General features: G+C 32.6%; 5 protein-coding genes across 5 annotated transcripts in view; all 5 read right to left on the bottom strand.

The window, feature by feature from the left end:
• LOC109727175 overlaps nucleotides 1–2,139 on the bottom strand; it is a 5,808-nt gene extending 3,669 nt beyond the window's left edge. The window contains exons 1-5 of the mRNA XM_020257121.1: nucleotides 2,085–2,139; nucleotides 1,752–1,957; nucleotides 1,570–1,656; nucleotides 662–892; nucleotides 286–450 (exon numbers count right to left, since the gene is read on the bottom strand). Of these exons, the coding sequence (XP_020112710.1) occupies nucleotides 286–450; nucleotides 662–892; nucleotides 1,570–1,656; nucleotides 1,752–1,940 (672 nt within the window). The 5' untranslated portion in view covers nucleotides 1,941–1,957; nucleotides 2,085–2,139. The remainder of the gene's footprint in view (nucleotides 1–285; nucleotides 451–661; nucleotides 893–1,569; nucleotides 1,657–1,751; nucleotides 1,958–2,084) is intronic.
• LOC109727173 lies at nucleotides 8,020–14,416 on the bottom strand. Its single transcript, XM_020257117.1, has 8 exons — nucleotides 14,340–14,416; nucleotides 14,002–14,210; nucleotides 13,820–13,906; nucleotides 12,897–13,124; nucleotides 12,548–12,712; nucleotides 11,904–11,957; nucleotides 9,027–9,173; nucleotides 8,020–8,684 (listed from the first exon to the last, which is right to left on the bottom strand). The coding sequence occupies exons 2-8, from the start codon at nucleotides 14,191–14,193 to the stop codon at nucleotides 8,310–8,312; spliced, it is 1,248 nt and encodes a 415-aa protein (XP_020112706.1). The 5' UTR covers nucleotides 14,194–14,210; nucleotides 14,340–14,416; the 3' UTR covers nucleotides 8,020–8,309.
• On the bottom strand, nucleotides 20,263–25,896 carry LOC109727143. The gene is made up of 8 exons (XM_020257043.1): nucleotides 25,786–25,896; nucleotides 25,449–25,657; nucleotides 25,267–25,353; nucleotides 24,713–24,951; nucleotides 24,108–24,114; nucleotides 23,643–23,696; nucleotides 21,146–21,292; nucleotides 20,263–20,841 (listed from the first exon to the last, which is right to left on the bottom strand). Exons 2-8 carry the CDS (start codon nucleotides 25,638–25,640, stop codon nucleotides 20,467–20,469), a joined length of 1,101 nt encoding a protein of 366 aa, XP_020112632.1. The 5' UTR covers nucleotides 25,641–25,657; nucleotides 25,786–25,896; the 3' UTR covers nucleotides 20,263–20,466.
• LOC109727172 lies at nucleotides 40,645–46,152 on the bottom strand. Its single transcript, XM_020257116.1, has 8 exons — nucleotides 46,108–46,152; nucleotides 45,769–45,968; nucleotides 45,583–45,669; nucleotides 44,644–44,877; nucleotides 44,284–44,445; nucleotides 43,634–43,687; nucleotides 41,501–41,647; nucleotides 40,645–41,212 (listed from the first exon to the last, which is right to left on the bottom strand). Exons 2-8 carry the CDS (start codon nucleotides 45,958–45,960, stop codon nucleotides 40,835–40,837), a joined length of 1,254 nt encoding a protein of 417 aa, XP_020112705.1. The 5' UTR covers nucleotides 45,961–45,968; nucleotides 46,108–46,152; the 3' UTR covers nucleotides 40,645–40,834.
• On the bottom strand, nucleotides 52,140–57,455 carry LOC109727171. Its single transcript, XM_020257115.1, has 8 exons — nucleotides 57,443–57,455; nucleotides 57,144–57,340; nucleotides 56,238–56,321; nucleotides 55,473–55,739; nucleotides 54,993–55,166; nucleotides 54,202–54,255; nucleotides 53,541–53,687; nucleotides 52,140–52,732 (listed from the first exon to the last, which is right to left on the bottom strand). Coding segments are annotated over exons 1-8 (1,305 nt in total). The 5' UTR covers nucleotides 57,444–57,455; the 3' UTR covers nucleotides 52,140–52,351.

Below are 58,994 nucleotides of genomic sequence, written 5' to 3'. Positions count from 1 at the left end.
TTTTTTTGTAAGTCTTTTAATGGGAGTGCAAAAGTAGAACTTTTCTAATTTCAAACACCAACAGATACAAAATAATTAAATTATTGCAGGACTTGTGACTTCCAATAGTTCTATATCAAATGAAAAAAAAAAATTATGATTAGAAATATAAAAGTGAAATACTTTTGTAATAATAATTTGACTTAAATATTTTGGATAGTTGAATTTAAATACTTTGAATATATATATATATATATATAAGCAGTGAAATGTCTTTTAGTAATTTAGCATGCAATATGTATATACCTGCCATCCAACTTCTATAGTGTTGATATTCGACTTGGCGTACGATCCTGCGGTAACCCAGATCTGCGAAAGGCTGAACTCATACGCTTGTTCGAGAGATGGATTCCAGATGTCGATTATCGCCTTAGTCCCATATGCTTCTTGGTTGGCTACAGCTATTGCATACTGCATATATATATATATATATATATATATATATATATATATATATTAACGTCGTTCCAAGTCAAGGAAGAAATGAAATTAAAATTTTAAAAGGGTTAGGATATTTAAGTACTATATGTGGCAATTTAATTTTTTAGAGAAAAACGATTATTTTATATAATACCAAAGTGCAAAGTTCTGAATCTAATAGGTTAGGCTCTATTTACCATACCTCATGTTTCGTGGCACCAAGTTGTTGATGAACTTCCTTCTTGCCGAAGCGAGACAGAGATCCGGCGCGCAACACATCCTCCACTGTCGTCCTCTGCACTGGCACTGTTCCGTCAGGGCAGTTGTCAAGAATATTCCATGCCTGCAAAGCCCTTCTCGCGGTTCCAATATTTCTCGGCTGTTGGTCACCGGCATCATCGGAGAGCGAAGCTGGCCTCTTAGGTGCTACTCTCTGACATTGTTTCCAAAAATAAAATTGGTGCATACTTGTAGGAAGAATAATATTTGTGTTGAAAATAATAATTCAAACTTAATTAAAATATAGTTACATATAAGTTTAAATCTTTCATTTGATTGTGATTATAATATATAATTATTCAAAATAAAAGTAAATTTATTATCTGTTATGATTTGTTGACTATATATAGTTAGACATAAGGTTAATTAGAGAAATAAGTTATATATATAGTAGACATGCCTGTATGGATATTGTCCAGAATGTAATTAATTGCTCATTAGTTTAGTTATCTTCCTTCTTCAATATTTATTCTCTATATTATTTTATTTTATTTTAGATTTTGGATTACATAATCGGTATCAGAACAAGTACCGGTTTCAATAATTGGTATCAGAGAAAATCACGTTTCTAATAAGTAATATCAAAGCAAATCATGCTTCCAACAATTTGCCTAATTATTGATTAGTTTGAAATGCTGAATACGACAAAAATATTTAAGGTTAATTATTATTATTAGAGTCCAAGGTACTTATATTTTCATGTATAATTTATTTTTCATCCAATACGAGACTATTGGAGTGCGGCAGTTCTGGTTTTCAATTTGCAAAACCAAATCAAGTTGAGTTATTAGCAAAGTCAAACCAAAAGCAATTAAACATAAAAAAGTGAACCTGAATTTTGTGATTTTTTAGAAGAGGATGATCAAAAGCTAGTTGCTTGTCCATAAGAACACAGTCGATGATATCTCCATCTGGGCTCTGCAAAAGATCAAATAAGGTAAAAATAGAAAAAGAAAAAGAGATTAAAATAACATAAACTAAATCTTAATTACTCATCTATGCATTAATCTTACTTTAATGGATTTTACAGCAGGTTTATTAATCTTTTCCAAGTATCTTTGAATCCTCTCCAACTTTTGTGGGGACACTCCCATTGTAGTAGCAGCATTCAAAGCTGAGGCATGCGTAGTTTCCTCGCAGACGACGGCGACGAACACTAGTAGCAGTAGAACAAGCAAAGCAGGAGGAGGAGGAGGAGACATGATGCCACCCACAATATCTGCATATCAGAAAAAAGGGAAAAAAAAGAAAAGAAACATACGAATCGTAATATATTTAAGACCATAAAATTAAACTAAGGAATAATTAAGTAATAAGGATATATATGTTCCTAATGAAATACGTACCCTTGATACTGTTCAATTGTGTTATTGTACATGCTATCTTCCTCGTACTGCATCTCCTTTTATAGGAGGCATTTGAATATACAAATTCATTTGTTAATTATTTTTTCAAAATTTTGGCTCCAATCATTAAAAATATTTTGGCGGGATATTTCTGCACGATTATAATAATTGAGACTTTTAGAAAAACATATTTGTTATAGCAAAATAGATATTTTACTTATCTGCTATTAAAAAATAAATAGCTCTCTAAAGGTAACAAAGTAGAGGGACAAATATGAATATTACTGGAATTATAGAAATAACATGAAAGAATTAAACTTTATAGAGATATATTTGTTATTCGTTATGTTTACAGCTGTATGCAATTACCCCTATTTTTTAACAACCGATAAGTGAAATGTCAATTTTGCCATCATAAATATGTCCTGCCAAAAGCCGTAACTGCTGTAATTATGCAGAAACATTTTTTTCAAAAAGTTTTCAATGGTTATCTTCTTCCTCATCTTCTTGCTATTTAAAACTAAGTCCAATCCACCATTATTGCAAACTCTTCTCTTACTCCTTTTCTTTTAAATTTATTTTCAGAAAAATAAAAAAATTATAGTAGAAATTAAATAGGCAAGCAACACGCGTTCGACATGGGCGAAGTAACAGGTGTCATGGATGAATAGGGACAGAGAAGTTTTAGTTACGTGTTCGAAACTAGCACGAAGAAAAAAGAGAAAGAGAAAAAGGAAGAACAAAAAAAGACTTTTCATTGCTGGAGTTTTTATTAAGAGAACAAGATATAATATAAGAAGGGAAAAGATGTCAATTTATCCAATTGACTAAGAATAAATATTTTATCTATGGTTAACTAAAATTTTCTAGCGGATTTAGTATCGACATATTTGAAAACAATAAAATTTTTATAGGAATAATATAAAAAAGTTGAACTGTGTATGTATATATTAGTAATTCCCTATATGTGTACAAATAACTGCATACAATTAACCCTTATAAAAAATAAATAAAAAATTAAAAGTTAAAGATGCCTCGGATCCAAAAGTAAATTTTAGAATGACCAATCTATAATTGGTCATTCTATGATTGATTCGCTATGTTTTGAGCTAGCTAGCACATTATGATTCTATGATTGAGGGCAACCAATTGACTTGTATATTGGGCGTTTGGCCTAGCTTTTAAAAAATATTTTTGGTCTGAAAAGTAATTTTCGGCTCAATAAAGTGTTTGTCAACTCAATTTTAAAATCTGATTTTGCATTTTAGATTCAGAAAACTAATTTTAAAGGCCCAGAATCAGAAGCAAAAAAAAGCTGCTTCTTGAAATCTGATTCTGATTTTAAATTTAAAATATCAAATTTTAAAATTTGTATAATTTTAAAATTTTAATTTTAATTCAAATTTAAATTTTAATTTTAAATTATTTTAAAATAAAATTTAATAAAAATATTAATTTATGCAAAAATCAAAAAAAATTTGCCAAACAGTTTTTCAAAATTACTTCAAAAAATTACTTTTATCTAAACTCCACCAAACGCTCTACAGTTTTTAGCCAAAATCACTACTCCAAACCAAAATTACTTTTTCAGAAATCACTTTTTAGAAGTTAGACCAAAAGTTGAACTATGTATGGATATATTAGTAATTCGCTATGTTTACAAATAGCTGCACACAATTAACCCTTATAAAAAATAAATAAATAATTAAAAGTTAAAGATGCCTGGGATCCGAAAGTAAATTTTAGAATGATCAATCTATAATTGGTCATTCTATGATTGATTTGCTATGTTTTGAGCTAGCTATTACATTATGATTCTACGATTGAGGGCAACCAATTGTCTTGTATATATCATGTCTCCGGGTGTTCTTATCCGACTCTGGAATACGATATTTTCTTTTTCTTTTGTTTCATTTTTATGATAATAATTTCTTTTTTCTTTAATAAGTATTGTTTCATGATTTGGTGAGGCAAAAATTATATGAACAAAGAGTCCAAATTAACATTTTTTGGGGACGCTTTGGATGGGCGCCACATGGCTCGCAGGGGTCCATCTCACCGTCTTTTTTATTTCTTAAAAAAAATGTGATTTTGTTTTAGACAGAGAAATAAGTAGAGAAAGGAAAAGGAACGTCGGGATCGGCCCTGCGAGCCACGTGGCACCCATCCAGAGCATTCCAAAAATTCTAATTTGAACACTATACTCATACAATTTTTTTCCCACTTAGTGTACATACACCATAGTTAGTTAATTCGGATTCGGCAAGAATTCGGTACGGATATAGTACGCATAACGTTCGTTTTCTAATTTTTAAATTCGTTGAAAAATTCGGCATTAAAAACGGATTCGGTATAAAATATAAAACATAAGATATAAAATATAAAATAATTTATATTTAAAATTAAAACATAAAAAATTTTTTATTCATATTTTTAATAATTCGGCAATAATTCACGAATAATTCGGCTGGTCCAAAAATTTACGAATAATTTTCTTTCTTTCTGAAAAATTCGTATACAAACCGTTTAATTTAGATTTTCAAAAATTCGCGAATAATTCACGAATAATTCGGCTGGTCCAAAAATTTACGAATAATTTTCTTTCTTTCTGAAAAATTCGTATACAAACCGTTTAATTTAGATTTTCAAAAATTCGCGAATAATTCACGAATAATTCGCGAATTTACTAACTAGGACATACACTCGTCAATTAATGCACAGCTAAAAAATAATTAAAGGCCTTTTTGCATAAAAAATCCACTTATTTTGGGCTTTTGCAAAATCGGGCCACATTTTTCGTTTTTGCAGATTCGGTCCGCTTTTTCAGCAAACTGACCAAAATACCCTCATACATTTTTCTCTTTTCTTTTTTTTTTTCTCGTTCCTTTTTTCTTTCTTTTCCCAGAGACGTCGTCGTCCTCGGCCGTGCTCGCCCGTGCTCGCCCCCTCGTCGCTGAGGGCTCCATGGACACCGCCCGCGCCGTGCTGGAGCGGAGCGACCCGGAGTGGCGCCCGGCCGACGCCGTCGACGCGTCCGGCGAGGGCCGGTGGACGCGGCGGCGGCGGCACGGCGGGGGGAGGGGCGGGGGCGAGGGCGGAGGCCCGGGGCGGGCTGGCCGGCGGCACGGGATCCGCGGGCTTGAAGACCCGCGCGTGGAGCTTTACCCTGTCGCTCGTCTCCACCGTCGACGACGCCATGGGCGCGGAGCTCGGAGGAGCTAAGGAAGCTCCACGTGCTCGGGGCGGGCCGGCACGGCTAGAGGAGGGGCGGCGGCGAGGGCGGAGGCAGAGAGAGAAGCAGCAGAGGAAGAAGAAGCAGCAGAGGAGTTAAAAGAAAAAAGAGAGAGAGAGAGAGATGCAGAGAGAGAAGCAGCAGAGGAAGAAGAATGAGAAGAAGTGTTAAAAAAAGGGGTGGAAAATGGTGTAATGGTACAAAATGGAATAATAGTGTAATGGTACAAACTTGTAATGGTGTAATGGTGTAATGGTGCAAAATAGTGTAATGGTGTAATGGTGTAATAGTGCAAATGGTGTAATGGTGCAATATTATATGGTGTAATGGTGTAATGGTGTCAAAGAGTGTAATGGTGTAATGGTCCAGATTGCACTATTAGGGTCAGATTGCACTATTTAAAAAAATTTTACACAATTTTTTTTTCCTCTTTCTCTTCTTTTTCTTCTTCTTCCTCTAGATTGCACCATAATAAAATTTACAATACAATAATAACAAAATATTAGAAAAACCTTTAGTTGGTATTAGGCATGCATTTTAACTCTATAATCTATTTTGATCGATCTATTGAATTAAGTAGAATTATTTTTTATCTTATTGTGATTACTCCTAATTTTATTGGGACATAGCCATGTACTGAAGTATCCTTTTTTTTTGTTTTGTTGATTGGCGTGGCGGATGAGAGAAAGTACAGAGTGTAATTTGGGGTTGGAATTTCATAGAAAGAGATTTTTTGCGGCCCGGACCGCTGCAGCGTCGGAGCGTGGCCCAGTAGCGTTCGGGCAGGTCGTAGTGTTAGTGTGTGCTTGCAGGCTTGCAGGCCCGGCCCGACCCTTGCCAGTGCTCGGATGTCCACGCAGGCCCTGGGCCTAACCCGGCCCGCATTATGCGGGCAACCCGTGCTCAGGCTACAAAATTTTTTTCCATTGCTCATTAAAAAAAAAAATTCCTGTGCAGTAAATTTTTTTTTTTAAATCCTGTGTGGTAGTATTTTTCGGGATACACAAAAAAAAAAAGTTTTCCGGTGTGGTACATAATTTTCTTTTATATTTGTGCAATATACATATGTTGTTTGTTTTATTTATTCTATGTGGGTGAATTTTAAATGCTTATGTAGCATATGTGATTACTGTATTTTTTTTTTTTTTGGTACATAAGTATTTGTACTCTTTCCGTGTTTTTCAATAAAATTTAATTTTTTGAAAAATAGGCTCGACGTGCGCAACATTCCTATAGTACTTTTTTTTTTTTTTTTCAAGTATACATTTTTATAGTGATGTAACAAATTTTATTCTACAAAAATGGATGTAATAATTAAGGCCGTGTAAAGGAATATATTTTGCACTGCATCAACGTTTTTCAAATTAAATTTTGATATAAATAATTATTATATATATATCCTATGTGACAAAAATTTGGGGAATCCGTGGATTTTTGGCTGGACAGAAGGTGTGGGGATATCACACTTCAAGCAGCTTTTTCGGAAGTATATGGGCGGCTGAACAGTAAATCAACTCCGGTCAGGGAGTGCTTTGGAAATGATGGCTGGATTTGGAGTAGAATCTTGGGCGACGAGTCTCTTATTCCACCGGGCCTGATCACCAACATCGTGGACCTGAAAGAGAGAGTTATCAGATTTCGTAGAGGACACAGGGAGGACAGGATAGGATGGAGATGGAGCAGCAATGGTATATTCTCAGTCAAGTCGGCCTACCGAATGATGAAAGACGGGGGCACGAGGGACGAATGAGGCATTATGATCTAGAGGCTCCGTATGCCACTCAAAATCAAAGTGTTCTGTTGGCTTGTTCTAAAGAAGAGGACACTCACAGCGAACAATCTCGCCAAGAAAGGATGGACTGGTGACAAAGCTTGTGTGTTGTGCACGTTTAACTAGGAATCCGTGGATCACCTGTTTACCCAATGCATATTTACCAAGTACATTATGGTGACGGGACTTGAGGACGTTCAAGTAGGGGAGTTGGGTGAAGACGTTCTCGATGTCTAGGATAGATGGAAGGGAAGGTATGACGGTCACTGCACGAGGAACGAACTGACTGAATTGACTGCATGCTGGTGGACCATCTGGAAGGCCAGAAATAATCTTATCTTTCGCGGAATATAGTTAGACCCTATTTTAGCGGGGAGAAGGCTGAAGCAGCTTATTGGCTGTTAGAAAGACGCCCTTTGATCCTGTGACCCTTGGCTTTTTTTCTTTTCTTTTCTTTTCTTTTTTTTTTTTCTTCTCGGTTTCTCTTTTTGAGGCCCTGGTTGCCTCACTGCTGTAGCCTAATTCATACCTTCTATGAATGAAGTAGGTAAAGTGCTACCTGCTTCTCAAAATTTTTTTTTTTTTGGGGAATTCTGTGTTACCCTAATAATCCTACATCGGATAATATAGGAGAATGTGATAAACTTATAAATGACGGACACGTCAATAATAATAATTGGGTTTAATCATTTTGAGTAAGTGATTTGAATCTAATTATTATTGCAAGCGAGTCGGGTCGTTATATTTAATATTAGACTCTGATAACTAGCAATTAGTATCGGATCCACAGCAATCGGTGCCGGAGCAGATTGCAGATTCTCAAACTCGGGTACCCGCGCACAAATGGAGTTTGGAATATATCAAATACAGCATTTATAGTATAGCAGTTTTATGATTGTGATCTCTTTTATATATGACTCATCATTAATACATAATCAAATCACTCTTATTTATATCCATAACATTTTATACATCAAATACAGCATCTACAGTATAGCAGTTTTGTGATCACTTTTATGACACATCATTAATACATAACCAAATCACTCTTATTTATATCTATAACATTTTATATATAAAATACAGCATCTATATATTGTAGAGCAGTTTTGTGATCACTTTTATGACTCATCATTAATAATACATAACCAAATCGCTCCTCTTATTTATATCTATAACATTTTTCAGTAGGAGAGCGTAGTATATATTTTGAATTCTCGCATTAAAGGCAGTTAGGGTTTCTGCCCGGGCCACCGTAGAAGAAATAAAACCCCCAGCTCGCGTTGACGGAGGTCTGAATTTCATAACAGTAGGGGTTCGTTGCAAAGGCGCGGACAGACTGGGGTGGGATGAGGCCATTAGTGGAATTGACGATCTCAACGTTGCGGAAGTAGCTGGCCTTCCCGTACCCTTCCTTCGGGAAGTGGCCCGATCCCATATCGGTCGTCGTGTGTTGCCCGTTGTCCTCCTGGTTCACGATCTCTCCACCCCATTGCACCGAAGTGGCGTTGCTCGCGAGTTCCGTGAAGATCGCAGCTGGCCAGTAACCAACATCAATATTGTCATAGCTGAGCCACCAATTGCCGCTATTTGGATCCTGTAAATATGTCAGTATGAATAAGTAGTTTACACCATGAAATTAATTAAACTATGCTTTCAATTTTTCGCAAGCAGGATTAATTTGCTTTGAGACGTACATTCTGCATGCTTAGCTAGCTAGTAATACGTACAGTGTGCTTGGATCTCCGGGCACATCCGACGAGCGAAAAAGTGCAAATTTAACTACTAGCTAGCTAGTGTGATGCTTTTAAAAGCACGTACGTATGTAGTACGTACACTTTTAATTTGAGGTTAAATATTATGTTTGTTGCCTCTTAATTTCCGAAATAATTAATAATGGAGCTTAATTACGTTAGTTTGCGAGATGATCTATATATACCTTCCACACATGAAAAGTTTTTTCAGATTGTTTGCCACTGTACGTCGATACTGGGGCTATCGGTCCTCCGAGGACTACTTGCTTGTTTGTTTGCATAAATCCTGGGCACTTCAAGTTGTAGCACCCCGTGGTGACATATGCATCGCTCTGTCGCATCACAAGAGTGCTATATAATTAATATATATTCTCGCCAAGAAGTATTAAATCATGGATTCGTTGTGACAAATGCATGCAGTGGAAAAGAACTTAGCAAGAGTTGCTTGCACTGCAGCAATATATTTACGAGGGCAAGTGCATATAATTGATGAGAAGTTATACATGATATGAGAAGCGTAGTGTAGGGAAAATTTACTCAGTACCCTTCTAAAACTATCTAATTTCACAAATACCCATATAAAAATTGAAATATCATATATGTGTATCCTCCTCAATTTAAAAAACTTTCAAAAATAAACCTACCATTAAGTGCCCATCCAAATTAAAGTTAATAATATTTAAAGTCCAACTTTACCCCTCTTTATATTTAATGGTCAATTACTGATTTTATTTCATAAATATCCCCTATTATATTTGAAAATTAACTAAACTCTATCTAGACTAAAGATTTAGAAAAATTTGATTGATTTTAGTTTAGAAAAATTATTTATTTCAATTAGAAATAAATATTTATATTTCAGATAAATTATAGTTAAATTAAATTTTATTTTGCTTCATTGTCAAAATGAGAAGATAATTCATTTTAGTTATTTTTTCTTTTACTATATATACTGATTGTAAAGTAAAAAAAAAAAAATCTTAATTTGACTACTTAAATAGAGAAAGTTTGTGGTACTTGTGAATCCACATTATAATTAGGAGCAATACATTAGCATAAAATTTGACATCACTTAAAAAAAATAGTTTTATTATGAAAAAGACCGACAAATTTTTTATAATCAATGGACATTACATGAACCAATAATAGTTTGAAACATTAAATTTAAAACATGAAATTTTAATTAATAAAAATTTCACAACGTACGATAATTATCCCATCAAATTTAATAACTTTAACTAATTTTCATTTAAAAATAGCAAAATTCAATTAATAGCTAATTAACTAATTAATTGAATTTCTATATTTAATTGATTAAATTATTTGAAATCAAAATAGATAAAAATTTTAAAAAAGAAATCGGTTAGCATATTCATGTATACCCCTCACCAATTTTCAATATTTATTAGGGATAAAACAAACAATTTTATTCTTAACCTTCATTATACTATAATATTGTAACTAAGATTAAAACGACCCCAACTAATGATAGTATATCTTGAAGTTCTTTTAAAACAAAGTAAATATTCATAGGGTTAATTTTGATATTTCGAATTGTGTAGGGGTATTTAATTATTATAATCTTGATCTTTTCAAGGGTATGAATGAAATTGTCCCTCTAAAGAAATAGTAAACAATGGTAAAATGATAATTTCATATTTTAAAGTAAAGTAAAAAAAAATGAGTTAACGGAAGTTAGCAAAAAAGTAACGGTAAGAACATTTATAAAAAAAAAGTATTGTATTTAGAGGGTATTTGTGAAATTTTAAAAATTTGAAGGGTATTTATAATATTTCATAGTTTTATGAGGATACAAATGAAATTCACCCTATTTTGTAAAACTACATAAAAGGCTTCCTAATTGACCGTACACGTTGTTAAATATGGTTTAGACTTTTGAAAGTGTCCAAGAACTAAATTTCATTCTTGTCATATTCTCTAGCATACCGATTGGGCAGAAAGTAAATGGTGAAAATTGAGCAACTAAGAAAAGTAGAACGTGGAATTCCTTAACCAAAAATTAATTGAGAGGATTCAACATATATACTTTCTAATTCAACTAATCTATATTATTCTATATATGTTGTTGGAAAAGAAAATGGCTTTATTAATTGGCCGAGATTAATTTTGAGATGATTGTGGAAAAGTAAAATTAATTTTAAATTTGAAATAACTTATATAGTGCTTGTAAATAAGAGAAATGATTCGGTACTTTATTATTAAAAAAATAAAATAGATATTAACCGTTGATTAATAGAGGGTAAAGATGTAATTTTAATATTTAGCAGGTAAATGGATTATATCATTCGAGGTCATTTCGGTAATTAAACTATGCAATATTTAAAGAAACTTTTAATTGATATTCTAAATTTATACATTAATTTGCACTAATTTAAAAAATTGATTGATTACCCTAATTTAGGCATTAATTAGCCATGAATTTACGAATTTTGTTTAGAAATTTACAAATTTAGTTTAAACATAAAAATTAAAAAGATTAGGATTACTATTCAAAAAAAAAGGTTAGAAATTTGAATTTGAACCCGATTAACAAACACAAAATCTATTTCTGAACTCGACGGATTTCAAAAATCCATATCTAAACCCGAAACTAACCAATTTTTCAAAACCCAAAACCAAATTCAAATCGAAAGACTGAAACCTGAAACAATTATTTCTTTTTACCATATTTCAAAATATTTTTTATTAAATTTAAATTTTTAAAATATAAATTGAATATAATATTAAACTTTATATATGTTGTCAAATAATTTAAAATTTTTCTTATATGAAATGCCAAACATGAAAGGAAAGATAGAGAGAGAAAAAAGAAATAAAGAGAGAATAGAAATTTGAATAATATAATAGAGATAAAATGACTAAATTGTTCATGTATTAAAAGACAAAAATACCCTTTTTTGAGGTACCTGGTGACCGGTACCTCTTCTAAAGTGACCTGCTATTGCAGATCACAATTTTAAGAAAATTAAATCTGCCCTCAATTAAAAGTATATGGGAAAAATATAATTATTTGTTTAATAATTTATCGAGGGAGATCTTACCGTCCAGTAGATGAATAGCCTGGTTTTGTTGTCTCCGTACAAGTCAGGGTAAGCCTAATCAATTATAAAACAAAAAGCTTTAGTCCACCAAAACTTTTGCATGCATGAATAAAATAGAATTCATGGTTAATAGTCCATTAACATTAACAATTCAAATGAATACTGGAAAAAAGAAAAGATTAAGACTAGAGATTCAACTTGTAAATTTATGTTAATAGATACCCTCAAAAAGTATTATTTAAGAGTCCTATTAATGGTACATCCTAAAAAGAGTGTATATTTTTACGCCCTCTCATTAAAGGGCCAACAATAACCTCGTGTCTTGTTAATTATTTTTTTTAGAATACTAAAATTTTTTGTAAATCTTTTAATGGGAGTGCGAAAGTAGAACTTTTCTAATTTCAAACACCAACAGATACAAAATAATTAAATTATTACAGGACTTGTGACGTTCCAATAATTCTATATCAAATGAAAAAAAATTATGATTAGAAATATAAGAAAAAAATACTTTCGTGATAATAATTTGACTTAAACATTTTGAATAATTAAATTTAAGTACTTTGAAAATTAATGAATATATATATATATATATATANGCAGTGAAATGTCTTTTAGTAATTTAGCATGCAATATGTATATACCTGCCATCCAACTTCAATAGTGTTGATATTCGACTTGGCGTACGATCCTGCGGTAAGCCAGATCTGCGAAAGGCTGAACTCATTCTTTTGTTGGAGAGTTGGATTCCAGACGTCAATTATCGCCTTAGTCCCATACGCTTCTTGGCTGGCTTCAGTTATTGCATACTGCATATATATATATATATATACTCACGTCGTTTCAAGTCAAGGAAGAAATTAAAATTTTAAAAGGATTAGGATATTTTAGTACTATATGTGGCAATTTAATTTTTTAGAGAAAAATGATTATTTTATATAATACCAAAGTGCAAAGTTGTGAATCTAATAGGTTAGGCTCTATTTACCATACCTCATGTTTCGTGGCACCAAGTTGTTGATGAACTTCCTTCTTGCCGAAGCGAGACAGAGATCCGGCGCGCAACACATCCTCCACTGTCGTCCTCTGCACTGGCACTGTTCCGTCAGGGCAGTTGTCAAGAATATTCCATGCCTGCAAAGCCCTTCTCGCGGTTCCAATATTTCTCGGCTGTTGGTCACCAGCTTCGGACCGCGAAGCCGGCCTCTTGGGTGCTACTTTCTGACATTGTTTGCAAACATAAAATTGGTGCGTATTTGTAGGAAGAATAATATTTGTGTTGAAAATAATAATTCAAACTTAATTAAAACGTAGTTATTACATATAAGTCTAAATTTTTTATTTAATTATGATTATAAAATATAATTATTCAAAATAAAAGTAGATTTATTATCTGTTATGATTTAATGGCTATATATAGTTAGGCATGAATTTAATTAGAAAAATAAGTTATATATATAGTAGACATGACTGCATGAGTATTGTCCAGAATGTAATTAATTGCTCATTAGTTTAGTTATCTTCTTCCTCCTCTAATATTTGTTCTTCATATTATTTTGTTCGTTTTCAAATTTTGGATTACATAATCGGCGTCAGAATGAGTGCCGGTTCCAATAATTGGTATTAGAGAAAATCACGTTTCCAACAAGTAATATCAGAGCAAATCACGCTTCCAACAATTTACTTAATGATCGATTAGTTTGAAATGCTGGATACGATAAAAATATTTAAGTTTAATTAAGGTACTTATATTCTCATGTATAATTTATTTTTCATCCAAAACGAGACTATTGGAGTGCGGAAGTTCCGGTTTTCAATTTGCAAAACCAAATCAAGTTGAGTTATTATCAAAGTCAAACCAAACAGTATACGGCAATTAAACATAAGTTTTTTTTTTTGAAAAAAAAAAAGTGAACCTGAATTTTGTGATTTTTTAGAAGAGGATGATCAAAAGCTAGTTGCTTGTTCATAAGAACACAGTCGATGATATCTCCATCTGGACCCTGCAAAAGATCAAATAAGGTAAAAATAGAAAAAGAAAAAGAGATTGAAATAACATAAACTAAATCTTAATTACTCATCTTTGCATTAATCTTACTTTAATGGATTTTACAGCAGGTTTATTTATCTTCTCCAAGAATCTTTGAATCCTCTCCAACTTTTGCAGGGATACTCCCATTGTAGTAGCAGCATTCAAAGCTGAGGCATGCGTAGTTTCCTTGCAGACGACGGCGACAAACACTAGTAGCAGTAGAACAAGTAAAGCAGAAGGAGGAGGAGAAGGAGACATGATGCCACCTACAATATCTGCATATCAGAAAAAAGGAAAAAAAAAAGAAAAAGAAACATACAAATCGTAATATGTTTAAGACCATAAAATTAAACAAAGGAATAATTAAGTAATAAGGATATATATGTTCCTAATGAATTACGTACCCTTGATAATGTTCAATTGTGTTATTGTACATGCTATCTTCCTCCTACTGCATCTCCTTTTATAGGAGGCATTTGAATATACAAATTCATTTGCTAATTATTTTTCCAAAATTTTGGCACCAACCATTAAAATTATTTTGGCGGGATATTTCTGTACGATTACAACAGTTGAGGCTTTTAGAAGGATATATTTGTTATAGCAAAATAGACATTTTACTTATCTGCTATTAAAAAATAAATAGTTTTCTAATGGTAACAAAGTAGAGGAACAAATATAAATATTACTGGAATTATAGAGATAACATAAAAGAATTAAACTTTATAGAGATATATTTGTAATTCATTATATTTACAGGAAGCTGTATGCAATTACCCCTATTTTTTAACAACAGATAAGTAAAATGTCGATTTAGCCATCATAAATATGTCCCGCCAAAAGCCGTAACTGCTGTAATTATGCAAAAATATTTTTTTAAAAAAATTTCAATGGTTATCTTCTTTCTCATCTTCTTGCTCTTTAAAACTAAGCCCAATCCACTATTATTGCAAACTCTTCTCTCACTCATTTTCTTTTAAATTTATTTTTAGAAAAATAAAAAAATTATAGAAGAAATTAAATGAGGAAGCAACATGTGTTCGACATGGGCGAAATAACAGGTGTCGTGGATGAATAGGGACAAAGAAATTTTAGTTATGTGTTCGAAACTAGCATGAAGAAGAAAGAGAGAGGAAGAGAAAGAACAAGAAAAAGAGTTTCCATTGATGTAGTTTTTATTAAGAGAACAAGATATAATATAAGAAGGGTAAAACTGTCAATTTATCCAATTGACTAACTAAGAATAAATATTTTATCTATAGTTAACTAAAATTTTCTAACGGGTTCAGTACGGATATATTTGAAAACATTAGAACTTTTATAGAAATAATATAAAAAAGTTGAATTGTGTATGAATATATTAGTAATTCGCTATGTTTACAAATAGCTGCATACAATCAACCCGTATAAAAAATAAATAAAAATTTAAAAGTTAAAGATACCTCGGATCCAAAAGTAAATTTTAGAATGACCAATCTATATAATTGGTCATTCTATGATTGATTCGCTATGTTTTGAGCTGGCTAGTACATTATGATTCTATGATTGAGGGCAACCAATTGACTTGTATATGGGGACGTTTGGCCTAGCTTTTAAAAAGCACTTTTGGATTGAAAAATAATTTTTACCTCAATAGAGCATTTGACAACTCACTTTTAAAATCTGATTCTGCTTTCTAGTATCAGAAAACTAATTTTGAAGGTCCAGAATCAGAATCAGAAGTAGAAAAAAACTGTTTCTTGAAATCTGATTCTGATTTTGGATTTAAACTTCAAATTTTTATTTTTATTTTAATTTCAATATTTAAATTTAAATTTAATTTTAAATTTTAATTTTCTGATTTATTTTTAAATTTTTTAATTTAAAATATCAAATTTTAAAATTTGTACAATTTTAAAATTTTAAAATTTTAATTTTAATTCAAATTTAAATTTAGATTTTAAATTATTTTAAAATAAAATTTAATAAAAATATTAATTTATGCAAAAATTAAAAAAAATTTGCCAAACAGCTTTTCAAAATCACTTCAGAAAATTATTTTTATCTAAACTTCACCAAACGCTCTACAGTTTTTAACCAAAGTCATTTCTTCAAACCAAAATCACTTTTCCAGAATTCACTTTTTAGAAGCTAGACCAAAAGTTGAACTACGTATGGATATTAGTAATTCTATGTTTACAAATAGCTGCACACAATTAACCCTTATAAAAAATAAATAAATAATTAAAACTTAAAGATGCCTGGGATCCGAAAGTAAATTTTAGAATGATAAATCTATAATTGGTCATTCTATGATTGATTCGCTATGTTTTGAGCTAGCTAGTACATTATGATTCTATGATTGAGGGCAACCAATTGACTTGTATATATCATATCTCCGGGTGTTCTTATCGGCTTGTTACACATTCAACACAGTTCTTACCGAACTCTCGACTACGATATTTTCTTTTTCATTTGTTTCATTTTTATGATAGTAATTTTTTTTTTCTTTAGTATCCATTGTTTCATGACTTGGAGGGGCAAAAATCATATGAACATAGTGTCCAAATTAACATTTTTTAGGGATGTTTTGAATGGGCGCCACATGGCTCGCAGGTGTCCATCTCACAGTCGCTTTTATTTCTAAAAAAATGTGATTTTGTTTTAGAGAGAGAAAGAAGTAAAGGAAGGAAAAGGAACGTTGGGATCGGCGCTTGCGAGCCACGGCGCCCATCCAGAGCATTCCAAAAACACTAATTTGAACACTATGCTCATACAATTTTTGCACCACTTAGTGTATATACACCATAGTTAGTTAATTTGGATTCGACAAAAATTCGGTACGTATATAATACGCATAAAATTTATTTTTTAATTTTTAAATTTGTTGAAAAATTTAGCTTAAAAAATGAATTCGGTATAAAATATAAAACATAAGATAATTTATATTTAAAAATAAAAAATATAATTTTTTATTCATATTTTCAATAATTCGGCAATAATTCGCGAATAATTCATAAATTATTCGCGAATAATTCGGCTGGTCCAAAAATTCACAAATAATTTTCTTTCTTTCTGAAAAATTCGTATACAGGCCGTTTAATTCAGATTTTCAATAATTCGCGAATAATTCGCGAATTTACTAACTAGGATTTTATTAGACCGGAGAGCATTAATTATTTCTTAGCTGTGCATTAATTTACGAGTGTATGACACATTTTTTTTATATTTAATATTACAAGAGCGTTCCATTTCAATATGTTCCAACGTTAACAAATAAAATTTCATCACGTATATACCAATGTTTATGCTAGGTATTGATAAAATATATTCGTACACTTTAAAGCGTTGAGTAATTAAAAGTAATAGCAAAATTAATAGTTTAATAAATCAATTTGACACAATTAAAGATTCGTAAGACGATATTTTCTGAAGCATTAGTATTTACTATATTATTAAAATTTTCTATAGATTGAAACTTTCTTGTAGTGTGGGGGCGGAGACTTAATTACATGGAGCTTAGCTTAATTGCCTATATAAATCTTAACTTTTGTATAACACTATCTCGCGGTCGCGGGTAGTTCAGTTGGTCGGTGCGCATTACGTGTCCGAGGTTAGTTTAGGTAATATCAGTGGAAGAACATATATATATANACAGAATATATATATATATATATATATATATATATATATATATATATATAGTGGACAATGGGGGCATATAAAATATACAATACAATAATAACAAAATATTAGAAAAACCTTTAGTTGGTATTAGGCATGCATTTTAACTCTGTAATCTATTTTGATCGATCTATTGAATTAAGTAGAATTATTTTTTATCTTGTTATGATTACTCCTAATTTTATTGGGACATAGCCATGCACTGATATGAGTATCCTTCCTTTTGTTTTGTTGATTGGCGTGGCGGATGAGAGGAAGTATAGAGTGTAATTTGGGGTTGGAATTTCATAGAGAGAGATTTTTTGCGGCCCGGGCCACTGCAGCGCAGGAGCGTGGCCCAGTTGCTTTCGGGCAGGCTTTTGGACCGGTTCGGCCCACCCGGCCGCTCGTAGTGTTAGGGTGGGCTTGCAGGCTTGCAGGCCGGGCCCGGCCCTTGCCAGTGCACGGCCGCCCACTCGGGTGCTGGGCCTAGCCCGGCCCGCGTTCTGCGGGCAACCCGTGCTCAGGCGACAAATTTTTTTTTTTCCTTGCTCATTAAAAAAAAAAATTTCCTGTAAAGTAAAATTTTGTTTTTAATTCCTGTGTCGTAGTATTTTTTGGGATACACAAAAAAAAAAATTTATTTTCCAGTGTGGTACATAATTTTTTTTTTTATATTTGTGTAACATACATGTGTTATTTGTTTTATTTATCCTATGTGTTGTTTGTTTTTTTTATTCTATGTTGGTGAATTTTAAATGCTTATGTAGCATATGTGATTGTGGTATTTTTTTTATTTTTTTGGTACATAAGTATTTGTATTCTTTCGGTGTTTTTCAATAAAATTTAATTTTTTGAAAAATAGGCTCGACGTGTGTAGCATTACAATAGTACATTTTTTTTTTTTTTCAGATATACATTTTTATAGTGATGTAGCAGATTTTATTCTGCAAAAATGGATGTAATAATTAAAGCCGTGTAAAGGAATATGTTTTGCACAGCATCGATATTTTTCAAATTAAATTTTGGTATAAATATTTTTTTTTTTTATCTGTGTGATGATACCATAGAGATAAGTTGTCTATTTTTTTTTTTCAAAAAAAGGATGTGTTCTTTTAAAATGAATGAATTCCAACTTTTGTATAAATTTCAAAATTAATTGAAAAATTAACAAGATTGTAATATTTTCATAGTAATTATTACAAGTATATTAAAGTTTTCGATATATATCGTTGTATCAAGAATAGTGTTTCAATCTTATCAATTTTTTGAAAATGTGCATAATGTTTAAATCTGTTTCTTAAATATAGTAAAATGACTTCCGAAAGAAAAATCATAGCTAATCTCACTAGGGGTGGTAAACTAGATGAAAAAAATTATAACATTTGTCATAAAAAAAATACAATATATGCTTAACAAAGGAGTTTTCGTAGCTCTCTCTATCAAAAAAGTCATACCTACGGAAGGCACAATTTCTGAACATGAAAAAGAGATTTATAACAAGTAATTTAAGAAGGATCGAAATGCTCGGTACACTATGTTGCGTGTTATGTAAGACGATCTCCTTGGACAGTTTGAATTTAAAATTTAAGATTTTAAATTTAAAATTTTAATTTCAAATTTTAAAATTTCAAAGTTAAAATTTTAAATTTAAAAATATAAATTTAAAATTTTAAAAAATATAATAAGAGCATAATATCATTATGTTTTATTAAAAATTCACTATCCTTCTTATTTGATCTAATCCCCGCTTATACCTCAACTTATACTTATCCATGAAATAACCACTTTTTGCTCATCCCCTAATCAAACGATACCTGATTGAATATAAAATATTCCTACAATATCGTTAAAATAACTTGTACCATTTGGATTAACATCAAAACTTCCCACCACTATTGTCTTTGCTATGAACTCCTTTCTCCCTATCTTATTACGGCGGTGGGCCTCTGGTAAATATGTTATATATATATATATAGAGAGAGAGAGAGAGATAGAGAGAGAGTTGAGCTATGATACTTTTATAAGTATCACCATCATGGTGCTATTAGGTTTTAAGCCATTGGATCTATTTTTTGATTATTAATATTCCTTGGATTAAACACTATTCCACCTACCACCACCTACCACCATTATCTCAACCTCACATCTCTCCATCTAAGGGCTAAAAACATACAAGTATCACCCCCATGATACTTTTACAAGTATTATAGCCCTACTCTATATATATATATATATAAATAAGATATATATAGAGACTTTTACAAAAAAAAAAAAAAAGAAAAGAGAAGATAGAAAGAAGAGAAATAAAAAAAATTCTGATATGTTTTGGTGAAAACAAACTAAACTAGCATGTTGGCTTTCATACATGCAGATGAAGTACGGCTCGGCCGGTTCGAACGGCTCCGCCGCCCCTAATTAATTAAACTATGGCACCCGCGTTGCACACAATCGGGCGGGTCACACACAAAGATAATTATTTTACTTAATAAACTCGGCACACGATGAAGGCTAGAGTGTGATGGATTTATAAATGACGGATACGTCAGTAATAAAAATTAGGTTTAATCATTTTAAGTGATTTGAGTGTAACGAATTATTATTACCAGCAAGTCGGGTAGTTATATTTGATATTAGAGTCTAATAACTAGCAAGATCTATATTTAAATCTGCATATGCAATTGGTATTGGAGCATATTAGATTCCCAAACTCTAGTACTCGCTCACAAACGAGTTTGGAATTTTTATTCCAATATATCAAATACAGTATCGATAGTATAACTCTGGTACTCGCCCACAAACGAGTTTGGGGTTTTTATTCAAATATATCAAATACAGCATCTATAGTATAGCAGTTAGTAGGAGAGCGTAGTATTTTGAATTCTCGCATTAAGGGCACTCAGGGTTTCTGCCCAGGCCACCGTAGAAGAAATAAAACCCCCAGTTCGCGTTGGAGAAGGTCTGAATATCATAACAGTTGGGGTTCCCTGCATTGGTGCCGGCAGACTGGGGTGGGATGAGGGCATTAGCAGAATTTACGACCTCGACGTTGCGGAAGTAGCTTGCCTTTCGGTACCCTTCCTCCGCGAAGTGGCCCGAACCCATCTGGGTCGTCGTGTGTTGCCCGTTGACGTCGTTGTTCACGATCTCTCCACCCCATTCCACCGAAGTGGCGTAGCTCGCGAGGTGCGTGAAGATCTCATTTGGCCAGTAACCAACATCAATATTTTGATAGCTAAGCCACCAATTGCCACTATTTGGATCCTGTAAATATGTCAGTATGAATACAGTTTACATGCACCATGATATATATTAAACTATAAATGCTTTCAATTTTTCGCATGCAGTATTTGCTTTGAGCTTCAGCACGTGCGTACATTCTGCATGTCTAGTAATGCAGTGTGCTTGGATCTCCAGGCACATCCGACGAGCGAAAAAGTGCAAATTTAACTACTAGTGTGATGCTTTCAAACGTACGTATATATGTAGTACTTTTTGAGGTTAAATGTTTGATGCTCTTTCCAAAGTAATAATGGAGCTTAAGTTAGTATTGCGAGATAATCTATACCTTCCGCACAAGAATTGTAATTTCACGTTGGTCGGCATCGTACGTCGATACTGGGGCTATCGTTCCTCCGAGGACTACTTCGTTGCTTGTTTGCACAAATCCTGGGCACATATAGTTGTAGCAACCCGTAGTCTTATATGCGTCCCTCTGTCGCATCACAAGTGCTATATAATATTCTCGCCAAGAAGTATTAAATCATGGATTCATTGTGACAAATGCAGTGGAAAAGAACTTGCAACTTTGCAAGAGTTGCTTGCAGTACTGCAGCAATATATTTACGAGGGCAAGTACATATAATTGAAGAGAAGCACATGAGAACCCTAGTCTTATTTTGTAGGGAAAATTTACTCAATACCCTTCTAAAACTATCCAATTTCGTCAATACCCATATAAAAATTGAAATATCATGCATATCCTCCTAAATTTAAAAAACTTTCAAAAATAAACCTACCATTAAGTGCCCATCCAAATTAAAGTTAATAATATTTAAATTCCAACTTTACCCCTCTTTATATTTAATGGTCAATTACTGATTTTATTTCATAAATATCCCCTATTATATTTGAAAATTAACTAAACTCTATCTAGACTAAAGATTTAGAAAATTTTGATTGATTTTAGTTTAGAAAAATTATTCATTTCAATTAGAAATAAACATTTATATTTCAAATAAATTATAGTTAAATTAAAATTTATTTTGCTTCATTATCAAAATGAGAAGATAGTTCATTTGAATTATTTTTTCTTTCACTATACCGACTGTAAAGTAATAAAAAATCTTAATTTGACTACTTAAAGCAGAGGAAGTTTGTGGCTGTGAATACACATTATAATTAGGAGCAATACATTAGCATAAAATTCGACCTCATATAAAAAATTAGTTTTATTATGAAAAGACCTACTAAATTTTTATAATCAATGGACATTACATGAACCAATAATAGTTTGAAATAACCAATTGAAAAGATGAAATTTTAATTAATAAAAATTTCACAAAGTAAGATAATTATTCCATCAAATTTAATAACTTTAACTAATTTTCATTTGAAAATAGCAAAATTTAATTAATAGCTAATTAACTAATTAATTGAATTTCTATATTTAATTGATTAAAATATTTGTAATCAAAATAAATAAAATTTGAGTGGATAAAAATTTAAAAAAGAAATGGGCTAGCATACATTTGTATAGTGTATACCCCTCACTAATTTTCAATATTTAGGATAGATAATTTTATTCTTAACCTTCGTTATACTATAATGTAACTAAGATTAACACGACCCCAACTAATGATGAAATTTTTTTAAAACAAAGTAAATATTCATAGGGTTAATTTTGATATTTTAAATTGTGTAGGGATATTTATTATAATCTTGATCTTTTCAAGAGTATGAATGAAATTATCCCTCTAAAGAAATAGTGAACAAAGGATAAAATGATAATTTCATATTTTAAAATAAAGTAAAAAAATGCTGAGTTAACCGAAGTTAGCAAAAAAGTAACGGTAAGAGCATTTATGAAAAAAATATTATATTTAGAGGGTATTTGTGAAATTTTAAAAATTTGAAAGGTATTTATAATAATTCATAGTTTTGTAAGGGTACAAATGAAATTAACCCTATTTTGTAATACTACATAGAAGGCTTCCTAATTGACCGTACACGTTGTTAAATATGGTTTAGGCTTTTGAAAGTATCCGAGAACTAAATTTCATTGTTGTCATATTCTCTAGCATACCGATTGGGCACAAAGTAAATGGTGAAAATTGAGCAACTAAGAAAAGTAGAACGTGGAATTCCTTAACCAAAAATTAATTGAGAGCATTCAACATACTTTCTAGGAAAAACTTCAAAAACACCCCCTATAGTTTCGTACTTTTTTCATTTTAATATCTTATGGTTTAAAGTGTATTAAGTTAGTACCCTGTCGTTACGCACTTTCTCACTTTAGTATCATGTGGTTTAAAGTGTATCAAGTTAGTACTCTGTGGTTTATTTTTGTATCAAGTTAGTACCCTGTAATTTTATTTTTGTATCAAGTTAGTACTCTATGGTTTTTAAATCACAGGGTATTAAAGTGAGAAAGTGCGAAACCACAGGGTACTAAAGTGAGAAAGTACGAAACCACAGGATACTAATTTGATACACTTTAAACCACATGGTATTAAAGTGAAAAAGTGTAAAATCACAGGGTACTAACTCGATACACTTTAAACCACAGGGTATTAAAGTGAGAAAAAGTGAAACCACAAGAAGGGTATTTGAAGTTTTCCCTACTTTCTATTTCAACTAATCTAGATGATTCTGTATATGTTGTTGGAAAACAAAATGGCTTTATTAATTGGCCGAGATTAATTTTGAGATGATTGTGGAAAAGTAAAATTAATTTTAATTTTGAAATAACTTATATAGTGCTTGTAAATATATATGCCCTTAATTAAAAGTATATGGGAAAAAATAATTATTTGTTTATAATAGTTTTTCGAGGGAGAACTCACCGTCCAGTAGATGAATAGTCTGGTTGTGCTGTCTCCATACATTGCAGGGTAAACCTAATCAATTATTAAAAAAAAGCCTTAGAGAATTTATCACGCTTCATGCCTCCAAAAATTTTGCATGAATAAAATGGAATTCATGGTTAATAGTCCATTAACTTTAACCATTCAAATAAATATTGGGAAAAAGAAAGGATTAAGACTAGAGATTCAACTTGTAAATTTATTTTAATAAATACCCTCAAAAAATATTATTTAAGAGCCCAGCTAACGGTACATCACGAAAAGAGTGTATATTTTTACGCACTCTCATTAAAGGGCCAAGAATAACCTCATGTCTTGTTAATTTTTTTTAAAAATACTAAAATTTTTTGTAAACCTTAGGATGGGAGTGCAAAGCAGAACTTTTTTAATTTCAAACACCAACCGATACAAAATAATTAAATTATTACGGGACTTGTGCGTTACAATAGTTCTATATCAAATGAAAAAAAATTATAAGTAGAAATATAAGAATTAGATACTTTCGTAATAATAATTTGACTTAAGCATTTTGAATAATTAAATTTAAGTACTTTGAAAATTAATATATATATATATATATATATATATATATATATATATATATAATATATATATATATTTATGCAAGAAATGCCTTTAGTAATTTAGCATGCAAATGTATATACTGCCATCAGCTTCAATGGTGTTGAGATCCCAGTTGGCGTACGATCCTGCGGCAAGCCGATCTGAATAAGGCTGAACTCGCATAGTTTCCACTGATGGATCCAAAACATCGATTTATAGGCCTTAGTTCCGTAGGCTTGTGGTCGACTTCAGCTTTGTACTGCATATCTGACATATATATATATATATATAAATATATATATATATATATATATATATATATATATATATATTCACATCGTTCCAAGTCAAGGAAGAAATTAAAATGTTAATGGGTTAGGATATTTAAATACTATATTTTGACAGTTTAATTTTTTAGAGACAAACAATTATTTTATATGATATCAAAGTGAAAAGTTCTATCTGATCGGTTAGGATTTATTTACAATACCTCATGTCCCGTGTAAGGCGCGCCAACAGGTTGTTTATGAACTTTCTTCTTGCCGAAGCGAGAGAGAGATCCGGCTCGCAACACATCCTCCACTGTCGTCCTCCGCACCGACACTGTTCCTTCGGGGCAGTTTCCGACATGGTTCCATGCCTGCCAAGCCCTTCTCGTGGTTCCATTTCTCGGTTGTTGGTTACCAGCTTCGGACCGCGAAGCTGGCCTCTTGGGTGCTACTTTCTGACATTGTTCGTGAAAAAAGAAATTGGTGCGTATTTGTAGGAAGAATCATATTTGCCTAATGATCGATTAGTTTGAAATGCTGAATACGACAAAAATATTTAAGTTTAATTATTATTATTAGAGTCCAAGGTACGTACTTATATTAATCTCATGTATAATTTATTTTTCATCCAATATGAAATTATTGGAGTGCGGCAGTTTTGGTTTACAATTTGCAAAACCAAACCAAGTTGAGTTATTAGCAAATTAAGTCAAACCAAACAGTATACGGGAATTAAACATAAGTTTTTTTTTTTAAAAAAAAAAGTGAACCTGAATTTTGTGATTTTTTAGAAGAGGATGATCAAGAGCTAGTTGCTTGTTCATAAGAACACAGTCGATGATATCTCCATCTGGGCTCTGCAAAAGATCAAATAAGGTAAAAATAGAAAAAGAAAAAGAGATTAAAATAACAGAAACTAAATCTTAATTACTCATCTATGCATTAATCTTACTTTAATGGATTTTACAGCAGGTTTATTTATCTTTTCCAAGTATCTTTGAATCCTCTCCAACTTTTGCGGGGACACTCCCATTGTAGTAGCAGCATTCAAAGCTGAGGCATGCGTAGTTTCCTTGCAGACGACGGCGACAAACACTAGTAGCAGTAGAACAAGTAAAGCAGTAGGAGGAGGAGAAGGAGACATGATGCCACCTACAATATCTGCATATCAGAAAAAAGGAAAAAAAAAAAAAAGAAACATACGAATCGTAGTATGTTTAAGACCGTAAAATTAAACTAAGGAATAATTAAGTAATTGAGGATATATATGTTCCTAATGAATTACGTACCCTTGATAATATTCAATTGTGTTATTGTGCATGCGATCTTCCTCCTATTGCACCTCCTTTTATAGGAGGCAATTGAATATACAAATCCATTTGCTAATTATTTCTCCAAAATTTTGCCACCAACCATTTAATTTGGATAGGACTATGAGGTTGTTGCGATATTGAAATCCACTACGTACTAAACAAAGCACTCTTGATCAATTCCAACATTATACACTATGACCAACCGTCCGTAAAGCAAGTGGCAAAGGGCTTGATAGTTGATATCCGAGATCTTAAGTTCGAATTTTAGTTGATTCAAATTTTTAACTAAGTTTATTTTTAAATGAAATAAACGAAGCGGGTAGCGTGCTATCTATCTCTCTCAAAAAAAAAAAATTTATACACTATGACCATTCCAAACATTATAGAGGAGAATACAAAACCATGCATCACCAAATGGCATAATCAACAATTAACTTCAATACTTAGTCCACTTTTTTTTTTTTATTCCTTTGGTAAAATGCACGGAATTAATGGTCAATATATAATTAATGCTTAACATTAATTACTTCGTCCCCGCACCTTGAATACAAAATATTCCTACGTACAATACCTTTGAAATAACTTGTATCATCTCTATTAACATCAAAACGTCACGCTACCATTATTTTTTTTTTTTTTGAGAAATAGATAGCACGCTACCCACTTCATTCATTGAAAGGATGAACTAGGTAGCACGCTACCATTGTTGGCGATGAATTACACTGCACTACTACCATTGGCATCAACTGTACCATCTTCGTTAACCACTCTAAGGGGTAAGATAGCCATTAAATTATATTAAAATATTAAGATCTTTGAGTGGTCAAGGAATATTTTGTAAGGTTTACGGAATTTTTAGGAGTATACAAGTATTTTTCAAATCCTTAAGGTTCTTTATAGGGAACTTTAAATTTTTAAAACTAGTAACTTTATGCAATTAATTAGCTAGGGGTTCTATTAATTTATTGATAAATTTATCAACTTTAATAACCAATTAGACCAATTATCTGATAATGGCAAATAGACCATTAAATTGAATAAAATTTTTAGCTTAGTTAATTATAAAAAGGGTTAATTGCATACAGCTCTCTGTAAACATAGCAAATTGAATATATATTCCTATAAAGTTTAACATTCTTATGTTATTTCTGCAAAAACCCAGTAATATTCAAACTATTTATTTTTTGGGTTAATTGCATACGGCTCCCTGTAAATATAGCGAATTGCAAATGTATATATTCCTATAAAATTTAACTTTCTTATGTTATCTCTGCAAAAGTCCTACTATTTTTAGATATGTCTCTACCGTTAGGATCCGTTAGAAAAATTTAGTTAACCATAGGTAAAATACTTAACCCTGATTAGTTAATAAAGTAAATTGATCTTTTTATCCCTCTTATATTATGCATTCTTCTCTCAATCAAAACTCTAATAATGAAAACTCTTTTTCTTCTTTCTCTTCCTATGCCTATTTCTCTCTCTTCTTTATGCTAGTTTTAAACCTATAACTAGAATTTCTCCGTCACCGTTCATTCACGACACGTGTTGTACCCATATTGAACGCATATTGCTTTCTCATTCAATTTTCTTTGTAATTTTTTTTATTTTGTTCAAAAAAAAGGTTTAAGAGAAAAAAATGAGAGAAAATGTTGCAATAATGGTGGATTGGGTTAGTTTTAAAGAAGAAGAGATGAGGAAGGAGATGACCATTAAAAATATTTTGGCAGAATATTTCTACACGATTATAGCAGTTGGGGTTTTAGAAAGACATGTTTTATGGTAAAATTGACATTTTACTTATCTCCTATTAAAAAATAAATAGTCCTCTAATGATAACAAACTGGAGGGACAAATATGAATATTACTGGACTTTTATAGGGATAACATAGGAAAATTAAACTTTATAGGGATATATTTGCAATTCGCTATGTTTACAGGAAGTTGTATGCAATTTACCCTATTTTTTTAACAACAGATAAGTGAAATGTCAATTTTGCCATCATAAATATGTCCTGCCAAAAGTCCTAACTGCTGTAATCATGCAGAAACATATTTCCAAAAAAATTTCAATGGTTATCTTTTTTCTCATCTTCTTGTTCTTTAAAACTCAGCCCAATTCATTATTATTGCAACCTCTTCTCTCACTCATTTTCTCTTAAACCTTTTTTTTTAGCAAAATAAAAAAAAAATCATAGAAGAAATTGAATGGGAAAGAAACATGCGTTCGGCATTGGCAAAGTAACATGTGTCGTGAATGAATGGGGGCGGAAAAATTCTAGTTACGTATTCGAAACTAACATGAAGGAGTAAAGAAAGAGAAAGAGGAAGAACAAGAAAAAGAGTTTTCATTGCTAGAGTTTTGATTGAGGGAACAATGTATAATATAAGAATGATAAAAATGTCAATTTACCTAATTGACTAACCAAGAGTAAGGCTTCGTTTGGGATTGCCGAGAAATTACGTTACGTGCGGTAAGAAAGTACGTTGGAAAATACCATGTTTGTTTCCGTACGTAATATTGTGTTCCGCATATCGCGATGAATCGGTTACGATATATTTTCTACAGTCCCATCGGAGAACGCAGAAATATATCCCTATATACTTTTTTCTCAACTCCATTTTATCTAATAGCATTAGATAGACCTCAATAACAAACTAAATCTAAGTATTTTATCTATAGTTAACTAAATTTTTCTAACAGATTCAGCAGGGACATATTTAAAAACATCAGAACTTTTGCAGTAATAATATAAGAAAGTTGAACTGTGTAGGGATATATTTGTAATTTGCTATGTTTATAAATAATACAATTAACCCTTATAAAAAATAAATAAAAAATTAAAAGTTACAGATGCCTCAATTCAAAATTAAATTTTAGAATGACCAATCTATAGTTGGGAAGGTCACCACAGATTAGCTAATAAATTCAGCAAAATATTACAATATTTTGAAAGGGATCGCCAACGTTTTTGAGCTAGCTAGTACATTATGATTCTATGATTGATGGCAACCAATTGGCTTGTATATATCAAGTCTCCGGTTATTCGTATCGCGGCTTGTGTCACATTCCACACGTTCGTACAGAACTGCATGTCAACTACGATAGTTTCGTTTTCTTTTGTTTTATTTTTATGATAATAAATTTTTTTCTTTCTTTAATATCTATTGTTTCGTGACGTAGTGTGGCGTAAATTGTCTGGACATAGTGTCCAAATTAATATTATTTGGGAACACTTCGGATAGGCGTCGCGTGGCTCCCAGGCGTTTATCTTACCATCTTTTTTTTTCTTAAAAAATTGTGATTCTTTTTTAGAGAGAGAAAGAAGTAGAAGAAGAAAAAGAGCACGTGGCGCCCATTCAGAGCATTCTCAAAAATGCTAATTTGGACACTATGTTCATATAATTGTGGCGTCCATTCAGAGCATTCTCAAAAATGCTAATTTGGACACTATGTTCATATAATTGTGGCGCCCATTCAGAGCATTCTCAAAAATGCTAATTTGGACACTATGTTCATATAATTGTGGCGCCCATTCAGAGCATTCTCAAAAATGCTAATTTAGACACTATGGCCCCGTTTGAATTGCGGGATAAGCGGGGATAACGAAAGTTATTCCCGCTATTCCGCCAAACGGGGTAAAATTTGACCGGGATATTTTATCCCGGTCAAATCTTGCTATTCCCAGTTATTCCGGAATAGCAAGAAATTTGCTATTCCACCATTTTGGTGGAACAGTACTATTCCAATGCTTAATTTCAAACTTAATTAAACTTATAAATTAAATTAAACTAAATTATATAAATATAATATGTTATATATTATAATACATTATTTTTATTATAAAATTATTAATTGTACTATATTAATACATATTATTTATATTTAAATATTATAATAAAATTTATAATAAATTATATTTAAATATTATAATAAATTCTTTTTATTAAATTTAAATTTAAGTAGAATTTTTAAAAAATTTATAAATTTATTATAATAAATTATTTTTATTAATTGTTCCCACCACTATTCTTATTTTAAAATTTTAAAAATTAAAAATTTAAATTTTTAAAATTTATAATTTATAATCTCAAAATTAAAGTTTAAAATTTAAATTATAAATTTTAAATTTTAAATTTAAATTTTGATATTTTAAATTTTTGAAATTTAAAATTTGATATTTTATATTTTTTTAAATTTAAATATGATCTTAAATTTAAAGTTTGAAATTTAAAATTTAAAATTTTGAATTTAAAATTTGAGATTTTAAATTTCAAAGTTAAAATTTTAAATTTAGAAATATAAATTTAAAAATTTAAAAATTTAAATTCAAATATAATAAGTAGATAATATCATTATTTTTTATTTACAAAACCCATTATCTTTCTTATTCCATCTTACCTAACCAAACGCTATTTTTTTTATTCCAAAAATAACCTAATTTTCATCCAAACGCAAAATTGATCTAATCCTCGCTTATACCTCAATTTATATCTATCCCTGGAATAGCAACTTTTTTCTTATTTCCGAACCAAACGGTACCTATGTTCATATAATTTGTGCCCGACATAGTGTGCATACACCCATTAATTAATACACGGATAAGAAATAATTAATGCACGGCTATTGTGACTTAAGGTTCCATCGCGACAGCTCATTAGTGCTAATATGAAAAGAATAGTAAATAGCGGCACAACTATTGAGACTCCAAATCACAATTCAAATAATTAATGCACGGCTAAGAAAAAAAAATGGCAAAATTTGATCGCAAGTAACCCATCTACGGATCTACGATGTATGTGATGTCACTATCTAAGAACATTTCTTTTATATTTAATAATACAAGAGCGTTCCGTTCCAATTTGGAACTCCAATATGTTCCAACGTTAACAAATAAAAAATCATCACGTATATACCAAAGTTTATGCTAAGTATTGATAAAATATATTCCTACACTTTAAAGCATTGAATAATTAAAAGTAATAGTAAAATTAATAGTTTAATAAATTAATTTGATACAGTTAAAAATTATATGACGATGTTTTCTGAAGCATTAGTATTTACTATATTATTAAAATTTTCTATATATTGAAACTTTCTTGCCGGGGCCGAGACTTTTGTATTAAAAGTAATAGCATTAGTATTTACTATATTATTAATATTTTCTGTAGCTTAACTTTTGTATAACACCATCGAGCGGGTAATTCAATTGGTCGGCGTGCATCACGTGTCTGAGGTTAGTTTTAGTAATATCAGTGGAAGAATATATATATATATAAAATATACAATACAATAATAACAAAATATTAGAAAAACCTTTAATTGGTATTAGGTATGCACCGAACTCTTCTAGCGGCAAATTTATTTTAACTCTACAATCTATTTTGATCGATCTATTGAATTAAGTAAGAATTATTTTTTATCTTATGATGATTACTTCTAATTTTTTTTTTTTTTGAGAAAAAGGTAGCACGCTACCCGCTTCATTCATTAGGAATATGAACTAGGCTACAGGGGTGAGGCAGCTAAGGCCTCTGGGAGGAGCGAAAAAAAAAAAAAACAAAAAAAAAACAAAAAACAAAAAATCCACAAATTAAACGATCCGCCTTGCTGGGATAAGGAGGTCCCAATCCTTCAACAGCTGCTTAACTTTGCGAGTTATGTTTAAAGGGTTCAGTTGAACACCTCTAAAAATCGTATCATTTCTTGCCAACCAGATGGACCACCAGCATCCTACTAATACGGAGAGGCTGCTTCTCGTCTTGGATCCACCTTTCCTTAACCTCCACATTTCCCAAACCCGAATTACATCATTATCCAGGTCTGTCACCTGTATACCGGTCACTTCCATCACAATAATGAACTTAGTAAATACACACCTCGTGAACAGGTGATCGACGGATTCGTCTTCCACTCCGCAAAGTACACAAACGGTATTTCCGACCCAGCCACGCTTCGCCAGTAAGTCGGTTGTGGGGAGCCTCTTCTTAAGAGCGAGCCAACAGAATACTTTGACTTTAAGAGGAATATGGAGTCCCCAGATCTCGTTAAGACCCGGATCCCTTGTTCCCCCGTCGGTTAGCGCTAGATAAGTCGATTTCACCGAGAATAGCCTATTTGAACTCCACCGCCAAAATATCTGGTCCGGACTTTGGCCAAGATAAAAATGTGATAACCTATCCTTCAGCTCTGCAATGTCGTCTTCGAGCCCTATTAAAATTTCAGAGTCAGTGCCGAAAATCCCATTCCAGTTCCAACCGTCTTCTGTTAAGACCTCGCTGACCTTCAGATATCTTCTGTTAGATATCTGGTAGATCTTCGGGAACGCGCTGCCTAGTGTGGTTTCCCCACACCAGCGGTCAAGCCAAAAGTCGATAGAATTTCCATTGCCTAATTTGTAGGTGGATTCCCATTTGAAAATGGATTTGAGGCTAAGTACTCCCTTCCACCAATGGGACTGGGGCCTAAATGACCTGCCCTCCATCAAAGGTCTTCTCCTTATGTAGTAGAGATCTCGAATTACCCTATTCCACTGTAGATGTGGCGCCTGTTGAAACTTCCACCACCATTTGGTGAGAAGGGCACAGTTCATGGCCCCTACATCCAGGATGCCTAGACCACCTTCTCGCTTGCTTTTACAGATATTCTTCCAAGCTAATAAGCATCCTTTGCCAGCAGAGTTGAGTCCACTGGTCCAGAAAAAGTCTCGGCGAAGAGCTTCTATGCGCTTGATCGCCCAATTCGGTGCCTTGAACACTGAAAGAAAATAGATGGGGAGATTTGTTAGAACGGCATTGACTAGGACAAGTCTACCTCCCCTGGAAAGAAGTTTGGCCTGCCAGCCTTCGATTTTGCACTGAACTTTCTGGATGATGCCCCTCCAGTCCACTTTGGAGGGGGCTTTGGGAGAAAGGGGCAAACCCAGGTATTTGGTAGGGAAAGATCCGAGGCGGCACTGAAGTAGGCTCGCCAGTCTAATCGCTTTGCCTTCTATTTGGCCTAGATAAAACAGTTCTGATTTTTCTCTATTGATAACTAACCCCGAGGCCCACTCAAAAAGTTTCCACAAGAATCTGAGATTTCTTATATATCTTTTTTTGGCCTCACAAAAAAAGAAGGTATCATCCGCGAATTGGATGAGAGAAACTCTGCTCGCGTCGGATGGTCCAATGCCTTTGAGGAGGTTGTTGCGTATCGCCTCGTTAGTCAAGCGGGACAAGCACTCGGCTACCAGCAAAAAAAGAAACGGGGAGAGCGGATCTCCTTGCCGAACTCCTCTTTTGGTCTTGATCCAGTTGGTCGCCTCTCCGTTAATCAGTATTGCGGCCTTCGCATGACACACGCACAGTTCGATCCAACCGCACCACTTTTCGTCGAAGCCCCACCATCGAAGGATACGGAAGAGAAAGCTCCAATCAATTCTGTCATACGCCTTTTCAAAGTCTACTTTTACAGCGACCCCCTCAATAGCTTTCTTATTACCCCAGCTGAGGAGTTCGGCTACTGTGACATAAGCGTCGGTGATATTCCTTCCTTTCAAGAAAGCAGACTGTGAGGGGGAGATCAGATTATCCATGACCTGTTCGAGGCGATTTGCCAACACTTTAGACAAAATCTTTTGGATACCGTTCAGTAAGCTGATAGGCCTATACTCGTTGGCTCTCGTGGCCCCCTCCTTCTTAGGGATAAGGCAGATGTAAGTATAATCGATCGGGTTGGTGGACAGCTTCCCCTCAAACATCTCTTGAAATAATCGCATGATATCCTCCTTGACCGTGTCCCAGCAAACTTGGTAGAACCGTAGTGGGAAGCCATCAGGACCTGGTGCTTTGTCGCCCCCGAGTTGGAAAACTGCTTGCTTGATCTCGTCTAAGTTGAAGGGTTCGGTCATCCTCGCAAGGTCAGGTCCCGGAATGCAGTTTGAGCTGAATAGTCTACACCAATCCCCCCCCCCCGTGGCGGGGCTCAGGTCCTCTGGCGCGAAGAGGTTCTTGAAAAAATGGTAGAAATGTTTCTTCTTGTCCTCCTCTGAGTGGTATTCCACATCGTTTTCGACTACTACGTCGATCCTATTAGCTCTGCGCCTACCATTGGCTATCGAGTAGAAGAACTTGGTGTTACCGTCTCCTTCTCTAAGCCAGTGTTGTTTGGCCCGAGTGCGCCAGATCGAAGCTTCGTCATTAAGGACCCCTCATAGTTTATCCTTGAGAGCCTCTCTTTTCGATTGCAGTTCCATCGAGATGTCTCCTAATTCTTCCACTTTGTCGATAGACTGGATTTCTTCCATTAGGAGATTTTTAACTCCTCTAATACTGTAGAACTCGTTGGCACACCATTCTTTAATCCTTTGACGGCAGTGTCTTAGCTTCGCTGTGAAGGTAAGCACGACCGACTTGCTCGTCGCACCTTGGGTGCCTTCCTTCCACCACTCTGACAGCTTGGAAGTGAAGTTCTCATGGTTCAGCCACGCTTCCTCGAAGCGAAAGGACTTCTTCCTCACCTTGACGCTTCTTTTCGCAGTAAGAAGGATAGGGCAGTGGTCAGATGTGACTCTAGGAAGAGCTTCGACTGTGGACAGGGAGAATCGTTGTTCCCATTCTGTTGAGATTAGGAAACGATCTAGTTTCGCGAGGGTAGGGAGAATCGTTGTTCCCATTCTGTTGAGATTACTTCTAATTTTATTGGGACATAGCCATGTACTGATATAAATATCCTTCTTTTTGTTTTGTGGATTGGTACAGCGGATGAGAGAAAGTATAGAGTGTAATTTGAGGTTGGACTTTCATAGAGAGATATTTTTGGCGGCCTGGACCGCTGCGCGCGTGGCCCAGTAGCGTTCGGGCAGGCTTCCGGACCCATCTCGGCCCGCCACGCCCGGTCGTAGTGTTCGTGTGGGCTTACGGGCTTGCAGCCCGGCCTGGCCCATACCAGTGAGCGGCCGCCCACTGGGAGCTAGGCCTAGCCCGGCCCGCGCGGCTGCGGGCAACCCGTACTCAGTCTACAATTTTTTTTTCTCCTTGCTCATTAAAAAAAAAAAAAAAAATTTCCTGTGCAGTAAATTTTTTTTTTTTTAATTCCTGTGTGGTAGTATTTTTTGGGATACACAAAGAAAAATTATTTTCCATTGTGGTACATAATTTTTTTTTTATATTTGTGTAATATACATGTGTTGTTTGTTTTATTTATCCTATGTGTTGTTTATTTTATTTATTCTATGTGGGTGAATTTTAAATGCTTATGTAGCATATGTGATTGTGGTATTTTTTTATTTTTTTGGTACATAAGTATTTGTATTCTTTCAGTGTTTTTCAATAAAATTTTATTTTTTGAAAAATAGGCTCGAAGTGTGCAGCATTCCTATAGTATATTTTTTTTTTCAGATATACATTTTTATAGTGATGTAACAGATTTTATTCAGCAAAAATGGATGTAATAATTAAGGCCGTGTAAAGAAATATATTTTGCACAGCGTCGACATTTTTCAAATTAAATTTTGGTATAAATACTTATTTTTTTTATCTGTGTGATGATATTATGGAGATAAGTTCTCTAAATATTTTTTTTTAAAAAAAGGGATGTGTTCTTTTAAAATGAATGAGTTCCAACTTTTGTATAAATTATAAAGTTAATTGAAAAATTAGCAATATTGTAATATTTTGATTCGACACTAGGTGATGATTACAAGTATATTAAAGTTTTCGATATTGTTGTGTCGAGAATAGTATTTCAATCTTATTAATTTTTTGAAAATGTACATAATGTTCAAACCTATTTTTTAAATATAGTGAAATGGCTTTAAAAAAAAAGTCATAGCTAATTTCACCAGGGGTGATAAACTAGATGAAAAGAATTATGACATTTGTCATAAAAAAAATACAATATCTGCTTAACAAAGGAGTTTTCGTAACTCTCTCTGTCAAAAGAGTCATGCCTACGGAAGGCACAACTTCTAAACATGAAAAAGAGATCTATAACAAATAGTTTAAGGAGAATTGAAATGCTCGATACACTATGTTGTGTGTTATGTAAGACGACCTCATTGGACAGTTTGAGACCTTCGAGACTATCAAGGACATATTAGTCAAACTTCAACTATAAGGCTATGTGCCTTAAATTTGAAGTTTCAACAATACATTGATCATGAGGACCCGAAGGACTCCATCACTAAGTACCTCAGTGTGATGAGCCCCAGGATTCGAGATCTCAAGGCTGAACGAGCTCAACGATCAGTAAACAGATTTTCGCGGTGATTCGTTCATTGTTGGATCTTGAATGGTCCCAGATGAAGCTCTTGATGATGCACAGCGAGAGTATTAAAACGTTTAATAATATCTCGCGCCATTTCGAGCTCAACGCAAAGCGCTTGGAAGCAAACTGTTCTGTCACTCTCGTTGCACGCTCTGAAATGCGCAATGGGATCACACCCAAGCGGAAGAAGCATCACAACAATGCAGTGCAGTTGGAAAGTTTCGCAGAGCCATTTTGATTGAGACCATCTTGACATTTTCTTTCATGATACTTTATTTGGATATGGTACATTAGTTGACGATTTGTTTAAATTAGATTAGGAGGATGATTCATTTGCATATACTTATTTTTCTAATTTTTATAATGAATCCGTTAAATAGTATGCCAGATTAGTCCATATGGGTCAAGAAAGAATTAAGATTGACTCGAGAAGCCTTTTAGGGGTTTCTCACCAAAATTGATCTATCTGTGTGCGGACCTTATCTAGCTCTATGTTAGTTAATTCGGGAATTATTCGCAAATTATTCACGAATTTCTGAAGAAACGAATTAAACGGCCGAATTCGTAATCTTCCAAAAAAATCGGAAAAAAATGCGATTTTTTGACAAAAAATACTTGTTCGCGTATTATACACGCGAGCCGAATTATTCGGCCAAAAAAAGGGTCGCGCCTGCGCCGCCCGAGCCCGCGCGCGCTCCTGCACGCGCTTGCAGGCCGGTTGGCCCAAAACAAAAAAATACAAAAAAAAACCCTTTCCAAACACCTCGCCCAAAACAAAAAAAAAAACTCTTTCAGAATTTTTTACTTAATTAGCTTAATTTTGTAGCTATTTATTCTTATATTCTTAAGAAATATGAATATTTATGCTAATAGCATAAATCTTGAGAAAAAAAATTTAATTTAATAGCCGAATTTTTTATCTCGAATTTTTAATTGGTGAATGTATAATATCTGTATAAATCACGTATCTGAATAATTGATGAATCCGTTTTTTAGCCGTATTTTTTAACGAATTTAAAAATTAGAAAACGAATTTTATCCGAATTAAACCCGTGCTGAATTTTTGCCGAATCCGAATTAACTAACTATGATCTAGCTGGGAAGGCATGTAGAAAATCTTTTGGTAAGACTACTCGTGCTTTTTATCCTTTGAAGCTAACCCACTCAGATATTTGTGGGCAAATAAATGTGAGGAACCGGTCGGCATGGTGTGTGTTATTTTCTCACATTAATTGATGATTTTAATTTTAAATTTTTCTATTTTAAACGTTATCTTATTAAATTTTAAATTTTAAATATAAAATAAAAAAATTTAAATTCAAATATAATAATTGGGGTAATATTATTATTTTCTATTTATAACTACCCACTATTCTTTTTATTCCATTTTATCTATCCAAACGTTATTTTTCTTGTTCTCGGAAACAACTCAATTTTCATCCAAAACGCAAAAATTTTTTTATTTCAGACTTACATCTGAACTTATACTTATTCCTAAAATAATTAGTTCTTACTTAACCCGGAACCAAACGAAGCCTAAGATATTATGTGATTGTTAACATTAGAGGACACTTGGGCCCTGGAGCAGCTAGCAATTAGCATGTATATCCTATGTGACAAAAATTTGATGTTTTTATGATACCCCAATAGTTTCACATTAGGTAATGTGGGAATGTATGATGAGTTTATAAATGACAGATATACTAGTAATAATAATCGGGCTTAAATATTTTGAGGTGGTGGCAAAGGACTTGGTGGTTGGTACTCGATGTCCCAAATTCGACTCCTAGTTAATTCGCATTTCCAGTTAAGTTTATTTCTAAAATTAAATAAACGAAATGGGTAGAATGCTACCTTTCTCCCAAAAAAAAAGAATAAAATAAAAAATAAAAAAACAAATATTTTGAGGTGGTAGTTTAGACCCAAAAAGATATTATTGTTAGCAGATTGGGTCTTTACATTTGGTTTCAGAGCCTGATAACCAATAGAAAGTGTGAGATAAATCTCATATCGTTTGGTAAATCTGAGGTTGTGTGTGTGATTGGGGCGGGCTGACGAGGACGTCAAGACCTAATCAAACGAGGCTTTATAAGTGATGAATACAACAATAATAATTAATTTTAAACATTTTGGTTCATTAGTTTCGGTCTAACAAGTTATTATTGTTAGAGGATCGAATCGCTATAGATTCAACCTAATTATAAGGAGTTTGGGATTCACGTTTTAGATAAATTTTATTACAATATATCAAATATAGCGTATATAGTATAGCAGATTTGTGATCACTTTTATGACTCATCAGTAATCCATAACCAAATCACCCCTCTTATTTACACTATACATTAGTAGGGGAGTGCAGTATTTTGAATCTCACATTAAGCGCACTTAGGGTTTCTGCCCGGTCCACCGTAGTAGAAATAAGTCCCCGAGTCACTGCTAGAGGAGGAGAGCGCGATGCTGTAGCAATGGCGTTGGTCATCGTAGGGGAGATAGACGACGGGAAGTAGAGGGCGTTCGCAGAGCTGACGACCTCGATGTTGCGGAAGTAGCTGGCATTTGGGTACCCTTCCTCCACGAAGTACAGGGTGCAGGGTAAATTGCACTACTACCTCCTGAATTTTTGCAACGGCACTTTAAACCTTGGCTTGAACCGAATCGATCATTGTTGACTGTGGGCTCCCCCAAACCGGCTCAAGTCTTCCCTTGTTTTTCTCTATTTTTAACCTGAATCGAACCTAGTTTCCCACTTTCTTTACTTGAACTGAGTCAAATCAACTTGTTGCATTGGGTCGAACCGGCCTAACTACTCCACATGTTTTCATCTTTGAACAAAATTTTTCTCCTTTTTTATTTGAAGCCAACTGATCACTGTCGAGTGTGGATTCCGCCTGGAACCGGCTCGAGTTTTTCTTTTTTTTTGCTGAACCAAACCGAGTTTTCCTTTTTTTACTTAAACGGAACCGGCTCACGTCTCTGCAGTGGGCTTAACCGTTTCTTTTCTTTTCTTTTCCTTCTGCCCTTATCTTCCTTCATTGAGAAGATAATGAATCCCACCCCTCATCGTCACTTCTTTCGTTGCCCTCCCACACTAAAAATATTGCACTTTTGTTGATATGCACTTGAAATTTTTTTTTCTACACTATAGGACAACAATTATAGGAGGAGAAGAATGATAGTACAACCTTAATCTTATGATCCTTCAAAGGAGGATTATCAAGAGCTGGTTGCTCGTGTATCTGAATGCAATGGATGACATCTCCGTCCAGACTCTGCACCAAATAAAGAAATAAAAAATAAATTAATGTAGAATAATTTTAAATTATCAAACTTTGTGTTGGCTTAAAGATGTTAGCATCCTGCACTGTGGTAAGATTGGGCCGAGTCATACTCAAAATGGCGGGAAATCGGATTGCGTCGAGTCACATTTAAAGTAGTGTGAAACTGGTTGGATTGAGTCACAATCAAGTAAGTACTATGTCTGTACGTTTTAAAAGAATTAGTTGCGTATTTTTAATAATTCAAGCTTTTGGGATTAATGATTAACAATTTATCCCTACCATTCTCCAATATTCATTGGACTAAAGTATTAATTAATTGTTTATTCTTTATCAAGAGAAAAAGAATATTATTTACTGGTCAACAATTATGCACCATTCTCTCTTGCGTAAATAATTCTTGGCCACGCCTGGTACATATATTTGTCTATTTTGTGTTCGCCCCATCTATACCAACCCATACATCATATACATTCACATATACAAATGACTAATTATTAGACTGTTGGAGTGATGAGATTGAAGTATGAGCTCGAATGTTGGTTGATTAAAAATGGTGTGCAAGACCGACCGTCCCTAGAGCAAGTGGCAAAAGGGTTGATGATTGGTACCCGAGACTCAAGTTCGAATCCTAGTTGATTCATATTTCCAACTAAGTTTATTTCTAAATGAAATAAACGAATCGGGTAGCGTGCTACCTATCTCTCAATAAAAAAAAAAATGGTGTGCAAGGTGCATGAATGCACTGGGTTCAGGCAATAATTTATTTCTCCAACAATTCTCTCTTTCTCTCTTTGAGAAAATAATTGTATACCGTTTTGATTCCAGCCAAATATTATAACTCCAACCACCCATACAAAAACAATCAAGTAACTATGTTTGCGAAAACTACATTATAGATTAGTTGACACTTACGAGGTTGCTACCTGGAAGAGTCAAATTAAATGTAGTGTTGCTTCTTTTTTAATCTTTTTCCCAACTAGCTAGGTAACTTTAGATAATGTGATTGTTGACATTAGAGGACACTTGGGCCCTAGAGCAGCTAGCAATTGGCATGTATATCCTATGTGACAAAAGTTTGGAGGATTCTATGGTACCTAATAGTCCCACATCGAATAACATAGGAGGGTGTGATAAATTTATAAATGACAAATACGTCAGTAATAATAATTAGATTTAATGATTTTGAGTAAGTGATTTGAGTGCAACAAATTATTATTGCTAACAAATCGGGTCGTTATATTTAATATTAGAGTATGATAACTGGCAAGATCTATATTTAAATCTGCATATGCAATCGGTATCCAGCATCTATAGTATAACTCTGGTACTCGCCCACAAACGAGTTGGGGGTTTTTATTCCAATATATCAAATACAGCATCTATAGTAGAGCAGTTTTGTGATCACTTTTATGACTCATCATTAATACATAACCAAATCGCTCTCTTATTTACATTTATAACATTTTTCAGTAGGAGAGCGTAGTATTTTTGAATTCTCGCATTAAGGGCACTGAGGGTTTCTGCCCGGGCCACCGTAGAAGAAATAAAACCCCCAGCTCGGGTCGGAGGAGGAGGTCTGAATATCATAACAGTTGGGGTAGGTTGCACTGGTGTAGACAGACTGGGGAGGGACGAGGTAACTAGTAGTATTTATGACCTCGACGTTGCGGAAATAGCTGGCCTTTTGGTACCCTTCCTTCGCGAATTGGCCCGAACCCATCTGGGTCGTCGTGCGTTGCCCGCTGCCGAGGGTGTTCACGATCTCTCCACCCCACTGCACCGAAGTGGCGTAACTCTTGAGGTGCGTGAAGATCGCAGATGGCCAGTAACCAACAGCTATATTATCATAGATAAGCCACCAATCGCCAGTATTTGGATCCTGTAAATATATTATATATGTCGGTTTGAATAAAAAGTTTACACCATGATCTAAATTAACTAAACTATGCTTTCAATTTTTCGCAAAGCAGGATTTGCTTTGAGATTCAGCACGTACATTCTGCATGCCTAGTAATTAATACAGTGTGCTTGGATCTCCAGTGAAAAAAGTAGTACGTATGGAGTGCTTTTTGAGGTTAAAATATTATGTTTGTTGCCTCTTAATTTCCAAAGTAATAATTAATGGAGCTTACGTCCGTATTGCGAGATGATGTATGTATATATATACCTTCCGCACACGAAGAGTAATTTCAATTTGGTTGCCATTGTACGTCGATACTGGGGCTATCGGTCCTCCGAGGACTACTTGGCTGTTTGTTTGCACAAATCCTGGGCAGACCAAGTTGTAGCACCCCGTAGTGTTATATGCGTCCCTCTGTCGCAGATCAGATCGCAAGTGCTATATAATATATATTCTCGCCAAGAAGTATTAAATCATGGATTCATTGTGACAAAATGCACTGGAAAAGAACTTGCAAGAGTTGCTTGCACTGCAGCAATATATTTATGTTACGAGGGCAAGTACATATAATTGAAGAGAAGTACATGAGAACCCTAGTCTTATTTTGTAGGAAAAATTTACTCCAGTACCCATATAAAATTATCTAATTTCATAAATATCCATCTAAAAATTGAAATATCATGTATATTCTCCTAAATTTAAAAAACTTTCAAAAATAAACCTGCCATTAAGTACCCATCCAAATTAAAGTTAATAATATTTAAATTTCAACTTTACCCCTCTTTATATTTAATGATCAATTACTGATTTTATTTCATAAATATCCTCTATTATATTTGAAAATTAACTAAACTCTATCTGGACTAAAGATTTAGAAAAATTTGAGTGATTTTAGTTTAGAAAAATTATTCATTTCAATTAGAAATTAATTAATAAACAATTATATTTCAAATAAATTATAGTTAAATCAAAATCTTATTTTTGCTTCGTTGTCAAAATGAGAAGATAATTCATTTTAGTTTTTTTTTTTTTTTACTATACCGATTTCAAAGTAATAAAAAATCTTAATTTGACTACATAAATGCGTAGAGAAAGTTTGTGGTTGTAAATACACATTATAATTGGGAGCAATACATTAGTATAAAATTTGACCTCGGATAAAAAATTAGTTTTATTATGAAAGGACCGACTAAATTTTTATAATCAATGGGCATTACATGAACCAATAATAGTTTGAAATAATAAATTAAAAATATGAAATTTTAATAAATAAAAATTTCACAAAGTAAGATAATTATTCCATCAAATTTAATAACTTTAACTAATTTTCATTTGAAAATAGCAAAATTCAATTAATAGCTAATTAACTAATTAATTAAATTTCTATATTTAATTAATTAAATTATCTGAAATCAAAATAAATAAAATTTTAATGGATAAAAATTTTAAAAAGAAATGGGCTAGCATACATTTGTATACCCCTCACCAATTTTCAATATTTAGGGATAAAATAAACAATTTTATTCTTAACATTCATTATACTATAATGTAACTAAGATTAAAAAGACCCCAACTAATGATAGTATATCTTGAAGTTTTTATAAAACGAAGTAAATATTCATAGAGTTAATTTTGATATTTCAAATTGTGTAGGGGTATTAATTTATTATAATCTTGATCTTTTCAAGGGTATGAATGAAATTGTCCCTCTAAAGAAATAGTGAACAAAAGGTAAAATGATAATTTCATATTTTAAAGTAAAGTAAAAAAATGCTTGAGTTAACGGTAGTTAGCAAAAAAGTAGCGGTAAGAGCATTTATGAAGTTAGCAAAAAAGTAACAGTAAGAGCATTTAATTTATGAAAAAAATATTGTATTTAGAGGGTATTTGTGAAATTTTAAAAATTTGAAGGGTATTTATAATATTTCATAGTTTTGTGAGGGTGCAAAGGAAGTTAACCCTATTTTGTAATACGGCATAAAAGGCTTCCTAATTGACCGTACACGTTGTTAAATATGGTTTAGTCTTTTGAAAGTATCCAAGGACTAAATTTCATTGTTGTCACATTCTCTAGCATACCAATTGGGCACAAAGTAAATGGTGAAAATTGAGCAACTAAGAAAAGTAAAACGTGGAATTCCTTAACCAAAAATTAATTCAGAGGATTCAACATACTTTCTAATTCAACTAATCTAGATTATTCTATATATATATGTTGTTGGGAAAGAAAATGGCTTTATTAATTGGCCGAGATTAATTTTGAGATGATTGTGGAAAAGTAAAATTAATTTTAATTTTGAAATAACTTATATAGTGCTTGTAAATATATGTGCCCTTAATTAATAGTATATGGGAAAAAACAATTATTTGTTTATAATAGTTTTTCGAGAGAGATCTCACCGTCCAGTAGATAAATAGCCTGGTATTGCTGTCTCCATACATGCCAGGGTAAACCTAATCAATTATCAAAAAAAAAGTCTTAGAGAATTTATCACGCTTCATGCCTCCAAAACTTTTGCATGAATAAAATGGAATTCATGGTTAATAGTCCATTAACTTTAACAATTCAAATGAATATTGGGAAAAAGAGAGGATTAAGACTAGGGATTCAACTTGTAAATTTAGTTTAATAGATACCCTCAAAAAATATTATTTAAGAGCCCTGCTAATGGTACATCCTGAAAAGAGTGTATATTTTTACGCTCTCTCATTAAAGGGCCAAGAATAACCTCGAGTCTTGTTAATTTTTTTTTTTAAATACTAAAATTTTTCGTAAACCTTAGGAAAGGAGTGCGAAAGTTCAAACACCAACAGATACAAAATAATTAAATTATTACGGGACATGTGACGTTCCAATAGTTCTATATCAAATGAAAAAAAAATTATGATTTGAAATACAAGAATCGCAGATACTTTCGTAAAAATAATTAGACTTAAACATTTTGGATAATTGAATTTAAGTACTTTGAAAATTAATGTGTGTGTGTGTGTGTGTGTATATTTACGCAGAGAAATGCCTTTTAGTAATTTAGCATGCAATATGTATATACCTGCCATCCAACTTCAATAGTGTTGTGATCCAAGCCGTACGTTCCTGCGGCAAGCCATAACTGGGAAAGGCTGAACTCGCTATTGTTTCGGACTGATGGATTCCAAACATTAACTATAGTCTTAGTCCCATACGCTTGTTGGCCGACTCCAGCAAATGCATACTGCATATATATATATATANTGCATATATATATATATATTCACGTCGTTCCAAGTCAAGGAAGAAATTAAAATTTTAAAAGGTCAGGATATTTAAGTACTATATTTGACAGTTTAATTTTCTAGAGAAAAAATATAATTTTATATAATACCAAAGTGCAAAGTTGTGAACCTAATAGGTAAGGCTCTATTTACGATACCTCATGTTCGACAGCCGTGGCAGCAAGTTGGTTATGAACATTCTTCTTGCCGAAGCGAGACAGAGATCCGGCTCGCAACACATCCTCCACTGTCGTCCTCCGCACCGACACTGTTCCGTCAGGGCAGTTGTCGACAACGTTCCATGCCTGCAAAGCCCTTCTCGTGGCTCCATTTCTCGGCTGTTGGTTACCGGCATCATCGGAGCGCGAAGCTGGCCACTTAGGTGCTACTCTCTGACATTGTTTCCAAAAATAAAATTTGCGCGTATTTGTAGGAAGAATAATATTTGTGATGGAAATAATAATTCAAACTTAATTAAAATATAGATATAGATAAGTTTAAATTTTTTATTTGATTATGATTAGAATATATAATTATTCAAAATAAAATTAAATTTATCATCTGTTATGATTTGATGGTTATATATAGTTAGACATGAGTTTAATTAGAGAAAATAAGTTATAGTAGACATGTCTGTATGGGTGTTGTCCAGAATGTAATTAATTGCTCATTAGTTTAGTTATATTCTTCCTCCTCCAATATTTGTTCTTCATATTATTTTATTCTTTTTTAGATCTTGAATTACATAATCGGTATCAAAATAAGTACCGATTTCAATAATCGGTATCAGAGAAAATCACGTTTCCAACAAATAATATCAGAGCAAATCACGCATCCAACATGTACAATTTGCTTAACGATCGATTAGTTTGAAATGCTGAATACGACAAAAATGATTAAGTTTATTTATTATTATTAGAGTTTTAGGTACTTACCTTTTCATATATAACTTATTTATCATTCAATATGGAACTACTAGAGTATGATAGTTTCGGTTTTCAATTTGTAAAACCAAATCAAGTTTGAGTTATTAGCGAAGTCATACCAAACAGTATACGGCTATTAAACATCAGTTTTTTTTTTTTTTTAAAGTGAACCTGAATTTTGTGATTTTTTAGAAGAGGATCATCAAGAGCTAGTTGCTTGTCCATAAGAACACAGTCGATGATATCTCCATCTGGGCTCTGCAAAAGATCAAATAAGGTAAAAATAGAAAAAGAAAAAGAGATTAAAATAACAGAAACTATATAAATCTTAATTACTCATCTATGCATTAATCTTACTTTAATGGATTTTACAGCAGGTTTATTTATCTTTTCCAAGTATTTTTGAATCCTCTCCAACTTTTGCGGGGACACTCCCATTGTATTAGCAGCATTCAAAGCTGAGGCATGCGTAGTTTCCTTGCAGACGACGGCGACAAACACTAGTAGCAGTAGAACAAGTAAAGCAGTAGGAGGAGGAGAAGGAGACATGATGCCACCTACAATATCTGCATATCAGAAAAAAGGAAAAAAAAAAAAAAAAAAAAACATACGAATCGTAGTATGTTTAAGACCATAAAATTAAACTAAGGAATAATTAAGTAATAAGGATTTATATGTTCCTAATGAATTACGTACCCTTGATAATATTCAATTGTGTTATTGTACATGCGATCTTCCTCCGATTGCATCTCCTTTTATAGGAGGCAATTGAATATACAAATCCATTTGCTAATTATTTCACCAAAATTTTGGCATCAACCATTTAATTTGGATAGGACTATGAGGTTGTTGCGACGTTGAAATCCACTACTTACTAAACAAAACACTCTTGATCAATTCCAACATTATAGACTAGGACCATTCCAAACATTATAAAGGAGAATACAAAACCATGCATCACCATATGGCATCAACTGTAAAATGCACGGAATTAATGGTCAATATATAATTAATGCTAAACATTAATTTCTTGGTCCCTGCACACCTTGAATACAAAATATTCGTACAATACCTTTGAAATAACTTTTATCATGTCTATTAACATCAAAACTTCACACTACCATTGTTGTTGCTATGAATTACACGGGACTACTACCATTGGCATCAACTAACTGTACGTACCATCTTCGTGAACCACTCTAAGGGGTAAGATAGCCATTAAATTATATTAAAATATTAAGTTCTTTGAGTGGTCAAGGAATTTTTTGTAAGGTTTACCAAATTTTTAGGAGTATACAAGTATTTTTCAAATTCTTAAGGTTTTTTATAGGGAACTTTAAATTTTTAAAACTAGTAACTTTAGCCCATATTAATTAGCTAGGGGTTTTATTAATTTATTGATAAATTTATCAAATTTAATAACAAATTAGGCCAATTATCTGATAATAGCAAATAGACCATTAAATTGAATAACATTTTTGGCTTAGTTAATTATAAAAAGGGTTAATTGCATAAAGCTCTCTGTAAACATAGCGAATTGAATATATATTACTACAAAGTTCAACTTTTTTATGTTATTCCTGCAAAAGTCCATTGATATTCGAACTATTTATTTTTTCGGTTAATTGCATATTGGTCCTTATAAATATAGCGAATTATAAATATATTCCTATAAAATTTAACTTTCTCATGTTATCTCTGTAAAAGTTCTAATATTTTTAAATATGTCCACACCATTAGAATCCGTTAGAAATATTTAGTTAACTATAATTAAATACTTAATCCTGATTAGTTAATAAGGTAAATTGATATTTTTACCTCTCTTATATTATGCCTTCTTCTCTCAATCAAAACCCAAGTAATGGAAACCCTTCTTCTTCTTTCTCTTCCTCTACCTTTTCTTCTCTCTTCTTCATGCTAGCTTTAAACCTGTAACTAGAATTTATGCATCCCCATACATCCACGACGTGTGTTGTTTCGCCTATGTTGAGCGCATGTTGCTTCCTCATTCGATTTTTTTTGTAATTTTTTTTTATTTTGTTCAAAAGAAAAAGTTTAGGAGAAAAAAAGTGAGAGAAAATATTGCAATAATGGTGGATTGGGTTGGTTTTAAAGAGAAAGAAGATGAGAAAAAAGATGACCATTAAAAATATTTTGGCGGGATATTTCTGCACGATTATAGCAATTGGGGCTTTTAGAAGGACATATTTTTTATGGCAAAATTGACATTTCACTTATCTACTATCAAAAAATAAATAGTTGTCTAACGGTAACAAAGTAGATGGACAAATATGAATATCGCTGTACTTTTATAGGGATAATATAAGAAAATTAAACTTTATAAGGATATATTTATAATTCGCTATATTTGCAGAAAGATGTATACAATTAACCCTATTTTTTAACACAGATAAGTGAAATTTCAATTTTACCATCATAAATATGTCATGCCAAAAGCCCTAACTACTGTAGTCATGTAGAAATATATTTTCAAAAAATTTTCAATAGTTATTTTCTTTCTCATCTTCTTACTCTTTAAAACTCAGCCTAATCCACCATTATTGCAACCTCTTCTCTCACTTATTTTCTCTTAAACCTTTTTTTTAGCAAAATCAAAAAAAATATAAAAGAAATTGAATGGGAAAGCAACACGGGTTCGACGTGGGCGAAGTAACTGGTGTCGTGGATGAATGAGGACGGAGAAATTCTAGTTAAGTGTTCGAACCTAGCATGAAGGAGAAAAAGAAAGAAGAAGAGGAAGAATAAGAAAACGAGTTTTCATTGCTAAAGTTTTGATTGGAAGAATATAATATGAGAAGGATAAAAATGTCAATTTATCTAATTGACTAACCAAGAGTAAGTATTTTAACTATAGTTAATTAAAATTTTCCAACGGATTCAGTAGGGACATATTTGAAAATATTAGAACTTTTGTTGGAATAATATAAGGAAATAAACTGTGCATGAATATATTTGTAATTCGCTATATTTACAAATAGCTGCATATAATTAACCCTTATAAAAAATAAACAAAAAATTAAAAGTTAAAGATGACTCAAATCCAAAATTAAATTTTAGAATGGCCAATCTATATATAGTTGGGAAGGTCTCCACAGATTAGCTAATAAATTCAGCAAAATATTACAATATTTTGAAAGGGATCGCCAACGTTTTGAGCTAGCTAGTACACTATGACTCTATGATTGATGGCAACCAATTGACTTGTATATATCAAGTCTCCGGTTATTCGTATCGGCATGTGAAACATGCCCACGCGTTCCTCCAAAACGGTCAACTACGGTATTTTCTTTTTCTTTTTCTTTTGTTTTATTTTTATGATAATAAACTTTTCTTTTTTTCTTTAATATCTGTTGTTTCATGACTTAGTGTACATACACTCGTTAATTAATGCACGGCTAAGAAATAATTAATGCACAGCTATTGAGACTCCATTCTAGTAAAAGAAAACTAAGGTTCCATGGTGACAGCTCATTACTGCTGTTGCCATATGGTGTGTCCATATTAGCGGGTTATAATTTAACACAATCTATATAAAATGTGAATTATGATTTATTCTAATAAGTTTAGAATAAGAATAAATTATATGCTTCTTATCAGTTAAGAAATATATCTTATAGTCGATATCTATTATATGTTAATAGATATCCTAATCTTTATCCTAATCTACTCTTTAAAACTTAGCCCAATCCACCATTATTGTAACCTTTTCTTTCACTCATTTTCTCTTAAACCTTTTTTTTAGCAAAATAAACAAAAATCATAAAAGAAATTGAATGGAGAAGCAACACAGGTTCGACGTGGGCGAAGTAACGGTGTCGTGGATGAATGGGGACGGAGAAATTCTAGTTAAGTGTTCGAAACTAGCATGAAGGAGAAAAAAGAAAGAAGAAGCGGAAGAATAAGAAAAAAAGTTTTCATTGCTAGAGTTTTGATTGGGAGAATATAATATAAGAAGGATAAAAATATCAATTTATCTAATTGACTAACCAAAAAGTAAGTATTTGGATAAAAATATCAATTTATCTAATTGACTAACCAAAGAGTAAGTATTTTATCTATAGTTAACTAAAATTTTATAACGGATTCAGTAGGGACATATTTGAAAATAGAATATATTTGTAATTCGCTATGTTTACAAATAGCTACATACAATTAACCCTTATAAAAAATAAACAAAAAATTAAAAGTTAAAGATGCCTCAAATCCAAAATTAAATTTTAGAATGACCAATCTATATATAGTTGGGAAGGTCTCCACAGATTAATTAGCTAATAAATTCAGCAAAATATTACAATATTTTGAAAGGGATCGCCAACGCTTTGAGCTAGCTCGTACATTATGATTCTATGATTGATGGCAACCAATTGACTTGTATATATCAAGTCTCCGGGTATTCGTATCGGCATGTGAAACATGCCCACACGTTCTTACAAAACTGTCAACTACACTATTTTCTTTTTCTTTTGTTTTATTTTTATGCTAATAAACTTTTCTTTTTTTCTTTAAGATCTCTTGTTTCATGACTTAGTGTACATACACTCGTTAATTAATGCACGGCTAAGAAACAATTAATGCACAGCTATTGAGACTCCATTCTAATAAAATAAAACTAAGGTTCCATCGCGACAGCTCATTAGTGCTAGCTAATATGAAAAGAATAGTAAATAGCGGCGCAATTATTGTGACTCCAAATCCCAATTCAAATCATTAATTAATGCACGGCTAAGAAAAAAAAAAAAGGCAAAATTTGATCGCGAGTAACCCATCTACGGATCTACGATGTACATGAGGTCGCTATTTAAGAACATGTTTTATATTTAATAATACAAGAGCGATCCAATATATTTCAGCATTTATAAATAAAAAGTCATTAGGTATATACTAAAGCTTATGCTGAGCATTTATAAAATATATTCGTACACTTTAAAGTGTTGAATAATTAAAAGTAATAGCAAATTAATAGTTTAATAAATCAATTTGATACAATTAAAGGTTCATATGCCGATGTTTTCTTGAGCATTAGTATTTACTATATTATTAAAATATTTTATATATTAAAACTTTCTTATAGCGTGGGGGCCGAGACTTAATTACATGGAGCTTAGCTTAATTGCCTATCTATATCTTAACTTTTGTATAACACCATCGCGCGGGTAATTCAGTTGGTCGGTTCGCATCACGTGTCCGAGGTTAGTTTTAGTAATATCAGTAGAAAAAAAAATATATATATATATATATATATAGTGGACAATGCAACAGTGACGTGAGTTTAGTCGGCAATCTCGGCTATGTCTTTACTTTTTTCTGTATTCTTGNTATATATATATAGTGGACAATGGGGGCATATAAAATATACAATGCAATAATAACAAGCGACGGAGCTGGAAGACGATGTGATTCATATATGCGATAGGTGGATGGTTAATTAAAAAAGAATTGCAGAATTCGAGGCATAGTCTCCCTGTATTGGCTGCGTGCTGGTTGATTATTTGGAAGGCTAGGAACGATATGATTTTTCGAAATATCCAACTAGACCCGTGGCGGTGTACAAGTTGAAGGAGCTGCTGAAATCCTGGGAGCTATGTGCACAAACTTCTAGACGTCCTACCATCGCGTGATTTTTTTTTTTTTTTACACCCTCGATGTCTCACCCATGTAGCCTAATTCATCTTTTCAATGAATAAAGCAGATAGCGTGCTACATTTTCTCAAAAAAAAAATAATAATAACAAAATATTAGAAAAACCTTTAATTGGTATTAGATATGCATCGAACTCTTCTAGCGGCAAATTTATTTTAACTCTATAATCTAGTTTGATCGATCTAATGAATTAAGTAAGAATTATTTTTTATCTTACTATGATTATTCCTAATTTTATTGGGATATAGCCATGTACTGATATAAATGTCCTTCTTTTCGTTTTGTGGATATATAGAGTGTAATTTGGGGTTGGAATTTCACATAGAGATATTTTTTGCTCTCCACCTTTGACAAAAATAAAAATCTTCGCTCCATTTTTCCGCCATTGGCGTGTGCCAGTATTAGGCGAATGATATGTGAATTATTTGCATATCTGCTTTTTTTGTCTAGTTTTTTTTATATTTTCGCACTTGATAAATTAGATCTTTTACGCCTTTGCCATAGCAATTGACTTATGCAATTTAATTGGCATGTAATATTAAAATAAGCTCAATGGTAAATTTAATATTTTATAACCAACATTACTGATTTTTTGTAAACTTATGAAAGATATTGATTGTTCCACTGTTATTTTCCACTTAATTATAAGACGTTCATGCAATGAGGCAGTTAGTATGAGAAACTTCGGATCGAATTTTTAGTTAACAATGCAGAGGATATAAGCAAGAGGATGAATCAACATTGTCAGGAGAGGCACATAATGGGGTCACACACAAAGATATTTATTTTACTTAATCAACTTAATACACGATGAATTAGGATACGAGCAGAGATAAAAGGAGGAGCACACTAGCACAAAGGGAGTTAGCGATAATCGCCTCAACATGGTGGGTAGTTTGGCTGGAGTAGGACAGAAGAATTTTTCAGAATACCAAACGCTCGACACGTGTCATAGTGACGGAGATACGCTCGTTTAGGCACACTTGGGATTTATTTTGCTAGATTTTTCTTTTTTTTCGCTATCAAGGCCGAAGTGCCTTAATTTGTAGTCCAATTCATCTTTCTAATGAATGAAGCGGTAGTATGCTACTTTATTCTCAAAAAAATAACTTAGTACACAATGAAGAGCAAAACAAATCTAAGCACGATTACAATTTAAACATATATTCTCACACTTCACGTATATATGACAGCCATTTGCAAATTAATGCGCACATCACACTCACATTACAACCACTCACAAAAATCCACACACGCACACACACTTTGGTTTGCGCCGTCAGGGACAGTTAGGGTTTCTGCCCGGCCCGCCGTAGTAGAAGTAAGTCCCCCAGTCAGTGTTGGAGGAGACCGCGATATCGTAGCAATTGGCGTCGGTCACCAAAGGGGAGAGGGACGGTGGTGAGTAGAGGGTGTTCGCGGAGTTGACGAGCTCGACGTTGCGGAAGTAGCTGGCTTTTCGATACCCCTCCGCGGGGAAGTGGCCCGACCCCATCTGCGTCTGCGTGTGCTGCCCGTTGGCCCGCGCGTCGACGATCTCTCCCCCGTATTCCACGAATGTGGAGTAGGCCGAGAGGTGCGTGTAGAGCTTCGAGGGCCAGTAGCCTACAGTGACAGTGTTGGACCCCCAGCCTAGCCACCAATCTCCGGTCTTTGGATCCTGATCATAATTGTGATCAACTCTAATTAATATTGAATCAATATCGATATCATGAAATATAAGCAAATTAACGATCTTTTGTGTGGCAAAATGTATTTGTTGATGTTCGAGTAGAGTCTACCACCATGCTATACTTCTAGAATTTGAAATAGTACTATATATTTGGAATACGGCTAAAATTCTTAACCTTGTTGTAATATTTTGAGTGGCACCTAAACCTAAGAGGTTAAAAAGGTTGATCGCGTTAAGACTAGAATAGTCTTAGAATGAGTGACCCTCTGACCAAGTAGGGTGTCACAGTTAATATCGGAACCAATCATCGGCCGAAAATATAAGATGAGTCTTGACTGAGTCAGAGAAACATAGCGACATAACTTGGTGGAGTACAACTCTCCACAAGATCAACTAAAGGCTAGCAGGACGAGTCTTACATAACTTGGTGTGCTTATAAATGTGCTTAGGCCCGACGAGAACGTCAGTGTTTAAATAAAAGTGAAATATGACATCTATAGAATTTGAAATAGTTGTATATGTAAGATTATATTACAGAGCTAAATCTCTTAATTCGTCTCGGGCAGTGATTAGGCTTAAAAAATTAAAAAGGTTAAGCGTGTTAAGATCAGAATAGTTTTAAGATGAGTGACCTCCTGACAAGCGAGGTGCCACGTGCCATAATATCTAGAGTGGTGTTATTGAATTATTGATATCTATTCAATAGAGTAGAGATATTATTTTCATATCGAATAATTTATGACTGCATTAGAATTTATTTCGACATGTGAGTCGTGACTAGGGCCGAGAACTTTACCTTCCATACAGTAAGTGTGATTTCGAATTGATCACCATCGTATGTTGATATTGGGGCAATAGGCCCTCCAATGATTATTTGGTTGTTTGTTTGCACGAATCCTGAGCACACCAAATTGTAGCACCCAGTTTTGTTATACCCATCACTCTGTTACATCAGAAACATTATAAACTAATTAATTAGGAGATAATTAAATGTCCTTATTAAAATTAAAAATGAATGTAAAAAATTTTAGGAATATTTAGTTTTATATATGTATTGAACCTTAAAAATAGATTTCATATATATATATGCAGGAAAAAAAATATTTTTCTTTTCAATCTCTTTTTTTTTTTTGACTACTTTCTTATCTTATGTAATAGTTTGTTCCAGTGAATGTCAAAATGATAATATTAACTTTTTTGACATAATATTTTGCATCAAATAAAATGTTCTACTATATATGTGTTGGAATATTCAAATTGTATTCTTACGAAAATAATTAGACTCTTATAAGATTTTCTAAGGTTTTCTTTAAAAAAAAAAGAAAATGAACCAGATAGTTATTAAAGTTGAAATATAAAAATATGCCATTTATAGCTTAGGTAAGATCTATGTGTAATTACCGTAAAATTGAAAGGAAAAAAAAAGAACAACAAGAAAAGCAAGCATCTTCTCTCACCGTCCAGTAGATGAATAGCCTGATTTTGCTGTCTCCATAAATTGCAGGGCTAACCTAAACAATTGTTACAAAAAAAAAAAGAAAAAAAAAGAAAAAAAGATGAGAATTTATCACGCTTCATGCCTCCAAAAATTTTGAATGAATAAAATGGTATTCATCGTTAATGCATGTATAGTCCATTAATTAACAAAATGAACTTGAAGGTACTCAAAGGCATAAATTAATTAATTCGACCTCTTCTACAATAGGAATCACAAAAATCAATGAATGATAAAATGATCAATCAGTTTATGATGTTGGCAACCATATATAGATTTTTAATTTTGCTGATATCGAATTTGAAACTTTTTCTGATATAGTTTACACTTGTAGTAGTAGTAGTAGAGTAGTAGTAGTAATAGTAATAATAATTCAAGTGCTTGTAATGATAAATTAATTTGTGAGTAACAAAAGGTACATGAGAAAAGGAAACCATATTATATATGGCTCCATATTATGAAAGATGTAAAGTTGACTATATATGTAGCATATATGCTACCTTAATTTCTCAAATTTTTTTAAAAAAAACTATATATGTAGGGGTATTGTATACATTTACTTATAAATTAGGAAGTAATTTTAGCTTTCGAAGGTTGTATTTAATGCTCCATGTTAGCTTCAAATTAAAACGATTTATATAATAATTTAATTTTATTTTACTTGTTTTATATATCTTAGAGATTTTGACTTGCTTACTTTATGATCTATATATTCCATTTCAAGCTTTAAAAAAAAAAAAAAAAAAATGGTACCTGCCAACCAACTTCGATTGTGTTTAGATCTGAACCTTGGAATGATCCTGCGATAACCCAGAGCTGGGAAAGGCTAAACTCTGGTGAAACTTGGACATATGGATCCCAAAGATTGATTATGGCCCTAGCCCCGTAGTATTGCGGGTTGCTATCACTAGCATAAACTACTGCATACTGTATGAACCAATCAAAAATAATAATAAGCGCAAATGAACAAGGTTTAATTGTTAGCTAGGGATTAGATAATTAAGTAATATATCAAGAGTTTATAAATGGCTTAAGATATTTTCCGAAAAACCTAATTTGGATTTTGATGCCTATAATTAGGTTGCACGGTGAAATCGGAAAATGAATTCACCACAATCACATATTGCAATCAAATAAATCTCGTATACATATATTTAATTTCTCAAAATGTTTAAAAATAATAATTAGAAAAAAAAAAAAAATTAAGGACTTCGCATGCATGCATGTAAGCACCTCGTGTCCTTGATTATTGATCTTAGATTGTTTATAATTAGGATTCCCCACAAATGGCATGTTGGGCTTCTTCATCTTCTTGCCGAAGTGAGACAAAGATTTGGCTCGCAACACATCTTCGACCGTCGTTCTCCGTATCGGCACCGTTCCTTCCGGGCAGTGCTCGACCTGCCTCCAATATTCTTGCAAATCCCTTCTCATGACTGTGTAGTTTTTAGGCTGATCTTCACCATCTGTTTGAAATATCGGCATCTCAGGTGCCACGCTCTAGCACAAATCACACGAAAATTAATCAAGCTAGCATTTGCGTCAGAAAAACAAAATTCTCTTTTATTTTTTGTTCTGGAGAGAAAGGTACATAGTAAACTACTTGCTTAATTTATTCACTTTTAAAAAAATAAATTCAATTAGAAATGTAAAATAATTAGGTTTTGAATTTAAGATCTCGGATATCATTATTTATAAGCTCTTAGCCAATTACGACAGATACAGCTAGTATAGAAAAATAAAATTCTTGTTATTAAGACTATGCCTCGCGGTAGAGGTTTTGGTTCATGCCCTAACAGAATGTCAAAGGTAGTGCTTTTTTATACATAGGATTAGAGACTACAAATAAGATTTATTATATATCATCTAATCCTTACTCATGGGGTGATATATTATATTTCTGTCTCTCTCTCTCTCTCTCTCTCTCTCTCTCTCTCTATATATATATATATATATAAAATAAGGCAAGAAGAAATTAAGAAGGCAACAGTTTGGCACCTGAATCTTGTGGTCCTTCAGAAGTGGATGATCAAGAGCTGGTTGCTTATCTATAGGAACGCAGTCAATGATATCTCCATCTCTCTACATATAAAAATCAAACAAATCATTTAATAAGTTTTTTCTTAAAAAAAAGATATTATTGTTACATATCCAAAGGATTGATCATGCATGTAAGAAGCTATTCAAAATATACAGTCATAACACTCCCGCCCACGCATATTATGAATGCCTAGCTAAGATATACCACGTAAATTCAGACCTCTTGTAACCGAGAGGGTTTACATCTGACACTATTACTATGTTATATTAGGGGTGTCAACGAGCCGAACGCGAGAGAACACGAGCGAACTGGATAGGTTCGTGTTCGGCTCGTTTAATAAACGAGCCGACACCGAGCTGGTTCACGTAAGTTAAAAGGATTAGATTTGATATATATAAAAATTAAATTTGTAAAATCTTACTTATTAGATTTTGATCAAATGGTTGAAACTTGCATAAAAATGAGTTTTTTTTTTATAATTGAGCTTGACTTTATATTTTTATTTTACAAAAAATAAAATAATAAAAATATATAATACATATATATATAATTATTTATTTATATATATAAATATAAATTAAATAAATTATATAAATATAAAATATTTATGTATTCAAGCTCTCCTTTGTTAAACAACGTGTTCTGCTCATTTACTAAACGAGCGATTCGATTTCGAGCTCATTTCGAGCCGAACACGAGCTGGCTCGCAAATGGCGAGGTGGATTGCCACCCCTATGTTATATATCGAAAAGATTGATTTCTAAAATTTGTTGGAGAAAGGACTTAACAACTATATATATGTAGATTCCAAACTATTAGCCATCGAATTGTCTATGTACGTACATGTTTATGGATGATCTTACCTCCATGGATTTCACAGCAGGCTTATTTATCTTCTTCAAGTGCTTGTGAATCCTGGCCAACTTTATGGGAGATGGCGAATCCAAAGCCGAGACATGCGTAGGTCCATAAGGAACGTTGAAAACTACTAGTAAAACAAGAAAAGAAGCCAAAATGGGAAGAGGAATCGACATGGTAGGCCCTTCCAATCTGTTTTTCACTACAATAACCAACATATAATTTATAAGAATAATTAAAATTAACTATATATACATATATATAATCAAAGGAAATTAAAGAGAATTAAGGACACTTGCCGCACTCTTTTATAATTCTTGGTTCTAGGTATTACCATTTCCCTCGAATTGCACTAGTATTTATAGTATGGAATGTACATATTCTATGATCACCACAATATATGTCACCACATGAGGTAGAAATTAATTAATTAAACAGTTGACCTAGCTAGCAAATAGGCCAGGGATATATATTAATACTATTGGATTAATTAGTTTCTTTAGTGTTGACCTAGCCAGGTAGGTTTTTCATATTTGTTAATTAACTGGTACATATCTAAAATTTTGGACTGAGTTTTGTGGCATATATTCAATAAATTTAATTTAGATTGTTACGCCGCGTTGAATTTTAGAGGTAAAATATTCATGCCATAATTTCTTTGAGATGGTGACTAATTTTTAACAATACGCCAACACAAAAGATTTGTTTTTTCCAAAGGGTACAACAGTGATGGATTATTCTATATATTCATATTGATAATCATCAAGTAATAATTAATTAGTCGACTTAATTAATTGCGTTTACTATATCCTCCTAGATTATGTCAACGAGGGTTTTAAAGGGAGAAGAAAACGGAAAATACTACAGGCATTAAATTGATCAAATCAAAGGGGGAAAAGAAAGATCTTCGGAATGTTCTTTTTTTCTTTTTTTTTTTTTTTTGAGAAATAAGATCTTCGGAATGTTGGTTTCAAATATGATAAACAAGCATCTTAATATTGAACACTTGTTCTCGCCAATCCAAATAAAATTGTACTATCGTTCTCAATTCAAACTTAGGCCTTGGGAGCACCACAAAAGCCAAATTAGTGTTATCACTCAAAAACAATAAAAGCATGCATCTATCATCTATGTAACCCAATCGTGCAAATACCGAGTTAATTAATAAGGTTTTATTTCTCATGATATTGTTATTATTATATATATATTAGAGCTGATTTTGATATCGACAGATTAATTTATTCAATTGGTCACTATTATCTAAGTGAATTTGATCATATTCGATAAATTTTATAGATGCCTTGCGCTCAATATTGTTGAAGACACTTAAATGTGGAAGTTAATTAGTTGCAGAGACTTAGTTAGATGTGGAAGTTATATAATTAATAAGACCATCTCATTAATTATTGAATATAATTGAAGTCTCTACATTCCTTGCACTCTACAACCACTAATTGTCTCTAAAATAATGTTCTAGATAGTGTGAAACGAAGATTTGGAGAAGTAGCATGTAAAGTGGATTGAAAGAAACATCTTATTATTTTTTTATGAAAATTTTCATACATGAATTGATTGTGAACAAAAATTCTCCGAATTAAGTTCGACATTTTTCTTGTGAGAAATGGCCAATTCAATGTGGTTTACGTACTTTGGACTTTGTCTTAATGGATTGAGTTTTTATTTTATTCCTGGAGAAAAGATTGAGTTTTCTATTCTATTTTATTAGCTGAAAAAAAAGAAGAGGAGATCCCATTCGGAAAAAAATAAATAAAGAAATAAGTAAGGAAAATGACTACCAAAGTAAAAATGGTTATATATATATATATATATATATATATATATATATATATATATAT

Source organism: Ananas comosus, linkage group 22 (assembly GCF_001540865.1).
Source record: "Ananas comosus cultivar F153 linkage group 22, ASM154086v1, whole genome shotgun sequence".
Lineage (NCBI taxonomy): Eukaryota > Viridiplantae > Streptophyta > Magnoliopsida > Poales > Bromeliaceae > Ananas > Ananas comosus.
This window is presented reverse-complemented; position numbering and strand designations above follow the sequence as displayed.

Bases quoted from the DNA above. Each gene is read 5' to 3' on its own strand.
- LOC109727173 (XM_020257117.1), bottom strand. From the start codon at position 14,193: ATGTCTCCTTCTCCTCCTCCTTCTGCTTTACTTGTTCTACTGCTACTA. The intron at 9,174-11,903 runs GTAAGATCTCCC...GTGATGCGACAG, and splicing joins GGCTATTCATCTACTGGACG to AGCGATGCATATGTCACCAC. The intron at 8,685-9,026 runs GTATATATAGAT...ACATATTTACAG, and splicing joins AAACTTTTCATGTGTGGAAG to GATCCAAATAGCGGCAATTG.
- LOC109727143 (XM_020257043.1), bottom strand. From the start codon at position 25,640: ATGTCTCCTTCTCCTCCTCCTACTGCTTTACTTGTTCTACTGCTACTA. The intron at 24,952-25,266 runs GTTCACTTTTTT...GAACAATGTCAG, and splicing joins TAAAAAATCACAAAATTCAG to AAAGTAGCACCCAAGAGGCC. The intron at 21,293-23,642 runs GTGAGTTCTCCC...GTGATGCGACAG, and splicing joins GACTATTCATCTACTGGACG to AGGGACGCATATAAGACTAC.
- LOC109727172 (XM_020257116.1), bottom strand. From the start codon at position 45,960: ATGTCTCCTTCTCCTCCTCCTACTGCTTTACTTGTTCTACTGCTACTA. The intron at 44,878-45,582 runs GTTCACTTTAAA...AAACAATGTCAG, and splicing joins TAAAAAATCACAAAATTCAG to AGAGTAGCACCTAAGTGGCC. The intron at 41,648-43,633 runs GTGAGATCTCTC...GATCTGCGACAG, and splicing joins GGCTATTTATCTACTGGACG to AGGGACGCATATAACACTAC.
- LOC109727171 (XM_020257115.1), bottom strand. The intron at 55,740-56,237 runs GTGCCAAACTGT...GATTTGTGCTAG, and splicing joins TGAAGGACCACAAGATTCAG to AGCGTGGCACCTGAGATGCC. The intron at 53,688-54,201 runs GTGAGAGAAGAT...CTGATGTAACAG, and splicing joins GGCTATTCATCTACTGGACG to AGTGATGGGTATAACAAAAC.